This window comes from Notechis scutatus, chromosome 1 (assembly GCF_049901735.1).
Source record: "Notechis scutatus isolate UNSWTSFEM ecotype Mainland chromosome 1, rNotScu1.2, whole genome shotgun sequence".
NCBI lineage: Eukaryota > Metazoa > Chordata > Lepidosauria > Squamata > Elapidae > Notechis > Notechis scutatus.
The window spans coordinates 20,714,782-20,784,340 of record NC_142009.1 but is presented as its reverse complement, the minus strand read 5'-3'; the positions used below and the strand labels follow the sequence as shown (position 1 = coordinate 20,784,340).

Genomic DNA, 69,559 nt, shown 5'->3' with positions numbered 1-69,559 from the left:
AGGGCCAGAATAACTACAGCAATCTCACCAGATTCAGCTTTCAGTTTGCTCGCCTCTTTCCGCCCTCCATCAATCTGTTCTTGCAAAAACAGACTTCTCTGCAGTACTAACATATTTCAAACACAGACAATGAAGGATTGGTGAGAACATACATTCCTCTTTTGTACAAGGGGCAGTCATTCTCTTTTGGGTGGTGGATCACTTTGGTGTTTACAAGTGCTTTGGGTCTGCCCACAAAATGGCTGCCAGAATGATGGCTGCCAGAATGAGCATAGCCAAGCATGAAGAACCCATTTCCCAAAAGGCAAATTGGTGAGATGTCTCTTTCACTTTTTCTACTCCTGCAACTCCCTGGTCCCCAACTGCTCCCCATCATTTCCATCTTGTCTTTCTCCTTTTTTCTAATCACGAGGATCCACTCCCATTTAAAGCTCTGAATGGCATATCTACTACGTTATTCCTGAATGTGATAATTTTCTAAAGAATGCCTGTATGTGTTATATGTTGAAGCTCTTTATCTGTAGCATAGGCAGAGCCTCTCACAAGAAGATCCAACAGACTCAATCAATCAGAATGGAGCTGGAAGGGACCTTGGAGGTCTTCTAGTCAAACCCCCTGCTCAAGCAGCAGTCCCTATACAATTTCAGACAAATATCTGTCCAGTCTCTTCTTAAAAACCTCTCATGATGGAGCATCCACAACTTCTGAAGGAAAGCTATTCCACTGGTTAATTGTTTTCATTGTCAGGAAATTTCTCCTTAGTTCTAGGTTGGTTCTCTCCTTGATTAGTTTCCATCCATTGTTTCTTGCCTTGCCTTCTGGTGCTTTGGAAAATAAGTTGACCCCCTCATCTTTGTAGCAGCACCTCAAATACTGGAATACTGCTATCATGTCACTCCTAGTCCTTCTTTTCTCTAGTCTACCGTACCCTGTTCCTGCAATTGTTTTTCAAATGTTTTAATCTCCAGGCCTTTCATCACCTTAGTTGCTCTTCACTGCATTTTTTCCAAAGTCTCAACATCTTTTCTGTAATGTGGTGATCAAAACTGGATGTTGTATTCAAAGTATGGTCTTACTACGGTTTGATAAAGCAATACTAATACTTCACATGATTTTTATTCTATGCCTGTTTATATAAACAAAGACTCTGCACAGTCTATTCGGGTATTTTGGTTTTAACCACAATTTCTAGGACCTGTTGCTTTTTGACTGATCACCATTATTTTTTTAATGCCACAATTCCAGGTTGGTCATGCCAAACTACAGATATGTGGCCAAAGATAGTCTTCAAGAATTACATTTCCACAGAAGCATAGATATTCTCAACTCAATATGTTACTGTGACTAGGTCTGCTATCTGGAATTAGGCTGAAGAGCATTCACAGGACTCTCCAGAGATGCTGGGGTTTTGAATCTTTAAATGGGCTTACAGTTTAGGAAAAGGCAATTTAACATTTAGGAAAACAATATTTCTATTTTTTTCCCCCATTTCAACAACTGCCTGAAATTTAGAAACCTTCCTGTGTTGCAGCAAGTCTTCTCTGCATGGTTTTAGCAACCACAAGAAAAACCACAATCTTCAAAGTATCTATACTTTTGTTCATAAATCAAAGAGGGCAAGCAACAGGGAAAGAGAGAGAAGCCAAGCCAAGTACTTATGCTAAAGTATTCAGAACAAATGTTTTAAATTTTAAGAAGAATCTTCATTCATGAATTATAGGTTCTAACCAGATAGTCTGGCCAAAGAGCTGAAGAATCTAAGGCAGGCAAAGCAACAAGAAGGTCAAAACCCAGGTTCAGCATTGATGTCCCCCATCCCAAGATTGAGGTCCCTTAAATTGGAGCTCGATGTCTTGTTTTGAGTTCTTGTGGGTCCTGCCTACCCATCTTGACTGATTGGTCAAGAGTGTAAAGTATTGCAGGGTCCTTGGTACTCTCTCACCTTGTTTTCTTGTAGACATTTCATCACCAAACTAGGTGATATCATCAGTGCTGGTCGGGAATGGGGTTTGCTCTCATTTTATATACTAGTGGCTTGCCCTGTATTGGTGGGAATGATCTTGGTTCCTTCTTTTTGGTAATGAAGCTTCTGCAAGAAAGCAACCAAGTGTCAGAGAGCACCAAGGACACAGTTCAACCCTGAACTACAAATATTCTATCAGATTAAAGTACTGTATACTTCCACTTCTGACTGGTCAAGGCCCACAGAGTACATGATCTGTTGTCATGACTCTAGCTTGTGATTGATCATTCTTCAGTCCACTTGTAGTATCTGTTTCCATCCTGATAAAAGTTCTAGATCTTTCTACTTGGTCACAATTATTCCAATCCATCACTTCTCATTCCTCTAACAGGTTCTGATAAATTGTTATTTTTTATTTTCCTCCCACTTTTGAAGTTATTTTTCAACTTAGATTTGCATAAATGCAGATTACGCTTGCTAAGCTAAATTGAGAAAATAAACTAAGTGTGACAAAGGCCTATAGGCTTTTGTAATAGCTGAAGCCTGAACCAATGACAAGTTTCCATTTTTGTTCCTAATCCTTCACCTTACTTCCTACATATAAAGCAATGCCAAGCGATAATTAATGCGAAATAATCAACAACACAAAAGTTCAAAAACATAACTATCTTTTGCATACAGGTAGTCCTCGACTTACAACAATTGAACCAAAATTTATGTTGTTAAGTGAGACATTTGTTAAGTGAGTTTTGCCCCATTTTATGCCCTTTCTTGCCAGTTGTTAAATGAACCACTGCACTGTTAATAAATTAGTAACCTAGTTTTTAAGTGAATCTGGCTTCCTTATTCATTTCACTCGTTAAAAGGTCGCAAGATGGGATCACCTGACCTTGGGACACAGCAACGGTCATAAATACGAACCAGTTGCCAAGCATCTGAATTTCGATCACATGATCATGGGGATACTGTAAAGGTCATAACTGTGAAAAATAGTCATGCCACATTTTTCAGTGCCATTGTAACTTTGAACGGTCAACTAGCACTACCTATATTACAGGAGTATATCTGGTACCCCAAATCTGGTGCTTTGGCTTTGCAGCATAGTAGCTTTCTATCAAAATTAGAAACAGCTGGAACCTGATGAGCAACAAAGGTGACACAGAAATTACACTGTGCCTCTTTGCTGTGGCTCTAATGAAGTATAAACCTTCATTATCCCAGTTTGGTGCTCTACTTAATGTCACATTTTGGAAAAATTCATATGGAGTCAAAAGAAGATATCCTTTTTACATTCAGCAAAAACAAATACACAAATACTTATCCGATCAATCACTTTTCTCCCCACCTTTAAACTTTACCTGTAGTTCACATTTCTCGTGCTTCAGGATTTGCTGCAGGGATATCTGCAGGATGTGGTCAAAAAAGCCAAAATGGTGCTTGTACAGGTGCAGCCAGTCTGGACTTCTAACTTTTTAATTGTACCATGCAGATTCCCCTGGTTTTCTGACTTGTAACTCCCCAGTCAAACCAAAGTTGGGCGAGAATCAATGTGCCTGGGTCACAGGGGTGTTTCTTCCAACTATCCAAGAGCTCCGATGGATGCTTGCCACGAAGAAAATGCCAAACGCAGCCCTAAGAGCAACTCTATGACCTATGAAATTCAACTCCCAGAATTCCTTGGAACTGGCTCAGGAATTCTGGGAGCTGAAGTTCACAGGTCATACAAGTTGCCATAGTTGCTCAACCCTTTCTAAGACAGGCCTCCATTAAAGCAAGAGGTTTTTTTAAAAAAACAATCTAGGATCAAGTAGTAGCAGAGCTGTAACCTTGGGTCCCTTCTTCGTTTTCTTCTTAAGTTCTAAGGTCGTTTTCCTTCCTCCTCTCTTTTGCCAGCCTTTTCTCTCTCTCTCTCTCTCTCTCTTCTTCCCCTCCAGCTTCCTCTTTTGTTTTCCGCCCCCTCTTTACATGGATAGAATCTTCTTCCTCATGCTGCTCATCTTTCTTTTGATGAGTCCTCGTGTCTTCAACTCCTCCACAGCCCGTCCTTAAAAACAGGCTTAGGTTGTCCTTAGTTGTTCCGTTGGTGAATGATTTTTTCCCCCTTAAGTCAGCTGCATCATATGACAGTTCCGACATATGCCAAGGCTGACACACTTTGGAATAGAAGCACCGTTGATGGGCCCTTGGGGGAACTGACTATTCTGGGCTGGTGCTGGCTGTCTCCCAACCTCCAGCGGGTCTTCTGCTGGTGCAGAAATGATCTTCTCCTTCTCCATTAGGCACAGAATAACTTTGTCACTTTGAATGTACACTAATCGGCATACATTAAAGTGAAATTTCGTGGCACACAGCTCTCAAAGGGTCATTCTGGCCTTGGCTAGCGAGTTTCTTACACCTTACGTGGATGAATAGAATAGAATTATTGGTCAAGTGTGATTGGACACACAAGGAATTTGATGATATTGATAATTCTTCCTCCCCCCCCCCTCCCGCCTTTTTATGGCACCTTTATTACAACTGAGCATAGGATCAATGCTATAATCCTAGACATTGCATTGCAACCTTATGCCAAACCCACCACACTGCAAGCACCTCAGAAGTGTCTTTCACATTTCAGCCGCAGACGGCCCTTGGCTCATGCTCAGAGGCCCCGCTCGAGCAATGACGCAGCAGCATTGCAAATGCTCAGCAATAAAACGCAGGTTTGGCGAAACCCGCAACTTCCCCAGGCTCGGTCTCCCAGATACGAACATCCCGGTCTTTTTTTTTTTTTTTTAAATTATTATTATTATCATTATTTTTTTCCCCAGAGGTTACGAGAAGCAGAAGCCGAGCCGGGCCCGCCGGCTTTGCAAAAAAGCGCTCAAGAAACGCTTTCCTCTACCCCCTCCCCCTCCCCCACCGCCACGCGCCCAGCTGGGGGAAGATCCGCCCCCTCATTTTTGCTTTGGCCTTAGCAACAGGCCGGGGATTTGGCAGTCCGTTGCATTTTCCTCTGCCTCATTGGCTGCGAAGGATGGTCAGGGATTGGCCGAGCGTTTTGTGGGTGGGTGGGTGGCTGTGTGGGCGCGGGGGCGCGCGCACACACACCCTGGGAGTTGCATCACGTCGGGGACAGAGGGTGTGTGGGAGGGAGGGAGCGTGTTGCGGTGATGTAGTACTGGGTAGTACAACATCCTACGGAAGGAGAGCCCGCTCTTTGTCCATTATTGCACAGAGATGAATAAGCAGGATGCAGCTTGCACACACACAAAATAATACAGTAATTAAAAAAAAAAACTCCAGGAAAAATAGAATGGCCTGGTGTAAGTCCAATGGCTTGTCTACCCAACGCGTTTTAATCAGGTCAGAGCTGGCTTCAGAGATACCCCCCCCCCCCAAAAAAAAAAAGTCAGGCTAGAACGATAATGATGACGATAATAACTTTTGGTGTTTGCAAACTGATCAGGAGTGAAGACAGAGTTGGGACAATTGGGGGGGAGGAGGTAAAACCCCTCACCTGACCTAGCCATAGCACTTTTTTGGAGGGGTGGGGGAAGGTCCAATGCAAAAATACTTCTTCCCAGCTGCAACACAATTCCACTTCAGCCACTGGTTTCATGTGGGGTATCAGTTCATTCAAAAATGAACTGCATTTTTGTGAGCATCCTGAAAGTAGTTCCTAATCTGATTAATATTGAAGCAGGTTTTATAACTACTGTCAAAGATATATAGTTAAAGAGGCCTAGTGCCTAAGTAACTAAGTTCCACCTGGAGAATCCAAAGAGCATCTGCTCTACACTAACACAAGAAAGGTAGAACCTGTTTAGCAACCTGAGAACCCTTAACTCTAACTACACCCTACTGCCCCCTGGTGGTCAGTACCTCATCAGGTGCAGAAAAGTCAGAGCCATTGGATTTGCACCCTCTACTGTATCAAAGACCAGATGTGAACTCATTGTGTGGGTGTGAATAACTACTAGATATTTACCCATTGGGAGTTTGGTAGAGTCCATTTCCAATGATCCCAATTAGCAGCTCTTGACTTTTGTGATTGTGGATTATCACCTATTGCCTTTGTGTGTTAAATCACTATATCGTTTCGCAGATCTTAGTCTCCTTTTTTGCCAGGGTATGGCAAAAACAAAAAAATGGCAGATGGCACAATGCAATCAAGGCTCTGCCTGGTTGAAAAACAGATGGACTGTCAATCATACCGTATTGGCATCATGTTGATTTTTTTTTTACCATACTCTGAGGAGACTCCTGATTCGTAGAGGAATATTAACTGATGATGAGCATGAGGTTCATGGATAACTATGGGGAAGAAGGAACAAGTGACAAAATGTGGGTTGCAACATCACAATGCAAACTCCATCCCTTATGTAATTGCCATCTGTAACGCTGCAACTCAAGTACAAAAGGGCAGCACTGGAGACACTTCTGAAGAAACCTAAACTTTAGCATTTTTTTCTTAAAGAAACCAGTTATATTTCTACTGAAACTGTCACAAAACACATTCAGAGTATCTTCCTTGAAAATACTATAAGGTGGATTTCTTTAGAACGATGTTATACCTGGTAACTTTAAGATGTGCTAACTTGGGAATTGTGAGAGTTGAAGTCCTCACATCGTAGTGGAAGTTTGAAAAAAGCTGCTTCAGAAGTTGGCGCTATGACAGGGCACACAAGGTCTTGAAAGTCTCCTTTGGTTTTAGTTGGTTTCTTTCTTGAGATTCATATAGCAGCTGCATATATCATAAATCTTCAACAACTTTTAGTACGTTCTTTAGACTGCAAACCACACATCTTTCTCCTAAAGATCTCTGTGTTCCTATTAGCTCTGTCCTGCCAATCTCAAGTGGTTTTCAGTTTGCAAACTGAAAAACGTTTCTCCGTAATTCCGTTCTTGGCCCATTCTTCTGCTTCCTGTAAGCACTTTCTGACAATCTTCATGAATGTTCTATAGGTAGTCCTTGACTTGTGATTGATCATTTAGCAACCGCTCAAAGTTCCACTTACCAGGGAGTACTTATGATGCAAAGGTCCAACAGTCACCCACCCCCCACTTACATGAATGCCCTTAGGGCACTCAGCAACTGGGCCACATTTATGGCCATTGGCAATGTTCCGCAGTCATGTTACTGCACTTTACAATGATTCTGCCCAAAACTAGTATTTATTTTCATTTTTCATCAAAACCGGCACCTAGCATACCAACATAGCAATCACTTTACCATCACAGCAAAAGGATCGTAAAATTGGATCCGTTACATGACTGGCTCGATACAACCATGGGTATGATGGGCAGGCTCTATTATGGTTGTAACTCAAGGACTACCTGAAGGCTTACATTATAATTAAGATGTGCTAGAAATAATGTCAGTAATCAATGAAATCTGATATGATAATAATCAAGAACACTTGTGGTTTCAGGAATTAATATAACAGCACCTTGAAATCAATACAACACAGAATTTTCCATATTTATTTAAGTCTGTAATGGAGGCTTCATCACTCTCTTCTGTTAATGTGAAAAGAAGTGTGAACTTGTGTTCTCAGTGAGTACTGTTTGTAGAAACCAGAAGTTTCTCATTTTCATTTACAGGTTATAGTTTAATTGCAAAATGCCTTTTCTGTTAGAACAAAGGCCCTCTTGGCTATCCAAACAGTTTCTCTTATTTGTTCTAGCAAATTATCCCAAATTGGGGCAACAGAAATAGAAGGAAATCACTTCATAATTTTCACAACCACTGTATGATTATAAATTTCAGGATTGCAAATGTAATTTGGTTCCTAATCCCTATGTATGCTCTGTGAATCCATCAGTTTGTAATTCTTTCCTTTCAGTTTCTAGTAGTGAACATTCCAGCATTATTGTTATTTTTGTTAGAGAGAGGAAAAAGAAAGTTGAGCTTCTAAATATGTTGATAATTAATATATATTCAGTATTACTCCTCTGATAATTTGTTCAATGATAATATTCCTGGCTTCGCTTGCACTTCTAGTGATTTGATTTTTCAGTAAAGCTCTGGATGATTGTTGTAATCAATGTTTAACAGAGTTTTATCAGTCCTAAAAGACATACACTGCATGTGAGGCAGACTCTTTGTTGCTTCCATTCTAATATCAATTGGACACATGTCCAATTGAGCAAGAGGACAGTGACTTAATTATTGAAATACACCTGTCCTTGCCAAATGTATTTAGAAGAGATAATTTTGCTCTTATTATTTATCCTTCCTAAGAAACAAAGTACATTTATCTTTATTAACTGGACATTTAGAGAATGCCTGTACTTTTGACAAGGAGAGAAGGAGGCAAAGTGAAGAATATTGTCAAATGGTCCTAATTCCCTTTCTTTTGGTAAAGGGTTTGTTAACTGCCTGTGCCAATTATTAGCCATTCTCTAGCTTTCCAAGATGATATTTAATTTGCTTCCTGCTGCCCATTAATGTGTGACTTCATGCAGGATGTAGCCTTCATCCTGAGAAGCCTGATAATGTTTGTGAAGAGTTGAGAATAATTTTAATGCTGCAATTATTCATGATTTTCAGGCAGGATGTTTAATTAAGCTTTCAAGGATTTGGGGTGGGGGGTTTGCCTTCAACTCAGTGTTAACTCTTGATGATTACCTAGACCGACCCTGCAGTTTTCTTGGTTTTTCAGAAGTAGTTTGCCACAGCCTCCTTTCTAGGGCTGAGAGTGAGTGACTGGTCCAAGGTTACCTCACTGACTTCACGCCCAAGGAGACACTAGAACATACAGCCTCCCAAAATTAGATAAAATGATTGAGAAAGTGGTGACTTTATAATGGTAAGCAACACTAAAAGAAGCAGAGTATCATGATTCACTCTAGACTAACTTCAGAGCAAACTAGTGTAAAGATTACACCCTTTCCTGGATCAGGAGTCTCAGCACTCAACCACCCAAGTTCTTCTCATCTCACACTTGGATTGTTGCAATGCACTCTGCATGGGGCTACCTTTGAAGAACACTTGGGGGCTATAATGGTGCACAGTGTGACGGCCCAGGCAGTTCTTGGGCCCCCTAGAGTGGCACATGTTACACCACTGGTCCACAAGCTGCACTGGCTGCCGGTTTGCTTCCAGGTGCAATTGAAGGAGTTGGTCATCACCTTTAAAGCCCTCCATGGCATGGGTCCAGGCTATCTAAGGAACCATCTCAACCAAATAGGACTGGCCTGCCCCACCTGTACCAGCAGAAGGAGCATGCTGCGGGCCCTGTCAGTCAATGAATGTTGGCTGGTGGGGTCCAGATGAGCCTTTTCTGTTGTGAAGCCTGTCCTTTGGAACATCTGCTCCCAGCCTGCTGACCTTCCATAGGAGTCTGAAAGACCTGGCTCTCTGCTAATTGGCCTGGGACCCAAATGGAGATATATCACCCTGAAGGTGATTGATGGATTAAGACCCCACCTCCCCTTGTGTGCATCCTGCTCTCCTCCTCCCCATCTTTGTAATTGTAATGTATTACTCTCAATAGGAACATTTATTGTGAAAGGTTTGACTGGCTTTTCATGTTTGCAAGCCATCCAGTTACCTTGAAACAAGATGAGCATCAAACCAATTTAGTAAGTAAATAAGTAAGTAAATGATGATTTTTGGTGACCTAATGAAAGATTGTTTGCTCTTAAGCTTTTGATACAATCAAATATGGCAGTTTCTGGATTGCCAGAGAGATTTAGGAATAAATGATAATTTCTTTGCAGTGATTTTGTTTTTCAAAATCTACTTGAAACCCCTGGGAGACCATTGGGAGGTTTGGAACCAGGGGCTACCACTTTGTTGGTGACACCCAGATCTAGTTCCTCTGTGACATCTTCAAGAAATGGTGGGGCTCTCTTGAATCTCTGCCCAGTTAGTAATAGCCTGGATGAGGAATGATAAACTGAAATTGAATGCTGACAAGGCAGTGGTGCTCGTTGCGAGGGGATCTAATTCCAGACAGAGGTAGATCTACCAGTCACAATAAGATTAGAATTTTGCAGAAGAAACAGGTAAACAGTTTGGGGTTGTTTCTCTTCTATTTTCCAGATTAAGGCAATAGCCAGGAGTATATATTATCAGCTTTGGCTGAGATGCCAACCGCAAGAGTATGTCTTCAAAACTGGAGGGCATGCATTAATAACATTGTTCTAGAAATAATAATTTGTGCAGAACTCCACACTGTAGCTAAGGTCTTGTGGTAGAGTTTCAGCCTAACTGATTTTATATAGTTTTTATGACCAAATGGTATTATGCTTTCCTTCCCATTGTGGTTTGCTTCCCATAATCTGTGACTGAGGCAGCAAATACATTCATGAGAATAAAACATTACATGGTTGTCCGTTCATTTCCAAGCAAAATTCAAGGTGCTGAATGTTCTCTTTAAAGTCTTACCCAGCTTCTGTCCAGGCTTGGCTGAGAAAACATCTCTTTCCCTACTAACCTTGAAGCTTACTGTGATGCTCAGACAGGTTTCACCTACAAGTTCCCCTGACAGCCATTTGGAATCCCATTTTTCTTTTCAATGTAATTCTTCACTAGCTTTTCAAAGACCAAAGTTTTAAATTGAATGATGAATTTTAGCTGTTTTTGTTTTCTTTTGCTATTTTAACCATTTTTGAAAATCTGTATCTACGGTATTGTCTTGATTTTAAAGTGGGGGTTATGTTAAAACTCCAAGAGACTTTGGTAATTGCTGATATGCCAAGATAATTAAGCAATTGTCCCAAATGCATTCAGTTCCAAGAGATATTCAGCACATAAAACCTTTCCATTTTCATTGCTTATAGGTAGTTCTTGGTTTATGACAATTGGGATCAGAATTTCTGTTGGTAACCAAGGCGGTAGTTACATGAATTGTCACCCAATTTTATGATCTTTTGTTGCCAGAGTTAAGTGAATCACAGCAGTTGTTAAGCGGATCACACAGTCATTAAGCAAATCCCACTTCCCACATTGTCTTTGCTTATCAGAAGCCAACTGGGAAGATCAGAAATGGTGATCACCTGATGCTGCCACTGTCATAAATACATGCCAGTGATTAGGCACCCAAATTTCGATCACTAGACTATGGGGATGCTATGACAGTCATAAGTGTGACGACTAATTGTAAGTCATTTTTTTCAGCGCTGTTGTAATTTTGAACAGTCGAATGGTTGTAAGTTGAGGACCACCCATATGTTGTAATCATGTCATTAAAAATAGTCATTATATATGCTGGTTCATATATTTTTAAATTTCTGCTAAAGACCAAGAAGTGGGTTTTTCTGAGCTGCAAAAAAAGTATTCAGAATAAACTCCAAAAGTCCCCGCAAGCTCCGTATTTATTTCTAGGATTGTGGGAATTAATTGCAGTCCCTGTGCAAAGCAGGAAAGGCACAATTGCTTTGTTCTTTTAACAGCCAAGTTTTCAAAGAAGGGGGAAAGATGAGAAGAGTTCAAGGAGGGTGCTTTCTTGGACGCAATACCAGCAGCGCCCTGAAGGTGGCACCTGTGATGAGTATATGCAAAATGTGGACTGGAAACTTCATCTACCTGATCAAAGGGGAAGGTGGAGTGAGGGTAGTGAATGCCTGTAGGATTCCAGAAAGCCTTTTGGCATTGCAGCTGAGTCATTTTTTAAAATTTATTTTGCAAACCAACTTAGCCAGGTGACGGAAAGGCTTATGGTTTAGAGCTGTGATTTTCTGAATTAACACAACTGCCTGGATTCAGTCAATGTAGTCCATTGAACCTTAGCTAAGCTGGGTGTCATATATTATTCCCATCATAAAGTAACGTTCAGATATAGAATGTAATGCTGGCTGGGGAATTCTGGGAATGCATACATCTTAAAAGTTGCAAGTTTGACAAACACTGTGCTAAGATAAGGGCTGGGATCCTCACCTTAAGATAAACTTCTAGCAATTTTCAAACCCCTGAAAGCAAGCCATTTTCTTGTAGTCTGAGTGCCAGACATGGAAGAATAAATTTAAGCAATAGCAAGAGAGATTCCAGTTGAATGTTGAGGGGGAGAAATTCTCTTAACAATAAGTTCAGTTCAGCAGTGGAGCTAATTAGTCACGTTCCCTTTGTGGGTATGTTTGAGGATACTAGACAGTCATCTGTCTGGGATGCTTTAAACTGAATTCTTCCAGAGAGCAAGGAAACAGACTCTTTTCCAAGTGTAGGATATGCCTACTAGTTTAGGGCAAATTTAGAATACATGTCATTTAGAAAAGTGATAACTTGGAAGAAAACATCAGAACCAGATATTTAAAATCAAATACAATGGTACTTTGGTATTGGTACCAATGCATTTTGCCGTGAAAATTGTGTCCCAATAAATTTGATACTCAACGTACAAGCTAGAACTTGTTGATATCAGCTGCCTTGTAACTCACATTATTCCTTATGGGAACAATTTGTTGATACTCATCATTTTTGGTACTCAATGCACATCCTGGAACCAATTAACGATGAGTACCAAGGTATCACTGTCATATTTTTTTACAGATATCAGATTAATGCTGACAAAGGACAGAACATGAATATCTCATGTGAACATTCAGAGAGAGGCAGTAGAGATGGTTTCAGAATGAGACACCAAGTTCTATGAAGTGAGACAGAGAAACCTGGAAATGTTTAGCCTGAAGGCAGACACAATAGCATCCTTCGGATACATAAAAGGATGCTATGCAGGTTAAAACTTTGCTTTGTACTCCATGGCTCATGGTAGGATAAATTTTCCCTCTTTGCAACTGTTTGCAACTCTGTTGCAAACGGAGTGTCAGATTGGTTTACAGGTAGTCCCCACTTAACCACTGATCTCTTAGCAACTGTTTGAAGTTACAATTGACCCCTCCTCCCAAAAGCTACTTATGAACTGGTTGTACAGTTCCGATGGCTACACACAGACCATTTTGGACGCTTGGCAATGGGCTCATCTGTACAGTAGTTGAAATGTTGTTCAGTCACTTGACCATAATTTGCAAGATTTTTTGCCTGTTTCAGCATTTTTCACCCGTTTCTGGCAACCCTTCCATAGGAATACATTGCTGTGGACCGGGGTTTTTGCTAGAAATCAGGAGTAAACAGCCGTATTTGTGAGCTAGTTGGCAAGCACCCAAAATGTGATTACATGACAGTAAGGACAATCCCAGAACTTCAAAACTAGGTCATAAGCCCCTTTTGGGAAGTTTGTTGTAATTTCAAACAGTTACTAAGCAATCAGTCGTAAGTCAAGGACTAACTGCACAGCACAGAACTTCAAATAAATGCCAGATTGAGATTGCCTACATAGATTTTATTCATTCATTTATTAATCAAACTTACACAGCTGCCCATCTCTCCCCAAAGGGGACTCTATAGTTCTCACTTTTGGATTATATTCCTAAAAATATGGAGAGCAAGCCTTCCAAATCACATGATGGCAAGCACATAACTTCATAACTCTTCTAGCCTTTGACCTCTTTATTGTACTTACAGCAAGGTTGATGTCATGAGCAACCAGATCTCATTTGCAGAGTCCAGTCTACTGGGAGTGGCATCAAACATTTTGGCTCACTTCTCATTCAGAAAGTTGAGAGTTCAATCCTAGGTAGGAGCAGATATTTCACTCCTAGAGTGCAAAGAAAAAAAAAATCTGCTGCAAACTCCACGTGGCATCAGAAAGGGCATCCGGCCAGTAAATATTCACTTCTATCCAGTTGCCCCGGGGACTCTACCCCGAATTAAGGGTTTAGAGCAGAAGTCCCTAACCATTGCGGCTTGATGGCCCGGGGGATGGAGGGGGGAATTGGGCCGCGTGGGCCAGCACATGTGCATACACAGTCCTTGCATGTGTGAATCAGCGTACACTTGCGCAGCTCAACTTGCATAAGTGGCAGGCCGGAGCTCAACTGCCCACCAGCCCGCTGCTGATGCAAGTTGAGTTGCAAGCACACATGCTTCAGCCAGCCACTCATCTATCCCAATTCCAAATAGGTCACAGCCCCATAGCGGGCCACAGCCCAGGGGTTGGAAATCTCTGGTTTACAGGGTCGTAAAAAGGGCATTTTATTTTGTTCTTGGCTCTGTGGGATTTTAACATAGGCATTTTAAGTTTTTCAGATGGTTCCAACACTCATCACATGCTTAAAGCCTCCCTCCAAAAGCAAAAAATACAGAAATATTGTGAAGTACCTTCACAAATTCTGATGAGCTGCCATGCCCCAGTCACACAATTCTCTTCCCAAAAGCAGGGCACAAAAAATGGGTTGCCTTGATTGAAAGAATATTTTTAAAAGGCACCTTCTCTGCATTAGGAAAGAGGAACAGTTAATAAAGTCACTTTACACTAGAAATACATTCATCTAGATTTGAGGTTTCATGCCCATCCATGCCCAGATCAGTCTGATTTTAATTCTTGACTTTTTAATCTACAATAGTTGGATACATGCCTAGTTTTGACTTTAGCAAAAATTTCTACTCCTAAAAAACAAAATCCAACCTTTGCTTGCTGGCTGCTTCTTCCTAACAAATGCTTTGTACAATTTAATACAGCTCTGCATCTGATAGGTACCAATTTACACATTTAGGAACTACTTAGCATTATTTAAAGTTGTAACCTACTTTCACTCTTCCCTTCCCAATTTTTTCAAGAATTTTAATCATCCGGATGTTATGCTCCTATAAACTTGAAAACTCGTACATTATTCTGAAATCTTTAGGTTACTCCCAGAATTCCACTTCTGTATGATCCATGTTTTAGAAGAGTCACTACACAATTATAACCTTGGAAAGAAACTCCCCAGTTTCGGGGTAGCAGAGGTTAGTGTGTGTAATATAGAAAAATGTTTTTTTTTATTCTATGAGCTTGATACAGAGCAAGCAATAATGGCCAAAGAAACAAAGTGCAAGTGTGACAGCATGAATAAGACTGGATATTTAGATAACCTGACACTTTAGTGGATGATGCCTCATTAGCATTTGGAAGAGAGAGCTTTTGTGTGTAACAGCTTTGTACCAATCTTGACAGATAGAAGGCATACTAAAAGTAGTCTGCTTCCCTTAGGAACCATCCAGCACAAACTGATCATTGGTTGAAGGAAGTTCCTTGGCTTGACTCCTGCTGACTACCTCGGTGTCTCTATTGATTGCTTGGTAACAAGTGGTTTTTCATGATCTTTTATAGTTTGTTTACTTACGAGTTTATCCTGTGCCTTTAAGGCAGTCTTAGATCCCGGTGACTACATGAGAAAATCCTCCATTTCCTTGCAATGTGGTTTGCCCTTGCTTTCTTTCTAGGACTGAGACAGACTTGCCCAAAGTGATCCAGCTGGCTCCTCCACCATGGCAGAATTAGTACTATATCCTAGATTCTAGTCCTATGCCTTTAAGCACTATAAACTGCTAATTTAATTTAAAATCTGAGAATTTCCTTGTGGTCTCTCACCCAAGTACCAACCACAACTCACCCTTAAGATGACCTAGATGCTACCATCTTCCATGACTCCATGGGTTTTGCCAACACATCAGAACAATGGATGGAGACCATGAAATTATGCAGAATTTTGGCTGTGCTTATCAGATACTTTGGTCTGCTATCCATTTCTTCTCAGATGGAGCTCTATATTGATTATATAAGAAACTACTAATTTCTTTTTATATATAAAATCCTAAGCCAACATCAGAGAACACAGTACAAGAAAAAAGCATTTTTGTTCTTCACCCCAAACTAAGCCCCAAAATCTGTAAGCTAAAGTCAGTGGGAAAATTTAAAATAGTTACAAGGAAAACAGTTTGAAGAGATACTACTCCCTACAATTCAACTCAAAAAATACTTCAGAAAAGCACGGAATTCAGTAAACATCTAAAAATAATGTTAACCTCTTACAACTTTACATCAAACAGGTCTAAGCTCTCAACAAGTTTATGCATAATAGACAGGCCATGATGGTAGAGTCTGGAAGGCATGGGGGTTTGCTGACCACTGGATTCAGGCAGGACTCAAAAATATAAAATCCTCAGCCCCAGTTAAAAAGTTGAGTTTTCTATGAACTGGGCTAGTCTCCTGGAGATCACCAGAGAAAACAATGCAAGATTCAAAACGTGACAAAAATAACCATACCAGCTTCTTCAAACTGATGTTTTCAAGATGTTAGACTACAATTCCCAGTCACCACTTTGTGTGTTGAGAATTCTCAGTTAGAGACCGATACATCTAAGTAACACGAGATTAGAGTCATCTGTTTCTAGGGTCTCTTTGTCTTATAAATTTAGATGGCAGTTAACCGTGAATCAAAATGAGACTCCTATTTGCTAAACTGCATTTTTTTATTTAGCTTTCTAGCAAGAGCTGAAATTTCACAAGGCTTCAGAAAAGAGGCATCTGATGATAAAGTATAGCATGTTTACATATAGCAAGTGTGCATCATGTGACATTTTCAACTCTTCCCTGGCTGAACAAACTACCTGCCTTTCAACACAGACATATGTGAGACTCTGGAAGTGAACATACTGTTTATGATCTCTGATGTCTCTTTCCAGAATCCTCAGATGATCAATATAAATCTCTTAAATCTACCCAAAGTCTCTACAAGATTAATAACTGAAGTTTTTTAAGAATCGCTGATTGAAATGTTTTTAAATATTACTAAAACTTTTTTTTTGTTTTAAGTTTCCCCTCCAAAGTTTTCCTTGAGAGAATGTCAGTGGAAAAAGGCTATACAACCCTTTGTCAGAAAACAGACTTGGGTACAAATTATCCCTAAAATAGGGTCCAATAACTAATCCCCTCCCAAACCCTTGGAGAATGGCATTAACTAAAGAATCGTTAGTCATCATCTTCATATAACACTCCCTCTCTCCTTTCCTGAAGTACTTCAGCCAGAACTCCAGGACTGCTGGCATTAGCAAAGATTGCACCAGAGGACACAATGGCAGCCAGGCACATTCCCCGACCCCCTGCTCATAGCTATCAAAAATAAAGCAGAGTCCAACACAAGACCATAGTGGAGTAGCATGGACATCAGATCTGTAAGTTTATTTGATCAATGTACGACGGCTACATAATGACTCACATTCATGATATTCCATCACTGAGGAAAACTGCTAAGAATGGTCCGTGTGTGAAATAATTCCTTACAGAAACACGGAGTTGGAAAAATAATCACTGATTAGACCTTAAAAAGAGTTCACTGCATAACATGACAGAAAAGCACAAACAAAGGCTCATTCAAAGAACATAGTCATTTTTCTCCTACACTGTAATAGTTATAATTTCACCATGACGAACACCAGACATTAAGATTAAGCTAACACTGGTGTTTTCTTTGCTTTCCTTTTTTTTAAAAAAAATCATATATAATTGCATGTCACTATAGCAACATCCATAACAGATCAGTTTTGTTACGATCACTATTTGGTAGAGCAAACTTTACCCCCGAAAAAGGAAAAATAAAATAAATTAAAAAAAATTAAAAAATTGTTGAAGACTATTGTCATAGGAATACATAACATCTACAGTATAAGTTAATAAATTTCAAGCTACTTTATAGAAATACAACACCAGCATGCACAATATTGTATCAATAGAATAATGGAGCAGTTATTCATTTCACTGAAGAAACAGTTATCATAGGCAAGTGCATTTCTTTAACAAAAAATTGAAAGAAACCATTCAAGCTGCTCGCATCCCCCAACCCCCTGCCCCCCCACTCCATATTTAGCCCTCTTGTGCGATCTTTTTCCCCTGCATAAAGTTTTTCTAAAGCAGCCAGAGCTAGAAGCTGGAAAAAAATCAAGAAAGGTTTTGTAATTCCAGTAAATCACTTCCAAATCAAAGCCAGAGATACGCACTGCTCACACATGACTGCAAATTAAAGAGAAGCCTTAAAATGTTCTTCCAGTCCACAATATTTCTTAGAGGTTTCACTTAGTCACTCAAGTTGCGAGCCACTCCTCCTTAGTAGAGCCAACGGGATGCACAAAACAGGCTACTGGCGTGGCATTTTACTGAAGTGGCCCTGAAGGGAAAGTCACTGAATGTATATTACCACATTGCAACAAAGTGCAATTTATGTTTGGTTTTTTAAGAAATGTATCTGAACTAGATGCATTGAAGCTGATTTGCCAGCTTTTTGCAATATCCACCCATCTTAAACTTTTACTTTCTTTGGAATTGCAGACTGTCAATAAGACTTGCCCTACTATCCAGGTGCATTGTAGCAAATTAAACAGAAAAAAGTCTAGACCACCATGAGAAACAAGATATTCCTTTTCCACAGAGGAAAATAAATTATTTGTACAATGGGAGTCATTAGAGCCCTGTTTCCTTCTAAGGTGCTTTTGACTAACAAAAGCTATATTTAAAATAAAAACCCTGTAATTTATGAAGGAAAAAAGCAATGAATTTCCAACTGCTATGATTTCCAAAAATGGATGACAAAAAATTCCTGATCAACTGTAATTTCCCCCCATTCCCAGCATATGAAGTATCACAAATAAACAGAATTTTCTGTACATGTTTGAAATAGGCTAAGATTTGTTAAATCTTGTTTGTTAAATAGGACACTGGCATCAGATACTTTTCTTTATGGATCTTTCTATCCCGATAAATTCACTTATAATCACAGGCTTGCAATACAGAAAGGCCCTGCCTTCAATATGGGCAACAAAGGAAAGGTCTGAAGCATGGGAAAAAGAGGCAGAGGAGATCTGCTGAGAATCTTTTAATTATACTAGGAGAAACATAAGATTATGAGCAAACTGGCAGCAGGATCCCTGAGGATGGACTATAACACCTTTCCTCTTCCTTTGAAAAAGAAGATATGGCCTTGGAAAAGTCCAGACACTGAATGAGAAAAATACAGGTCTGAATTAACAATAATCATTGTTAATCATGCCATAATCAAATAGCATTATGTTTTAAGAACTTCTCTTGTCCAATTTAAATTCTGAATTCTTTGCTAGGAATTTCTGTACTTCATATAGCTGTTTGCTAAGCATCTATTAAAATATGGCAAAGGAATCAGAACAAGATGGATTGTTTTCAATGTAGTATTCAGACATCTGGAAAACTGCTTCCCAGATGCAAACTACAGAACATTAAGCCAGAAAGAAAAAGTCAGTTTAAACTCAAAAAGTTTGGTGTAAAATATGGCTGTTGTGTAGAAATACTGTAAACTGTAATGTAACGTTAATACTGCAGGCTACCTTCAGCATCTAAACTCCAATGCTTATGATTTTAGAATCTTGGGATCTTTTTAAAATTATGCCACAATAAATGGGAACTCAAATCTTTCAAAATTGGAGGTGGACAGTAGAGACAAAAGACAAAAACTTTATCTTAACATAGTGTGACATTTCACTGAGAAGAGAATGACTGGGAAACCTTACTGGAACCACAGAACAGCTTCTCAAACAAACAAACAAAACAAAACAAAAGAAATCAAACCAAGAGAAAAAAAGAGAGAGGGCCATTCCATTCAAGTTAGTCATCATTAACTTCATGTATGCCTAGCAATTAAGATAACTTAAAGACAGCTCCCCTTGAATTAATAATCAACTGAACAGTCCATATGCCATTGTGAGGCTGCTATTCTACTTCATACCACCACAGCCAGCCTGATTTTCCACTAGTGGTGTTTTGGCAAAAGTGTCACAGAGGCAATCAAAGACAGGTTGCGGGGAGCCTCCCTGGAAGATCACACCTCCTTTTCCCCTACCCCACCCCTGACCCCCTCCCCCCCACTTTTCACTTGTGGGAAAAAAAATAAAGACTGCAGTAGTAGCATCGGCGTGCGGCTGCCAGTCCATCCGAAGGTTCTAGTTGTTGCCTTCACCACCGTCATCATCTTGCTGGTCGCTTGTCCAGAGCGTTAGGTTATCACGGAGCAGCTGCATGATGAGTGTTGAGTCCTTGTAGGAATCCTCATTGAGGGTGTCCAGCTCAGCAATGGCATCATCAAAAGCCGTCTTGGCCAGGTGGCATGCCTGTTCAGGGGCATTCTGGATCTCATAGTAGAAAACAGAGTAGTTAAGGGCCAGGCCAAGTCGGATGGGATGAGTTGGCTGCATGTGTTCCTTGCTAATTTCATGAGCTTCATTATATGCCTTCTCAGAAGATTCCACCACAGTTGCTCTCTTCTCCCCTGTGGCCACTTCAGCAAGATAGCGATAATAGTCCCCTTTCATCTTCAAGTAGAAGACTTTGCTCTCATATTGGGTCTCACTGCAGTTCTTGATCAGGTAGTTGTCTAGGAGACTGAGTACATCCTGGCACACAGCTTCCAATTCCTTCTCAATCTTCTCACGATAAGCCCGCACCATCTCTATTTTCTTCTCATTGCCATCAGCAGAGGTCTTCTGCTCAATGCTACTAATTACTCGCCAAGAGGAGCGTCGGGCCCCAACTACATTCTTGTAAGCTACAGACAAGAGATTTCTTTCTTCATTAGAGAGTGGCTCATTCAGCTCTGTTACCTGTATGAGACAAAGGATGACAAAATATATTTAATTAATAGTTTTGCTTTTTCACTCGAAACCATGCCACTTTTAAATTTAATTCAGTGTAATGTTTCTCACCAACCCACTGCAGTAGAAGTCAGAAGGCTCTTTTCTTAAATACATCATCATAACTTTTTTACACCATTCCTGACTTAAAATAATATGTCATGCAAAAATTGGGCAGTTTGAGTTATGAAGGTTAAAAAGTATGGTCCAGACCAAAGAAAGTTACTGCCATAATTAAAATTAATACAGCTGGTCCCAGACTTACAACCAGTCCATTCAAGTTCTACCTTGGAGGGAGGGTATTTATGTCCCAAATTCAAAGTTACAAAGCCCTCCCCCATCATTTGCATCATCTCATTGTTACCTGTGTTCCATTTTTCAGTAAAACCCTATCATAGCAAATGGTGCCATGGTGGTGCAGTGGTTAGAATGTAGTATTGCAGGCTAACTCTGCCCACTGCCAGGAGTTCGATCCTGACTGGCTCAAGGTTGACTCAACCTTCCATCCTTCCAAGGTGGGAAAATGAGGACCCAGATTTTTGGGGAGCAATATGCTGACATTGTAAAACGCTTACGGCTGTAAATATAGGCAGTATATAAGTCTAAGTACTATTGCCATAGCAAACCATTGGTTTGCTTAATGAGTATAGCAGTTAACAACAATAGATTTAACGACAGCCACAAAAAAGATCATGAAATTGAGTCAGTCATGTGACTGATTTTATTATCATTATGAGTTACAACTGTGATAGGCAGCCTCCATTACAGTGGTATTCGAGGACTACTTCTACTAGAAACATCACCACTAGAAGTAAATTTTGTTTTAAAAATTTTTGGCTAGCGATACAGAGACAGAGAGGTAATTCCAAAACTATATTAGGTTTTAAAGATTTATTGGGATATAAAAAAACAAAATATGTTTTGCTTCTCAAAATTTGATGAACACTATTTTAAAAGGGGGTTCTTTAGAAGCTAAAATCACAGAACTATAGGAGAAGTCAAGCCTGAAAGGCAGTAGTTTGAAATGAAAGTCAGTGTGATCATGAAAAAAATATATAGGAAGCAAGCCAGGCAGCAAGGTTGAAAATAAGATGTTAATGAGAGACACAAATTACTATACAGATAAATTGAGAAATTTGAAACTCAGAATACTATTGAGATTTTAGGCCCCTGATTTTCATGTTACTTTTCATGGTCTACAAGACTTGGAAAGTATTCCTAAAAAAAGAATCTGATCCTAGAAGTCAAAATCTTCTTGTATGCTCTAATGACATTTTTATGCTAAATTTAGCATGACCACTATGCTTAATTTTGGCAAGGAAGTACCCAAAGTTAGTAGTTTACAGTCCTAAGTAATGGTGTCACAATTACCACAAAAATGACTGTATCTTGCCAACTCAGGAACTCAGCATCTATCAAAGCCAACCAAGTGGGAATATCTGTATTTGGCACACTGGCAATAATAAATAAATAAGCCTTGGTTATACTTCTTACAGAAATACACCAAACTAAGAGAACAAACTATCTGCACAAATAGAGCTTTTATTTTCTAATACATTAATTTCAGAAGCATTTAATCACCAACATCAATTAACTTGGCACCAGAATGTCAAAGTTGTATTTACTTTTTCTAATGAAGGACAGACTCAGCAAAAGCAGGCATGTAGCGGCCCCCAGCAAGAGCATCAAGATGGGATCTTAGTGACAGCAAGGCAAATGGGTATCATATTTAAGAATGCCATTCTGCCACCTACACAGCATTTTTCTATTTTAGGCCACAGAATATTTTTTTAAATTTTGTTTTATAAAATGCTAGAAAGCTATTTAAAGCTTGACAGGCTTATTTTCTTAATCATGTCTAACAATTTTCCTGAAATTTGGGATCTGCTGAGAAGTAAATCTGGCATCTAAGAAGTTTACAAACCTGGGAAGGGGTTTACACTTTAGATGGACAGCATTGTAGAGCAGGGGTGGGATTCAAATTTCTTCACAACCAGTTATGTGGGTGTGGCCTAATTTGTGGGTGTGGCTTGGTGGACATGTGACTGGGTGGGCATGGCTTGCTGACTGGGCATCGCTTGGTGGTCATGTGACTGGGTGGGCATGGCTTGTATGTAAATATTATAAATATTTATGTAAACATTGATTTTTTTTATTTAAAAAAGAGCAACTTTTACCCAAAAGCAGGCAAAGCAGGCAGGCAGATTGAGTTGCTCACAGAATCAGATTCCCATAGAGATCTATCTATCTGCAATTGGCTACCTGAGTGTGCACTGCATAGCTTCAGTCCTAAGGGAGATTCGGCTCTGCTTTTAGATTAGCTAGAAAGCAAGAAATCCAAGGATTTCCTGCTTTCTAGCTAATCTAAATCTCCTGGCAGAGGCATTAGAACAGCTAATGGTCGGGGGGGGGGGGAATAGCAACTTACCAAACCAGGCAAGTTGGATGGCTCACATGCCAGGTTAAGGAGTGAGTGGGTGGGGCGAGGCCAGCCAGTGGAGCGATTTGCCGGTTCTCCGAATTGTGGACAATTGTGTGTGCAGCGTTTGCAAGAAATCATTAGCTGTGCTGCCTGGACAGCTGACAAGCACTGTGCTCCGGTGCGCAGCATTTGAAAATCCTCGTTTCCTGCTTTTTCAACCTCAACTGTGCCGTGCAAAGCAGCTGAGGAGGGAAAAGCAGGGAATAAAGGACAGCTTAGAGCCCGGGCAGGCGGGTGGGCCAAACACTGAACCAGTTCGGTGTCAGCTGCTCTTTGCAGCTACAGGTTCTATAGAACCAGGCCGAACCAGTAGCATCCCACCCTTGTTGTAAAGTATATCAAGTAATCCTTTTAATTTATGACAGATCCACAGATTCTTGATATTCTGGAACATTATGAAAGACCAAAGCAGATCTGAAACATCTCCTAGCAGAGAAGCACTCCTGAGGTAGCTGCCACAGTTATACACCTATAATATTGTATATATTACAAGCTTACACACGGACGTGATTTGTTCCTTTGTTTAAAAAAGAAACAACCAGTATCCCCAACTAGTGTTACTTATCTGCAGCATGTTAGAAATTTAGGTAAAACAGGAATTAAACACTATTGGTAAGTTTGTGCAAAGTTCTGTGATGAAAAATGTATGACTTTTATAAACTCTATAATCTTATAAATCTATACAACCTTAACTTTATTCTAGACCAGCCTTTTCCCAGAACTCTCCAAATGTTTTGAACTGTATCAGCCTTGACCAGTATGATCAATAGGTACACAAATATCATTTATTTAAGGTTGTAAATCAATTATTATAGATACTAGTTTTTACTATTTGTAAAAACAAACCTTCAAGCAGCGCCACATTACATTTATCTTAACTACTAAGTGCTAGAAATTACTAAACCAACATACAACCTAACATACAACTTGCACATTTATTGGCAGCAAAGTTGAATTCCAGTATATTTGCTGCTTTTTAACATTTTAATGATATAACCGAAGGTATTTGGGGGGGAAAGGGTTTGCCACCAAAGTATACAGTTTTTATGATATACAGTTTTTATGATAAAACAGCCCAGCTTTCAAGAAGCATTAATTTTCTCAGTGTAGCCAAATGTTACAGATCAGTTTCACAAGCTGAAGTCAAAGAGTAAAATGGACTGTACAATTCTGTATTTTTCTTTTGAAAATTGTACAAGTCTAACACAAGTTAAACTTCACCATTGTAAACAGGTTAGAACATAGCTTCATTTATGTAGATATGTATGTCAATGAAACTAATTTGACATAAATATAGCTTAATACAAAAAGACAAGAATCTCTTTTTAGATATGCATTGTTTTCTGCTTTTTGTATGCTTTTACATCACCAATATTGTATTTATAATTCATTTCATATTATATACTCAGAAAGGCTGGTACTTAAAGAATGGGATATACATGTTTAACTGAAGGTAAATATTTGTAGATGGGAAGACATTCAGTACAGTATTCTGTATGTTACTGCTCTCTGCAGTCACCGGTTTTCCTCAAAATTTATTTCCTCACAATTTAGATATATTGCTGTTACTAGGGAATAAAATCCTCATCATAAGGCAAAGGCTTCTCTGGGCCTACTATTCTGATTACAGTCTTGCATAGTAACAGAGGACCAAGGATACTCATGACATTTTGTTTTAAATAGCAACAAACTTTAATTCATCAGTTACTTCAGAAAGTGCTTTTCAGAACAACCATCAAAGACCACTTGATTTCAAAGCATTATCTTCAGCAAATAGATAATTTTGATTACAGATAGTATTAAACTCTAATTTGGAAAGTCTCATTTATCAAGATTCTCTTTGAGCAGAATGAACAGGCTTGTATGCACATGTAACTACATATACAACTTTAACTGTACAGTAGTAAGAGGAACAGTTGACTTGTATTTACCAATGAAATTTACAGTAATTAAGAATTAATATTTCCTTACATTCTAAAGCAGAACTGTGCTTTGTTTTCAATTGTGAGTCTTTTCCATTGGGCTCCAAAAGCTTAATTTGGAGGGGGGTGGGGTTTCAAGGAAAAAAAGCCAAGCCTTAAAGTCCCATCCCTAAGCTACTGTTAATAATATCACGTTTATCAGCTACTAGGTAAAATGCAGAAATTGTTTATATTATTGCTATCCTGCAATTCCATAAATTATTAGAAGACAATCCAAACATGTCTTGTATTTTGTTTGTGCCAGGAGAGTGGAAAATTAATCCAAAGTGAATGCAGATTTATATTAAAATTATTATAAAGTCAATGTATAGCTGCTGTGTAACCTATGAACTATAGCTAATACAAGAATGTGTATTTGAGACCTTTCAGGTAGGAAACTTTATAGAGGCTGACTTTCTTCTTAATACAAGTTTTCAATCTGCAGAATTGCTGTTGCAATTAGCATGACTGGGGCAAAGAAATGGTTCAAAAATAGGAAATTATTTCATTCCAAAATACAACTCATATAATAAATCTTTTGATTTTTTTTTTTAAGCTTGGCTCCAGGCTCATGATTTAATTAGGGCAATTGCCTGAACCCTGACATCATTGATATACAGATATACAAATCAGTTATAAAAATTATTTGAATTCCATTCCCTGCCCTATTTTCTCTCCCTCCCTCCCTCTCTATTTCATCAAGTTTTGACCATAATTGAGCCCTGCAAATAAGGTCCAAGTAATGATGGTTGCAATGCGGGTCATATGACCTGACCCAATTTTATGACCTTTGTGGAAGTTGTAACCCAAATATCACAGCCATGAGGCAAACTCATTGTTTGCTATGGAGCACTTTTTGCCACAAACAGGATGTAAATGCCATTTTCTGCCAAAAATGCCTTAAATCATGATCATGTGTCTACATTTGCACTGCAAATGGCCCCATATGTAGGCCAGATACCAAGCATGCAGAGTGTATTCATGTTTGGGAATGTTGTAACTTTAAAAATGGGATCTGCCATAACTTCAACCAGTTGCTAAGTGACCAATTGTTAAGTCAAGGACTACTTATAGTTCTGTAACATTCACATTGAACACAAATCAATATTGTGCAATAAAGTAATCCTGGAATTTTGGAAGCATTTCCAGATCAAGTACAGGAACCATAAAGTATATTAATTACCTACATTCCATTTATATTTATTTATATCAAAATGTAACAATAAAACTTCTAGACTTCTTCCCAAATTTTCAGTACCATATAATGTCTTCATAAAGATAGCTGCAGCCTCCGTTTTATTAATGAATAACATCATCTAAATTTCAAAACTGGAGACAACTGTGCACCATCCTAGCGTGCTAAGCTGCAACAGAATCAAAGGGAAACATTTCCACACCTAGTTAGCTATCATGAAGCAGGCAAGCATTAAAAAATCCTTGGCAACGCAATGATACACTTGCACATATCAGAGGGGAAGAGCGGAGAGGCAGAACTTAAAATTCCTCTCCCTGATCAGAACATATCTTATTTTTGCCCAAAGCACACCTTTAAAGATCAGTCATCACTTTTAAAGGAACTTTTTAAGGTTCAGTAAATGATGTTGCTAAGCTTTCTTCCTAGAATGGCAATAGTCAGATAAATGTGACCTTATCAACCAACAATCCCCAAATAAATTATTTTCATACTATCCTATCAGCAAAACTAGCCTTCCCAAGCCTGTTGACCCCTGAATGCGTTGGATCAATTACCACAATTCTGGCTCACAGGAACATGTACTTTGTCCCCTCTTTTAATGGGCATCTTTATACAATATAAATACTTCTAAACAAACTACTTTGAACAAATTCTGTAACAATTGGACTGAAGATATGATTGTATGATTTGAGATACTTCAGTGGCCCAGCAGCTTCCTCTCAATAATTGTCATCTTACAACAGACCACCACCCTTCTAACCTTGTAGTATCTACTCTGACAACAGGAGACCCAGATTGAAATCTCTCTTCCCTCTTTCAGGTTTTAGTGAAAAAAAATGCTGACCTGAAACTTCCTTCCTACAGGAAAATATCTCCCCTGAATTGTGATTTCTACCTTAGTCACTACCACCAAATTCAGATGATTCTATTTCCCACAGAATACAGCCAATTAATTGTTCTATCTGGGTTACTGGCCTTTGAGAGAAAATGATTCGATTTCAAATGTTAAAATATACACGTAGTCCTCTACTTATGACCACAACTGAGCCCAAAATTTCTGTTGTTAAGTGAGACATTTGTTAAGTGAACTTTGCCCCATTTTATAACTTTTCTTGACACCAGTTGTTAAGTGAATCACTGCAGTTAATAAGTTAGTAACCCGGTTGTTAAGGTTACAAAAGGGGATCACATGACCTTGGGAAACAGCAATAGTCATAAGAATGAACCAATTGCCAAGCATCTGAATTTTGATCATACAGGTGAAATTTGAAAAATTAGAATATCATACAAAAGTTCATTTATTTCAGTAATGCAACTTAAAAGGTGAAACTAATATATGAGATAGACTCATTACATGCAAAGCAAGATAGTTCAAGCCGTGATGTGTCATAATTGTGATGATTATGGCTGACCGCTCATGAAAACCACAAATCCACAATCTCAGAAAATTAGAATATTACATGCAATCAATAAAAAAGGATTGTACATAGAACAATATCGGACCTCTGAAAAGTATAAGCATGCTTATGTACTCAGTACTTGGTTTGGGCCCCTTTTGCAGCAATTACTGCCTCAGTGCGTCGTGGCATGGAAGCTATCAGCCTGTGGCACTGCTGGGGTGTTATGGAAGACCAGGATGCTTCAATAGTGGCCTTCAGCTCTTCTGCATTGTTCGGTCTCATGTCTCTTATCTTTCTCTTGGCAATGCCCCATAGATTCTCTATGGGGTTCAGGTAAGGCGAGTTTGCTGGCCAATCAAGCACAGTAATCCCATGGTCATTGAACCAGGTTTTGGTGCTTTTGGCAGTGTGGTTTTGGTGCTTTGGGCAGCCAAGTCCTGCTGGAAAATGAAGTCAGCATCCCCATAAAGCTCGTCTGCGGAAGGAAGCATGAAGTGCTCCAAAATCTCCTGATAGATGGCTGCGTTGACCCTGGACTTAATGGAAGCACAGTGGACCAACACCAGCAGATGACATGGCTCCCCAAATCAACACAGACCGTGGAAACTTCACACTGGACTTCAAGGATCTTGCAGTGTGTGCCTTTCCATTCTTCCTCCAGACTCTGGGTCCTTGGTTTCCAAATGAGATGCAAAAGTTGCTCTCATCAGAAAAGAGAACTATGGACCACTGAGCAACAGACCAGTTCTGTTTTTCTTTAGCCCACGTAAGACGCTTCTGACGTTGTTTATTGTTCAGGAGGCTTGACAATAGGAATACGACATTTGAAGCCCATGTCCAGGATCCATCTGTGTGTGGTGGCTCTTGATGCACTGACTCCAGCCTCAGTCCACTCCTTGTGAAAGTCCCCAACACTTTTGAATGGCCTTTTCCTGACAATCCTCTCCAGGCTGTGGTCATCCCTGCTCCTTGTGCACCTTCTTCTTCCACACTTTTCTCTTGCACATAACTTTCTATTAATGTGCTTTGATACAGCACTTTGGGAACATCCAACTTCTTTTGCAATTACCTTTTGAGGCTTTCCCTCCTTATGGAAGGTGTCAATGATGGTTTTCTGCACAACTCTCAGGTCAGCACTCTTTCCCATGATTGTGATTCCTACTGAACCAGACAGAGACTATTTAAAGGCTCAGGAACCCTTTGCAGGTTTATGGCTTAATTAGCTGATTAGAGTGAGACACTTTGAGCCTAGAATATTGGACCTTTTCACAATATCCTAATTTTCTGAGATTGTGGATTTGGGGTTTTCATGAGCTGTAAGCCATAATTATCTCAATTATGACACATCACGGCTTGAACTATCTTGCTTTGCATGAAATGAGTCTATCTCATATATTAGGTTCACCTTTTAAGTTGCATTACTGAAATAAATGAACTTTTGCACGATATTCTAATTTTTCGAGCTTCACCTGTACGATCATGGGGATGCTGCAATGGTTGTAACTAAAAAATAGTCATAAGTCTCTTTTTTAGTGCCCTTGTAACTTTGAATGGTCACTAAATGAACTGTGGTAAGTCAAAGATTATTTGTATCACACAAAATACTGAAAGCCAGCAAAAGTAATGTAACAAAATAGTTAAACAATACATTACTGAGAATAGCAACATTTTAAAAATCTACATCATTTACAAAGGACAGTTTCTGACCAACCCACTAAATCTCACACGAGGGTAGGCTCTAGATCCTTTCTATGAAACAGAGTCATCTTGCAGGAGCCAGATGATGATATTTATTAAAGGCCACAGAGTGGTTTATGAGAAGTTTTCTATCTCTACACCTGCCATATGAAACAGCCTTCTCCCTGAGATTTAGATGGCATCAATCATGTGAGTCTTCTGGAAGGCCATGAAAACCTGGCTTTTCCCTCAGGCATTAGATGAGGCTATTAGTGGAGCCTGATATACGTATTTTGGAAGCTGAGTAATTTTGTGAGATACCTTAGCTCTTATATTGTATTATGACAGTACATACCAATTCTACAGTGTTTATCAAGTCCCCATCTAGCAAGACTTCATTATGAAGTCAGTTAATTATCTAAACTTACTGCCTTACAAAACAATACTTGGCATTTGATAGTATCTCACTACCAATCTTTTCAGATTATTACATGACTTCGTGGAAAGCTTTGAGTGTTCGTTTATGGTGAATTACTACTTTCCAGAAAAATGATAGCAAGAATATTTATCAGATTTATGAAAGGTTGAGTAATGTGAAAGACAAAATATTTAAACATAAAGTAAATTATAATAGCTTGGCAAGCAATTTGCTATTAGCTGAAAAATTCATTGGGCTTACAAAACTACTCCAGCTTTTACTCAATCATTAAAGAAACAGGTATCCAGTCTACCAGTTTCACAATATGCTGTTCCCCCTCCTCCCTCATTTCCAGTCATGATGGTAATAATGTACATGAAATTCACATGTCTAAAGCTTGTGTAAGGTACAGAAGCTCAGTGCCCTGATAACTCTTTTCTCCATTTTTCACCAGTTTCACAACTGTTCCTCTATAATTTCTTTTAATCATTTGCTATTATGCAGATCAATTTAATCAAGTAGGATATAATGATGTACATTTATGTACACTAAAGAACTATAGTCAAATATGTAGCCAATTGTCATGCAATATTCTGGCTTCTAGTATTTTAAACTATGTAAGTTACCCTTTTCTGAATGTTATTTCCATACATCCAACTTTCTCCAATTCGCTCTAATCTATTCCATCACTACTGTTCCTTTTTAATATCTTGACCTGCTTTTATAGCCAATTGTCTATTCAATATTCTGCATATTTATTCATTCATTCATTTTCAATAGCTGCCCATCTTACTCATAACTCTGGGTGGCTTAAAATATATACATGGGAGTGAGATACTTGACCAGTTAGCTATATTTCTCCCCTAGACTTAATGTGCTGATAAAATTCAATTTTCCCACAAATAGTAATAGTAATTTCCCCTAAAGGTAGAGAATTTAGAAATTTTACTTATGGTTTACTCAACAACATGTGTTCTATCTTAAAAAATATACTCTGAACATAGTAAGTCAGAATAAACCATTCCACAAGCAGGCAATTATCTAATTTATGAAAAAACATTGCTTAATTTTTTTACAAATAACCTTTATTGTGCCTTTGTGGTTGTTCCCATCTATTATAGGGCTGGAGTCTGGCATTTCTGCTTGCCTAATCCTTTCATGTTATAGGAAATTCAACAACCATTTCTAGGTGTTGCATCATTACAGCATAACATCATTGGGCTTTATAATTAACCTTAAGATCCCAAGTTTTAACTAAAAGATGGATATAATTATTTCAAATATTTGAATTCAGTGTAACTTTAATACAATTGGAAAATTTCCCAAACTTTCATTTGAAGTTATTTTAAGACATCCAATATGTAATGTCCATCCAATGCAATTAATTAATATTAATTAATTAATTAATTAATATGATCATATTAAGAGCAACTGCGTTCTCTTTGCTGATCAGGCATGATATTCCCCTCTGAAAAAAAATCGGGCCGGCCAAAGAGACCCCCCACCGCGCGCCAAGAAATCGCTGCCCAGTTCCCTTTTCCTGCCGCTCAGCGGCCTCCGCTCGCACCACCCGCCCGCCCAGGCTCCGCTCGCACCACCCGCCCTCCGCTCGCACCGCCCGCCCGGCCTCCGCTCGCACCGCCCCTCGTCGCCCGCCCGCCGGCTCCGCTCAGGTATCCGGCTGGGGCTGTCAGGAGTTGTTACCGCCGGCGCGCTCATGCAGCTCCAGTCCCGCGTTGCCTCGGGAAGGAAAGGCAAAACTAGGAGCCGCTGCTGCCGTTGCAAAGCGCCGCCGCGCTCTTCCTTTTGCCTTTCCTTCCTGAGGCAACGCGGACTGGAGCCACGCAGAGCCGCGCCAGCGGTAGCAACTCCTGACTCGGGCCTCCGAGGGAGGGGAAGGAGGAGAAGAAGGGGGGAAAGGGGGGGCGATTCCCAAAAAAATCGGAATTCCGATTTTAATCGGAAGAATATCATGTCTGCTGATGATGTAATGCTATTCAACACCACAGACAATACTACTACCCTTCAAAAAGACCTCGACTATGTATCAGAATGGTCAAACAAATGGCAACTTCAAATCTCAACAAATAAATGTTCTGTCTTACATATTGGCAAAAAAATCAGAAAATAAAATACAAGCTGAATAGTCAAGACCTTGTTGATGAGTCAAACTCTGTCAAGGACCTTGGAATACTCATCTCTAATGACCTAAGTGCTAGAGCCCACTGTAACTACATAGCCAAAAAGGTATTAAGAGTTGTTAACCTAATCCTATGTAGCTTTTTCTCTGGTAATATCACACTACTAACTAGGGGATACAAAACATTTGCCAGACCAATACTCGAATACAGCTCATCAGTCTGGAACCCGCATTACGTATCTGATATTAACACAGTTGAGAAAGTCCAGAAATATTTCACAAGAAGAGTTCTCCACTCCTCTACTCGTTGCAGAATACCTTATGCCACCAGACTCGAAATTCTAGACCTAGAAAACTTAGAACTATGCCGCCTTCGGTCCGATCTAAGTATAGTATATAAAATCATACACTGTAATGTGCTACCTGTCAATGAATACTTCAGCTTCAACCATAACAACACAAGAGCAAACAATAGATACAAACTCAAGGTTAACCGCACCAAACTTGACTGTAGGAAATACGACTTCAGCAACAGAGTGGTCAATGTCTGGAATACTCTACCTGACTCTGTGGTTTCTTCCCCAAACCCCAAAAACTTTAACCTTAGTCTGTCTACTATTGACCTCACCCCTTTCCTAAGAGGTCTGTAGGGGGCGTGCATAAACGCACCAAAGTGCCTACCGTCCCTGTCCTATTGTTTCTTTTATTTTTCTTATATGTACTCATTTCTTGTATTCATAACTATGTTTATCCTTATACCTATTATCTTGTAAGCAATTGACAAATCAAATCAAATAAATATATAAATAAACAAACAATGGAAGCAAACTGCAATATTCCTATCATTCAAGCACTACCAGCTAAATGCAACTTATTTTTACAAAATCTCTACTCCACTAATACGTAAGTTGGCTTATCTTTCCTTCACCAGAAATATATAGTGTACATTATTCCTCTAAGTAATGGAGGAGATGCCTCTTATTCCTCACAAGAGTGGATGGTGGATGCAAGAAGTATACAGTAATAATAATGCACAATCCATACAAAGTTCTACATGGTTTCTCTATGGCAATAGATATAATCATCTTTGCAATGCCATGGGACCAAAGCAGATGCATTTTAGACCCTGCTGAAATAGCTCTGCTTCTTGTAACCTATTTTAGCTATACTGAAATCACAGGAAGTAGAAAACTAATTCTCCAGGAGAAAAGGACTTTGCAAAAGCTCCAAGGAATTAATTATTATTAAAGTGGAACAGTTATTAGCAAAGAATCTGAACACCATGTTGCAAAAACATTTATCCATATATTCTATGTATAAATTCTTACTAGCTTTAGTAAAAATATACACAAATAACTATGGGTCAAAAACCCATCACTTTTCTCTCTTAATCTACCCAATAGACAATGTTTCTGGAGAAAAAAAAATCAAAACACATGAACACCCAGAAAAGTGGACCAGAAATTTCTATAAGGTCAAAAAATTATATGGATTTTTTTTCACCTCTAAGCAAGGTTGCTCAGTTTAGAATTGTATTAACATTTGCTTTTCAGACTGTGTAAACAAAATATACATTAAAAAAGTATACCACAGCTGAATATTGTATTTCTAAATAGAAAACACCATTTCCAATATTCCATAAAATATACATTTCCCCATATCAAAAATGTTTAGTTTCTTAAAAAGCAAAACTCTAAAATAGATCAATTTAATTTTTTATACCTTGTAATGCAGCCCAAATACTAGCATAGACAATGAATACTGAGATGAACATTCTAATCTGAATTATTTGCTTAGGAACATTTGCTGGAAAACACATCTTTAGCAAGCACTGAAGAAAAAGATGTGCTGTGATGGAAAAGAGGTAAAGATGAAATGCAGCAACATATTTGGTTCAAGCTGTAACCTACGCAGTACTGTTGCTATGGAGACGAAAGAGGAATATTCCCCACCAAAGTTCTCACATTTAGTGACCTAAAATATCTGCAACTGATGAATATTTGCCTAGTAATTGACTAGCTGTGAGCAAATCTGAGCCTTAATTGAAAACTAATCTGTATCTCCATAACTAGGCAAATTTCAGATATCTGCACCTAATTCAATATTACTGCAGCTGCCTCAGTCAGCTGTTCGAAAAGATTGTCATTGCCTAAATTGACATGGCCAAATTTGAAGAAATATCACTCCCAGAATACAAGCCAATTCAGGAAGCCATTTGTTTTGATAGCAGCTTCTATCAATTATTTATATGACTGTATCAGTAAACAATGAATCTACAATCTAAGTTCTTATTAATTTAAAAAAATTAAACATATGAAACCATGTTATATAAATATCCCATTACCATGTGAGTATATTTTAGTGACCTAAAATATCTGCAACTGATGAATATTTGCCTAGTAATTGACTAGCTGTGAGCAAACCTGAGCCTTAATTGAAAACTAATCTGTATCTCCATAACTAGGCAAATTTCAGATATCTGCACCTAATTCAATATTACTGCAGCTGCCTCAGTCAGCTGTTCGAAAAGATTGTCATTACCTAAATTGACATGGCCAAATTTGAAGAAATATCACTCCCAGAATACAAGCCAATTCCGAAAGCCATTTGTTTTGATAGCAGCTTCTATCAATTATTTATGTGACTGTATCAGTAAACAATGAATCTACAATCTAAGTTCTTATTAATTTAAAAAAATAAAACATATGAAACCATGTTATATAAATATCCCATTACCATGTGAGTCTAACTTCTGTGGGATAAAAATTTGACAAATCATAGTCTCACCAATTCTCATATGGGAACTGAGGAGTTTGCCTTACATAAGGAAAGTGCAAAATGTCCATTGCATGTAACAGTGGGATTTGGTGACATATGCTTAAACTGAAACAGGTATGTTTTTGTTCACATATGGAATGAAACAGAACATTTTATTCCATATACTGTACAAAATTCAATTTTACAAGTATAAGTGGAAGTCAAAATGGAAAAGATAGTGTGTGCAACAACAGCAACAGTCAGGGTGGGAAGGCCAGATAAACAGGGATTTGGTGGCAACTAATGGGCAGGGAAAGGAGAAGAGATGAGGCAACTCACATTAGCCTTGCCTGCTTACTCCATAATCCAGGGATATTATTTTAGTTGAAGCCCAAAACAAGAAAACTGTTGTTTTTCTAGTTTATTTCTGCTGATCCAAAATGGTTGGGCACAACTTTTAGACAGCAATAATTTGTTCAGGTTTTGTAACAAGCTATGTTTCCATTTTGTTCACATCCTTATAGCACATTATCATCAGCTAAAAATGTACGCTTACATTGCTGCAGTGTCATCAGGAAAAAAGGAAAACATGTAAATTGAAGAAGGTCCCAGAAGTAAATATTTTCTTCCATTAAAAAAATTCCTAAAGCATACAAGTTCTGGGGAGCATGTAAAGCTTCTACACTGACATCTCTCACTTTCTGGCAGGCATATAGTAATTATCTACAAGCCAACTCATTCACCTTGGAAATCCCGAGTTAACATACTAACATTTCTTCTTCCTCTTTTTGGAGGATGACAAAATAGAAAATTAAATATCACAAGATATAAACGTAAGGAAAAGCTGAGTTTCCTTAACTTCACATGTTGTCAGAAATGTGGATGACCTATTATCTTAAAAACTGAAATACCACAATCTACACATCTACAACACAGGTCTAGATACCAGAGAGGTACAATTATGAAAAAATCTGATCTTATTTACCACTGACAACCATAAACAGGATTCTCTATGCCAAGTGCCAGCAATAAATTAGATACAATTATATAGCCACAGCATCATATTGGCTGAAAATGCCAATTTCAATTGATCTTGTACAGTGTAATTTAAAGCTATTTCTCCCACCAAATGGAACACCTGTCCCTATTATAAGAAAAAAACAGTGTGTTATTAATCTTTACAAACAAGGAAGCTATTAGAAAATTAAGAATTTAATCCTATATACTTACCAGAAATTGGAAGTAAAGATCATAGCTCAATAAAGGTTAGTTCTGAGAAAAATACATAGGACTGTATTATACCTTGATTAAGAACTGCTTAAGGCAACCAACACTAATTAATGGTTTAATGGCATACAGCACACAATATCATTATTCTAACATACCAATGTGCAAAGTATCATTCAACACTAAAAAGCAAAATAACCCACATTGTGTTTAATTCCTTAGATCAAAACCCTCTCAGCGATGTGCCCTTGCTTAGCTTCTAAAAAAGGAGCTCAATATTAATCTAAGGTCTTTTTAAAAGCCATATAAAAGTCCATTTGATTTTGCAATGTGCATTTTCATCAGAGTTCACATCTATCTTCTAACATTGTCTATTGTGTATTAACTCAGAGATAGACAATCTGGGAAGTAAATCTCAAAGTCCATCACTATTTGTTTTTTTTCATATGGAGACATTATCTGGCCAAGTAACAGTCAGTGAGCCATCTACATACTATCTGATGGATTTGGGGCAGGTAAAAATGATGGAAGAACATTATCTCTTGCTCCTGCTATCTTTAAGTTCTATAACAGCTGACTACCTTCATGTCCTTTAATTAAATTTAACAGTTTTCAAGTCAGAAACTATCTCACCACAATAATTATGACAATATCTAAATACTAATCAAACAGAGCTTACCATTTACCATGTACTGGTTCCTGAGCTAACAGAAACACTGTAGTGGCAAAGGGCAGATTTCTAATCTATCTTTGTACAGTGATAGCCTTTTCAGTAAATAGTACATTAAAGGTCACCTGTAACATCACACTGTGCCCTAATGCTATTATTAAGTTTTGGACCCTTAGATACAGAAAAACATTCAAAAAAGTTTAGAAGATATTTCCCATTTTAAAGAAGAGAAATAAAAAATTATTTGTTAACAACTTTTCCATTAATGTTCAAGATAATTATGTAATGTCTTGTTAAACACATATTGGGTGATTTAAGTTAACTAAGAACATTCAATGCTGATTTAAGATACACGTTTTCAAGTTCCAGAAAGCCCAATAAATTACAGATAGATGCTAAAAATAAAATCATACTATTTAACTTACCATGTTCTTCTATATGAAATCTAAATTCCAAAAGTGTTGCACAAAAAAATCCAGTCATTATACAGTTCCTATGAACTGAGAATTGGCAAGCACTTTTATCTTCAAACAGATGGAGGGCTCCATCTTTGTTATAGATAATGGTTACTGATCTAGACATCCTACCATAAGTTGTTGGATGACAGCTATGAAGTTGATCAACAAGTTCCAGTTGAAGCATCCATTTCAGAGATGCTCTCAGCACATCCTGTTGGACTTTACCTGCATGGAGTCTCCTAATTTCAGCAAGTTATTTTAATACATCGCTTTCAAGTTCACCCAAGTGAAGATACAGCAAGGCTCTGTAGGACAATGCGCTCTTATGTGCATGCTACATATAGAACAATCAGAAAAGGAATATTGATACACAACATGTAAGAATTTTAAGGTTTCACACCACAGCAGTTACATTTAACCTCAGTATACCTCTGAATGCCACATGCTTTGGAAGAGGAAGAATACATTACTGTCTTCATATCTTGCTTAGTCCAACTATTCTTCAGAACTGAAAAGCTAGCCATTGATCAGATGCAGACCTCTTTTTACACTTAATAGTTTAATGATGTTGGTATGTCTCCATTGTGAAGTTTCTCTTTTGTCAGTCTTCAATATACTTTACTACAGGTATCTAAGTTCATTAGGTTAAGAGATAAACCACAAACATTTAGGATGCAGTCTAGAACATTGTATTTGGTTGTAGATATCAGTTTAATTGTAATTCTTATTTCTGCATTGAGACAAAATGCTATATATGCAGTCAGTCACCAACTGGGTGCACTGCAACCTCTATTGTTATGTGACATCATTGCCTTACAATGGGAAATCAGTGAGAGGTCATAAGTCTTGCACACACCTGGAATGGGAAAGGATGATGTAAGATATGGCTATTAGGTCTGTAATGTCATTTCTAAGTGTAATAGCTCATTTTTTATATTAGCCTTAATAGAGGTCAACAAGCAGGCACTTTCAAAGATTTAGATGCTAACTGTTGAAGAAATTCTGTAACAGTGAGATGCTGTAAGATATTATATTTCCATTATTTTACACAAAGTATACTTCACACAAAATTGCTGGTACTTAAGGAAATCACAGGAAACACACAAACAATTTGGAAAGCTATTGGAGAAATCAGACATCAAGTCAGAAAATATAATGCATATGTTGCAAAACCTAGGACTGAAGACTCACATTCAGCTGCTCTAAGTGAGATTCCTCTGTATGCACTGATTGGCATCAAGCCACATTGCAGAAATGGTCTGCCCAAAATTAACAGAGAACCGCTATGCCACATATGGATCTCCATCTCATTTGAATCTTCCTCTTCTCAAAAAAGCTCTGGCAATTCTATTTCCTTGACAAACACAAGGTTAGGACAAAATGGTGCAATAATATAAAGAACAGACTGCGACAATTCTAGTCTAGATCAGTATTGCTATTCATCAGTGAGAGGCCATGCTGGCTTCTCTTAAAGGCTCAGACCTGACTAACAAGGCAAATATAAAGAACTGTTCTCCCCTTTAAAGCAACCCCTCCCTCCCTCTCTCCACCCAGTCTAGCCTCTCTGCAATATGACAAATGCAGAATCTTCTGGAATGACTTGATACTGCCTCCCACGATTGCTTTGTTTGCAAGATCAGATCAAACATTTCTTTTTTATTTATTGGATTGTAAAAAATGAAATAAATTCCTCCAGTTTATAGTATTTAAGAGCTCTGTTCTACAATGACCTATTAACTGTACTAAAATTAATCTATCTTAGCTTAATTCTGAACAAATCTTCAAATAAACACTTCTGAAGACACCCTATATAAATATGAAGGTTATTCCACAAAAGAAAAGAACACTATCATCCGAATCTTAAGAAAAGGATGCACTATAATGAATAAAAAATACCCCAAGAAAGAAATTAAGTACTAATTAGTATACAAAAATCATTTTCAATTGGCAATTCTCCCTATGTTATCCAAATCTCCCCCCAAAGAGTGCTAGGTAGAAAAATGAAATATTTGAAGATTTGCAGTTCAAAAGAAGAATACGCTTTTATTGATCAAAATCATAATCTTAGCTCACTATCATGAAGCAGATTAAGGGATGAGTTGGTTGCCAATTGTGGGTGGGGCTGCTTGTGGGAGTTAGGGGGTGGGTATACTAGCTGAATTACTGGGAAAGACTAGGGAGTGGCACCGCCCAAGCACTAGAGAGGGGGAGCAAAAGGGGAAAAAAGACAGAACATCCATGCCACTAGGTATGCCCTCTCAACAGAACGTAGGATTACTCATATTTCTGCAATATGGTGATAAAAGGGAGGGGCAAGGTATAGCTTATCCTCAAGGTATTTAAACATAAGTAGCATCAAATCCCCCCTTCTCTCCCCACCCAAATGCAGAAAAGAGACTACTTTAACTAGGCCTAATGATGTGGCAGAACAGAACAGCTTCATCAGTCCACCAAGGAACAATAAAAAATTGTAGAGGAAGGTGATTACAACTAGTATCATAATGTAACTCCATTAAACATAAAGGATCACTGCAAATGCTGCCTGTGCCACACCAACAACTTTATGAAACAAGGGGGGGGGGGGGAATTAACTTCTGTTCAGAACAGCATTTGAAAATGCCTGTTAGGAACCAAATACTATTTATTTCAAAGATGGTCACATTTCTCTAAAATGGAATAATTAGCCTTTGAACTTCCAAAGATTGCACTGCATAATATGACAGTAAAGGCAGAGTACTCATTTTTTTTCTTAAAGGAAAGAGATATTTCTTCAGCATGGAAGAGACAATACTTGGGAGGTATTCCCTCTAGAAAAAAAAAAACCTCTTCTTTGTATAAGGAACAGAAATAGTGGGAAATTTCAGTCCAAGAGACAGCAAGAGTATGCTCCCTTTCCAGCACAGAAAGGAACATGGTTCTCTCCTTCCCACTCTTAAGCAGGGTGGGGCATTTGCTCTGGAAGTTTGTAAGAAATAAGATTCTCGTCCTCACTTAACCAGTATTAGTAATGCGCTATTTCAAGTACTTTCTAAAGACACACAAAACACAGATACAGGAGAAAGTAAGGTTGCATGCCAGAAGACATTTAGATACAATGGGGATGCTAATAATGAGATCTAACCCAAGGTGGAATAATCTCCTTTAGACACGTGCAGGAAGAAAGGAGCTCTTTTTCTCTAGGCGTGGCAGAGTCAGAAAGAAAAGAAAGCACTCTTTGCTCCTTGAAGCCATTTCTACTATTTAAAAGTGAGATAAGAAATTACAGTACCTCAGCCCCAAAGTATTTTCTATATGGGACAAGAATGTGTTTGTATTTCAATACACACAGAGACCGCATAGAAAGTTGAGTGTAGAAAACCTTAAAAATTGTATCCCTATCATACATTTCTTCCAAATAACTGCCAATACCCCCCTCCACCCCAAAAAACGATGATTCATCATGAGGGACATTTTCTACACCCACTATAGCTAGTGGGCTTTAAAGTGAAACACATTCAAAAATTAAAGTGAAGAAAGTATTGTATTAACACCATTTTGAAGAACCGTTTTTTCCTATTCCTTTTGGGGAGAAGACAGGTGATAAAATACAAGGCTTTTCTCGTCAATCCCTCCCTTTCCTTTCCTTTGAATACAGCGTATTTTCCCCATCCGCATTAGAAAAAGTGTTTCCCGCAAAAAAACAAACAAAAAAAAACTACCCAATGGGACCAAGGAAGAGCAAAATAACGGTCTGTCACCTTATTTCTGCATATTGTAATTATTTCCCCTTCTTTAACGTTTATTTCATCAGAACGTCAGCCAAATTTCCTCACACAAATGAGAGAGGGAGACGGAAAACCTACTGCCACTTTTTAAAATTATTTCTCCTCGTGTATGTTGGGAAAGAAAAGTGGAAAATATTTTCCTTCCTACTTCAAAAAAGAATCTCCAGACAAAAGCCCCCAAAAGAAAATTTTCTTTCAGAAATAGGCGGCGGGAGGGCCCTTTTATTGCCGCTACGGCGGGAAACGGAGGGCAGAAAAGGGCGACTTACGTTCTTCATGGCAGCCGCCATGTCGTCGTATCTCTCGGCTTGCTCTGCCAGCCGGGCTTTCTGCACCAGCTGCTCGCGGTCGACCATCTTTACAGAGTTTTTCGGAGGCTGGGAGGTTTTGCTTCTTTAAATATTTTTGTTCTGCTCCCGACCGAGGCTAGAGAGAGAGAGAAAGAGAGAGAGAGAGAGAGAAACACAGAAACAAACAAAAAAAAAGCCAGAGAGCAGGCTATTGGTTGGTCGGCCGGCAGGCCGAAGCGGGGTCGCGTGCGAGGCAGGCGATTCAACGGTTTTGCTTCCCTGAGCGCGAGACAACTCGCCTCTTTCACGCTCGCGCCGCTACTGCTCTTACGGCAGCGGCGACGGAGAAGGCGGCAGCTGTAGTACCAGTGGCGGCTGCACCCAAGAAATATACGCATGCGCCTCTTTACCTCGCGGGGATCCTCTTGCCCCGCCAAGGCCCTCCTCTTTCCCCCCTGCCCCCGCCCCTTTTAAAGCCACGCCTCCTTAGCTAAGGTAAAAAAGAGAATTGCGTACGGGCGGCAAAACTGCACACAAGGGTCGGGGTTACTCCAAGATGACGCAACCATGAAAAGCACCATGGGAGCTGTAGTTTGAGGGAGGATGTGATCAGAGAGAAAGTTGCCTCAGATGAGAAACACCCGTTTTCCAAAGAATAAAATTCGTGCCTCGTATTTTGCAGTCTCTTAGATGAAGGAAAAAATTAATCCTTGTAATGCAGCACATTAAAATTCTAACAATTAATTTGCTTCCAGAAGTTGTGGGTGCTCCATCACTGGAGATTTTCAAGAAGAGATTGGACAGCCTTTGTTTGGAAGGGGAGAGGGTCTCCTGCGTGAGCAGGTGGTTGGACTAGAACAGGGGTCTCCGACTTTGGCAACTTTAAGCCTGGCGGATTTCAACTCTCAAAATTCTGGGAGTTGAACTCCTCCAGGTGTAAAGTTGCCAAGGTTGGAGACCTCTGGACTAGAAGACCTTCAAAGTCCCTTCCAACTCAGTTAATTGATACTGAAGATATGATACTGAAGTGATAAATAGCAACTGCCTTTTCACTGAAGGACTAGGTCTATTTGTATCTTAACATATCTTTCTTCTCTTATTTTCCCCACAACAACCCTTTGAGGTGAGTTGGCCTAAATCACCCAGCTGGCTTTCATGGCTAAGGTGGGACTAGAACTCGCAATCGCTTTCTTTCTAGCTTGGTACCTTAACCATTTGACCAAACTGGTAGTGGCTAGTACTGTATTGTAAAGTAGTACCTCTATTAAGTAGACCAGACCAACTTCACAGGAGGGCTAAAACTACTTTTGCTGAGATTGGCTATATTTCAAATCTCAATATCTTGCAAATTTAATTATTCTATACATACTCACCCATCTTATACACCAGTACACTAGGGAGATGTCTGCCTAAGCCACTTCTGAATATTACCTTGTTTCTTGGGGCTTAAAAAGTATTTCAGCACTTTTGTAGAGATTCTCAGTCATCTCAGTCATTTCAGGTCATGGTTGTCCTAAAGATGCTTTTTCACCTTATGATTCTCAATTCTTGACGAATGCATCTTTTCTTTTATGTATACTGAGAGTATTTGCACCAAGACAAATTCCTTGTGTGTCCAATCACACTTGGCCAATAAAGAATTCTATTCTATTCTTTTAAAAAAAGATGCTTTTTCAGGAGGCAACTGGACTTTCTTGTTTTTTCTTTTGAATACATTTTGCTTCTCATCCATGAAACGTCTTCAAAAGAAAAAACAAGAAAGTTCAATTGCCTCCTGAAAAAGCACCTTTGGAATTGTACAAAGTTAACACCCATCCCTCTCCTAGAAGAATGAAATATTTTGGGAAATATTAAAAAAGGCAGAATATTATATTTCCCTAAATAAGAATAGAATATAATTCTTTATTGGCCAAGTGTGATTGGACACACAAGGAATTTGTCTTGGTGCAAATGGTCTCGGTGTACATAAAATAAAAGATACTATTCATCAAGAATCATAAAGTACAACACTTAATAATAGTAATAGGGTACAATAAGCAATCAAGGAGAAACATGCTCTTTGAAAGCAGACTCAGCAGGACTGGGCCAGCCTATCTACAAGACAAAAGACCTTCAGCCCGAGGGTGATGGGATTAAGACATGGCCCTTCAGGACATAATAGAACCATTTAGCAGAAGACACAGAGCTCACTGCATTGCAATCTCCTAAGGACATTGCATCACTCAGCAAACTTCAACCAAACTTAGCTCAGACAAACTCCTAGGATTTGTACATGGCCCCATAGGAGTCTGACAACAGCCAATAGAATACATGTTCTTGCACAGGAACAGGAAGCTCAAGTTCAAAGCCCAAGAGAAGGTATAAAAGCCACCCACAATCAACTCCATGTGGTCAGCTGCCCAGAACCACCCATGTGTTTCTGCTTCACCATTAAACCATCTTTCCAAACAGCCTCCATATTTCCAGTGTCTTTTTCCCAGCTTGGAACTGAACTAGATGGATATTTCTTCCAACAGGATATTTCAGCACCTGTTTCTAGATAATAGTTCTTCTTTTCATCAAGGTCACCTGCCTCGCTTTCTATAGTTGAGGGCACACTAATTCCTGGTTTCCAGGACCATCCTGCTTTGCCCAGTAGGAGACTTCGCTTCTTTTAATCTGAGCTATCCTTGTATAACCACTAGTTCTCTAAATGGCCCCTGGCTCACAGACCGGGATCAGTTTTGAATAGCAGCTAACAAGCAGTGGCAGCAGAATGGAAGCTTCACAGGGAAGCAAATGGGAGAGAGCCATCATTGCAACTTTTCCTGCATCTATCATTTGTTTTGCTTTTGAACACAGGTTCAGTGCTCTTCTGAAATAGCACTAAAACTCTATCCAAGAAGAGTTCACATTTTGAATGTGAGCAAATAAAATACTCAAGAAAGCCAGAGTCAATTTTAACAGACCAAGCTTGCTGGTTTAGCCACCAGCCAATACCCCTCATCCCCAACTTGAGCCCTGGCCCCAGTCCTAGCTTGGGCTTAAGGAAAATGATTGGTGGATATTGGCAATTGATTATTTTTTTGCTTGCACCCTACACTCAGTCAATAAGAACAAGAATCCTTTAGCATGTCAGTATATAAGAAATTATAGCTGGGATAGCCATAACAACAAGTCAGCCAATGGGAACTGTTAGTGACTAAGAAGTGGCACCTGTTGTGAACCATGCCAGGCAGCTCAGAGCCTGGACATGGCTTAGCTCTATATATGAGAGTTAGTTTGCTTTTGTGAATGTAGCTTCTGTGATTATGACTTCTGGATTCTGAGTTCTGGTTCTGACTTCTGCTGCATGGGTATTGTATACATGCATCATACTGTATATTATTATATATAAAGAAGTTTATTCTATAACTGAATCATGCTGAATTATTTACTTGTGTGCTGGTTGGATTGCTGCAAACTCTGACATACCACCATTGTGCCTGTGGTACGATAAGGCTTGGCAGGTCACGTAGTCCATTTTATTCCATTATATTTTTCTGCCAGCAACTGGTGGGTAGCATTTTAACTTGGCTGTGAGGAAGAGCCATTAAAAAAGCACTTTCATCCCTATTCTGCTTCCATTCTAAGGCAGTCCCATGGTGTATAAAAGCTGCTAAAATTTGACATCCATTACATTGGAAGGAACTCAGGTAACTGTCAGTTTCTGGAAACAGTGGCAAAAGAGATTGAATGGGAATCAGCAATGAGAGTAGCAAAATGTCAAGTGAAATAGGTAGCTTTTTTTTTGCCGGTTGAAGGATGGATGGAAAACATTTCAATTCAGTAGAGGGGAAAGGCCTCCTGTCCAAAACTAGCTGCTTTAGCACTTGACGGAGCAACTAAAAATAGATTTTTTTAAAAGTACCAAAATGACAAACCAAACAAAGAAAGAGAACTTAATTGGAACTTCCGGTTTGAGCTTCTTCAGCGACAGACCGAAGCCTCATCTCTGCGAGGCTTCGATCCGTGCTCGCTGCTGGAGCACCCTGAGCTGGCTGGTTTCGGGGCTAAGCCACCCCGTAGAAATGGTGAAGAGGGGGGAGACTGCCAGCAGGGTTGAGGAGAGCCACATCTCTCCTCCCCAGCTAGCCATTACTCCCTTTCCCAAAGGCGGTTGCAGCAGTGGTCAGAAATGGCCACCACAAAGAAGAATTCGACCAGAAAAGAATGTGCAGGAGGCAGATAAGAAGAGAAAGTTTTGGTTGACTGGGTCAAACAGCAAAAGCAACAAATAAGGTACCCTGAAATTGAAACTGTTAAAAAAACAATAACATTGTTCCCTAAGAAGATTTTTAAGCTGCGAAGGAGAGAGAAAAGGGAAAAGATTTGGTTTTCTCCTTTTCCTATACTTAAGCAAGAAATTGGAAAAAAATCCACTTTGACATCATCAATAGGCATTTAATGCTGAAAATAAAAAGTCAAAGGGATAATAAAGATTTCTGGATAATTAAAAGCTTTTGAAAACAGGAAAGGAGAGAAAAAGAATAAAAGGGTAGGATCTGGAAGGGAGGAGACTGCCTGGAATTAAAAAAGAATTTACAGCAAAATCTCAACAAGACTTCCAAAAGATACATTCTAACTGAAATATCGCAACAAAAACCCCAGGAAGAGAAAGTCAAAAAAGAAATAAGAAGATATAACTCGGGACTATCTGGATTATTTGATGATTTCTGGATTCTTGGTTATTGTTTTGAATGACTAAAATCAATTGGGTAGTTGTTTAAAACTGTTTAAAATGGCTCCACTTTTAGAAGAACTGAAAATGGAACTTAAAAAGTACAAAGAAGATGCACAAGAAGGGAGAGGTTCTTTTGGCTTCATATTTCAGTTTTTAGAAATGGAGATTTGGAATTATGAGAAACAACAAGAAATGCCTACAGAACAAGAAGATTGCGACAAAGAAGAAGCCATCTTTAATGAACAAGTAATCTTAGGTGGGGGGGAAAAGGAAAGGGGGGAAAGAGAATGGAAAGTTTAAGATTGGGAAAAACAACTCCAAAAAAAAAAATAGAGTGAAAAATAAGTATAAAATCAGAAAGCAACAGAAGAGGGAAATGCAGAAGAGAGAATTAGAACTAGAGAGACAAGGGGATAAAAGGAGGAGGGAGAAGATGAGAGGGAAGAAAGAAAGGAAAAGAAGTTATAAAGGACAGAAGCAAAATATAGAGAAACAGGGCCTATTTAGAGATAATGGGCGAAAACTTAATGGAAAAAGGGATTCTGCAAAGGTACATAAGATAGTATGGTTATATTAGAAGTAGAAATAATTTTAGAAAATATGAAACAATGTATGATTAAAATGTCTGATAAAATAGCTATCGTAATTCAGTGGAATGCTTGTCAATAAATAAATGTAACAAAAGGTATATTTAATGATTTATAAAACATATGTGAAGAGAAATAAGGAAAAAATTAATTATGGAGATTATATGTGTTTTTAAGGAAGTATATTTAATTGAACAGAAGTGTTAAAGATGTTAAGATTTTAATGATTATTAATGATAGAACTGAACTGGAATGGAATGGAATGAGGGTTTATACATATATTTACAATCTTTCTTTTTTTTTTTTTTTTAAAGAATATAGTGTGTATTATAAGAATGTACCAAGCAGAATTCGATTGGAAGTTATGTATTATGTATTATATTGAAGGTCATAAACTTAAGGTATATATTGAAGTTTAAATAAGAGTTGAATGGATGTAATTAAAAGATATAAAGGTATCATACTCCAATTAGTAACTACAGGAGAAAATTTGTTTAATGAGAAAAGATAATATGAAATTGAAACAGAACAGACAAAAGTATAAATATAATGATTTGAATTGAGATGAGATAATCAAAATAAAATTGAGAAAATTAAAAGAGGGGGAAAAACTATATAGAAAATGTAAAATAGTATAAGATATGGAATAGAATACAAAAAGGAGCATGAAATTGAGTTTTGTGTCTGTATAAAGAAGTTCAACCCGGGACCATGCTATTTTCAAAAAAGATGTTTTACTTGTATTTTGTATGTGTGAAAACCTAAATAAAACTTTATTAAATTTAAAAAAAAAGAAAGAGAACTAAATTGAAACTATATTGCTGAAAAAGAGTTTATAAGTCTGCTAGTATAATGAATTTCGATATTTAATTCAGATCTCATTTGAACTGTATTAGTCCGTGTAATAGAGGAATAATAATGCTATGAGAGAAGAGTGGCAATTAATTCTGCTTTACTTCATATGTGAGTTTGTCACCACTATTTAATTCTGGTGAACTAGAATAAAATAAAGCTATAAGGATCTGAAACCACTGGATTTTGTCTCAATATCAGATTTCAGCATTTAACAGTAAAGATATCTGAATGTAGGGGGTAACAAATATATGCTGCAAAAATCTAGATGCTCACTACATGGCAGCATAGATTATTCTTTGTCTCCTTTCTGCCATCTAGTGGGCATCAGGATTTGTGCAGTCCAAAATATGGTATGCCTACTGAATAGGAGCCCATATAAAACATGGAGGAGGAAGGAAGGAAGGAAGGAAGGAAGGAAGGAAGGAAGGAAGGAAGGAAGGAAGGAAAGATTTTTTTTAAGAAAATGTGATAACAGTAGAAAATATGTTCTTCCTCTGAGATCTACATACTGTAGCTACTTATTGTGATTGCAAGTCTCCAAACAGTTTTACCCATATAAGGCATCTCACCCACAAAAATCAATGCAATCCACAGTTCAGTTAAACCAATCAGCAAATAGGGAAAACAGCATTATAACCCAGACAACAGAGCAAAGTATTAATCTGCAGTCAGAAAAAATGCATATATTAGTTAAATATGACCACTACTGTTGTTTTGCAATAGGAAGATGTTTCTTAAAACATATCTATGATATTTAATACTTAGAGTACAAACACTAAATACAGATCTATCAGAGTTGTCATTAGTGGGCACTTCAGCACTTACTTTCATGTTTACTGGCCAGGAAACTTAATCCACTTCCATGTTCATTAAAATAGTTGGCCATAATGACAGGGGATGAATAACCCATGAACTTTTTCATCCTAGCTATTTTTTTCATGTGTTCAAAGCAAAAAGGTTTCAAGAAGTGAAAGTCATAATTTACCATATTAAAAGGATAAAGTTACTTGAAGAAGAGTGTCTGAAGATGATCTTGAAGGGAATAAATTTATACACAGAAGCCATATAGAAGTCTGAAAACCTTGCTAGTCCTAAACTCTAAGATTAATTAATACCCATGGATATAATAAAGCTAGAAACATGGCAAGAAATTCTGAGATGCCATTGTGCCAAATAGTAGGAGCTATAATATACTGAGGTCTGGATGGAAAATACTACCATCAGCTTACTGTAAGCACAACAAAGCAAACATCTGAAATAAAGCAATTAAGACTTCTTATGACATTCATGAGAGGTGAGCACTATAGGAGACATGAGTTGTGTGAGTCAGCTCTGTCCCTTGAGGTAAAATACATAGTGCCAATCTGACTTAAGATCTGGAATTAGAAGCCTATCTGTATGAAAGAGAACTTTTTCATCCCACCCTCACCCCCACCCCCAATGAAGATGCAAAATTTAGATTTCACTCCTAAGAAGAGAAGTCCCTTTATTCAAGGAGGATACATGATAGCAATCTCTTTGACAGGTTAGTGGTGGGTTATGTGTTTTTTCATGTATTCAAGGAGAGAAGCAACTTTGAACTAAAGTGAAATTTCCTGACAGAACAATTAATCAGTGGAACACGTTGCCTCCAGGAATTATGGGTCCTCCAACACTGGAGGCTTTTAAGAAGAGATTGGACAACCACTTGACTGAAATGGTATAAATTTCCCACCTGAGCAGGGGGGTTGGATTAAAAGACCTCCAAGGTCCCTTCCAACTTTGTTATTCCTAGGGCCCAATGTTGTGTCTTGTAGCAATGCTTGCTGTGTTAATACTGTTTTTGTTGATTGTTATTCTTGTATTGATATATTTCTAGATGCTTCTCATTGCTAGTTATCTTTCAAATATTTCTGTAGAAGGCAATATATAAGTAGGAAAATAAAATACCTGTATTCAATCAGAATCCCTTAACAGGGATGCAAATCTGTCTGCCCCACTAATCTGGATGGACCAGATTAGAAAATCAACTCCACAAGAAAGCTAAAACTACTTTTATTGAGATTGGATATTGGAGTTTTGCAAGCCTGTATGTTGTTGTATTTCCTCCACCTTTTTATAGTTCAGTGAAGTAGGAAGTTCTGAGCTGCTTCTGAATGTTATCTGGGTGTTCTGGGGAAAAAAATGCTTCAGATCTTTTTATCTAGGCAACAATCCCTGCATATCTCTATCAGGGCCATTTTTCCTCACTCTTTACAAAATCCTACAGAAATCTTACCTATATCAGCTATGGATGGTGTGCACAATGTCATTTGGAAATATACTGTAGAAAAATCTCTTGATGCTTTTAGTATTCACAAATAACTGAATAACAAACAACTTATTTGAACTGTTCAAATAACACGAAGAAGGCTGTCTCTACAGAATGGTCTATATTTTTAATCACTGCTCCCAATTTATCTCAGAGCTGCCACTCATCTGTATATAGAAATACCTGTTAAGCCATTTAATTGCCCATTTTTGTCCCATTTTCTGATTTTTTTATTCTATGTTACCCTGTTATTATGGAAGCACGTTTCTAAGAACGTTAGAACAATATTCAAAGACTATAGATAAAATGTGCCAATGAAAAGCAGGAAGGTCAAGATTAATCCCAAGGAAACATCAGGTAATTCTTCTCCTCTGAACATACCGACTGCCCTTAGAGATGTGAAACAAGTCATAAAAAGCAAATATACAATAAACACACTTGATACCAGGAGTAGCTTCAACTCTGAAGGCTTACTTACAAGCCTGTTCATAGGAAAAGAATCAAGGAATTAGCCTACTTGTTAACCTGGGTTGCCTGGCAATGGCTCATTTGGTTTGAGTCAGAAGCTCCACCTCTTCCTGCCTCTATTTATTTATTTTATTTATTTATTTTACTTGTTAATCACTTACAGGATAATAGGTATAAGTATAAACATGAGTAAGAATACAGCAAATAGGTACGAATAAATGGGGACAATAGGACAGGGAAGGGAGGCATGATGATGCACTTATGCACGCCCCTTACAGACCTCTTAGGAATGGAGTGAGGTCAATAGTAGATAGTTTGAGGTTAAAGGAGTGGGGGTTAGAGGATGTAACAACAGAGTCAGGTAGTGCATTCCAGGCATTGACCACTCTGTTGCTGAAGTTGTACTTTCTGCTGTCTTCTTGGTCTAGATAGAATCTCTAGATTAAGAATTGATGTTTCTCCTGTTCATTGGTACTCTAATGACACTAGTAGCTTCGTCTAGACAACTGTACTTGCTAATGGCTTTCAGTAAGGAAACTGAGACCTGGATTTCATTAAAATTCCATGTTAGAATGTGGTGTTCTCCAGTATTGCAGCTAAAAGTGATGAAGGATTTACAACAGTGCTTTACTTTTCAGAGTTTTGGAGCATGTCTAGAATTTGACAGGCCTGACAACTCTTGGTAACAGTGAACAGATGTAATCTCATAAACTCCCTGGTGGTTTGGAGCTACCATTTAAATTTTCCATAGTACCTGCAAAGTAGGGGTGGGCACCTGCTACTCCAGACTTAGCAAATTTACTTCTTATCCCACTTCCTCCTGACTGTAACAAATATGCATTAAAACAGTCAACCATCTTGGAACTCAAATGCTGGCAAAGATACATTAAAACATACAAGTTCTATGAAACGTCAAACTAGATCTCTTTTTTAATTCTTTTATACAGGGGCTTTGAAGAACGCCTGCCTTGTCTGCAAGTCACTGGTTCAATCTCCGGCATCTTCAGCTAAAAGCTTCTCAGTGAAAAGGGCCAAGAAAGCATTCTTCTTAAAAGCCGCTGCCTCTTAAAGGAGCACAATTAGAGAGAAAGATGATTCAGAGCCTCATTTCCTAGGTCTCCAGCAATCGGTGATGTCTCCCTTAAACCACATTGATGCCAAAATGGTAACAAGCATTCATTGATGGGATTGCACTGCATCATTGACCACCTTTTCTCCCAGGGGAAGACAACCCTAGACTTTTATCATCCGTTTTGCACTTCCCAGATCTTCCCTGAAGTAGATGAGGCTCATATTTTGGGGGGTCCGTTTTGTGTGTGTTTTTTTTAAAAAATGTTTCAAAGGGTACAAACTGGCTTTAAATTACCCAGACTTAATGTCAGGATTATCTGCAAGGGGAGGTCAGAATGATCAAGAGGGGACTTTGATCACACAGTCATGGCTACAATCTTGATTTTTTTAAAATTCACGGGTGCCCTTGTTTAAGGCTCCCATTGCTCTCCCTAAAATCCCCCCCACCAATAAACCAAAATAGGATATGTTTTTTCCTCATTTGCAGACCTAAAACAAAAACCAAGCCTAAAATTTTGGTCCTGCCAATTCCAATGACATTGTGCTATTATTGATTACACCCCCTGCAATTCATGAGATCACATTAAAATATTCCAAGAAAATGACCTACCTGTACTCTAAACCAGGGGTCTCCAACCTTGGCAAATATAAGACTTGTGGACTTCAACTCCCAGAGTTTCTCAGCTTCGCTGGCTGAGGAACTCTGGAAGTTGAAGTCCACAAGTCTAAAAATTGCCAAGGTTGGAGACCCCTGCTCTAAACCAGGGTTCGCTTAATTATGGTTTCTAAAATAGGCACAATTGGCTAGGGGCACTCATTGCTGTGACCGTTTATGGTTTGCAAGCCACAGTATCTGGTTTCACACGAGAAGCTAAGTCAAAATAAATAAGCCCCAGCATAAGAAAATGTAAAATGTGAATCTAGACTTAGACAATCTATTAGACCACAAACTTAATTTTGCGGGTAAGGTCTGTTTGAATACAGACATTCCTTAGGAAGAAAAAGAGCTCTAACTGCAGCATAGTCCCAGTAATCATTTTTATATCATATATCTTCCTGGGGTTGCTCTTGTTATCCTCAGCCCAAAGCCAAAGGAGCATAAAGTCCAAGTAGTACTGTAATTTAGCAGTGTTTTCCCTCTTCTTCTGACACAATTTCTACTGCAGATGCAATCCCAGATGCTTCATTGATAATGTGGCTGATGACAGTCAAGGTTGGGTTCTACCTAGCTCCACCCAGTTATTTTAGACTACAGTTGGCATATAGCCATTTTGATTAGGGCTGCAAACGCATCTGGACATCTGCAGTGAAGTGCCCATAATGTCAGACTGGCACCTTCTGAAGCACTTATATGGGTTTAACAATCTTGAGAGAGTGCTAGTCCTATGCTACACAGATGGTGAATTTAAAGTGGGAAAGAGAGATACTGTGCGTTTTGCCAACTGTGGATTATGATTCTGTCATCATTGGATGCATTACATTTTCTGCTACATACAAGGTGCTTTATGTGGCTGTACTTTTTGCTGTTTTTATTCTTGGGCGGGGGGGAGGTTCGCATTTTGTCTGCTTCATTATGTTACCATAGCTATCAACAGGCTACTTCTGGTTGCTGCCAACTACAAGGACAGAACTAGACTAGACAGCAGCATTGCAATTCCCTAGATCTAGGATGGAGCCCATATGTTATTGTCATTCGTCCTGCTTCACTCCACCTCCTCTGCACTTGCAACCTTTCAGACAGACAGACAGACAGACAGACAGACAGGACTCTTCTGAAGTGTGCTAAACCCATGTTCAGAAATAATCCAAATGACAAATTACAGACCCGTCTCCATATCTATAACCTATTAGGCAATTTGACAGGTGCTGAAACATGCTGCCCAAGCAGGCAATTGCTTGACTGCAGTCCACCCCGCATTAAGTCATGTGTTGTTCTCCCACTGTAAAATTAATGATGGGAGGGAAAACAAAACTGGGGAAATCCATCAATCTCTTGTTCCACTTTAAAACAGGGAAAAAACTTGTCGACCTGTTCTCTTTTAAAACAATAATGTCAGGAAAGGTTTCTGGTTTAATACATTGGCAGAATAATGCTTGGTAATCAGGGCAGTAAATGTTTTGCTGGCATACTTTTCTGTATCTCAAAGCATGGAGGATAGCACTTTTAACATCATTGTCTGGCTCTGTCTGAGAAAGAACAACAATTTTGATCTTGCCCATCAGTGGTTACCAATTATTCAGCAAACCAAGCAATGATATAAGTCACCTGGACATAAAGTACCCTTTTAAAATATGTTTAGTTTATGTGTATTTCAACTGTAACCATTATTGCTAAAGGGAGATTCTTGCATATCAGTGAACAACTGCATATCTGATTACCATTTTGCCGCTTTTTAAAGATTTTAAGTCTACACTTAACATTCCAGCCTTTTGGATATATTTTTTTCTGATTCTATATATTCATGGCTTGTTTTTGTTGTTGTTTGCAATATTCAGTTCCTGAAGCTATGGGAACCCAATAGTCTAGTAGCCAATATAATTACACACAGGGCATAACCCTTGCATTGTTTTATGATTCTTTAATAGATGGTTTTATTGCAGAGATAGATTTCCACAACTGCCTATAGTACTGTAGTATTTAAAATAGGAAGGGGATACATTTTTTGAAGGGTTACCAAAAATAGTAGCATCTAGTCAACCTTGGCTGATTTTGAAAAAGTGAAGGAGGATTAGATCCGCTGTTGGAAGAAATATCCAAGCTGAGAGAAATGTTGAAAGGTGTCAAAATGCCTTTCTTTCGAGGATTCAATTTTCCCGCTGGGAGAGCTCCGGTGCAAGGATACGGATAACTGCTTGAAAGCTGGATCTTTTTATTTTTCAGGAAGGCGGAGAACAGTGAGAAGTCTGCGTTCCTGGGCTAGCTAGCTTCTTATGGTAAGTCCCTGGTTTTTTATACCCTTTTCTCCCTTTGTAAGTTGGTTTTGTGTGAATGTTTGTATTTGTGCTTAATGTTTCAAATTCTGTTTGAGTTTGTCTTTATTCCCACCGGAGGGCAAACTCCACGGGGTGCGGAAGGCAAACTCCGCGGGGTGGCTAGATTGTATTATTGGTTTTCTCTAATCTCTTTTAGCTTTAAGATAGTTTTTCATATTTGTTCTGTGGCAATCTCCTGTTTGTCCCTTTTGTAATTTATATTTTGTGTCTTTTGTCTGTTTGTTTTGCTTATTTGGTATGTCCTGTGTTTGTAAGGGTTTTCTAAATTATCTTTTTGTTTCCTTTTCTTATTTGTCTAGTTTTCTTAATTACTTAGGCTTTTGTCTATAGGGATTCTTTAATACCTTTTTTATTTGATTCCTTTTCCTATGTAAGTTTGTTTTATGGCTGACCTGATGTTCCCCTTGGGCTTTTCCTGTTTTTGTGACACTACTGTCTTCGTGAAGTTCCTTTTCCACAGAAAGACACTGGAAAGTTTGGCTGTGGAAAAATGGTGAGGCAGAACCACCAAGCACATGATTCTGGGCAGCTGAACCCATGGAGCTGAGAGAGGGGGGGTATTTATACCCTCTCTTGGGCTTTCAACTTGAACTTCCTGTTTCTGTGTAAGAACAGGTATTCTCTTGGCTGTTGTAGGGGTCATAGCTAACTCTGTAGGTTCCCTGAGTTAAGTTTGGTTGAAACCTGGATTACTGATGCAATGAAGGGGTTTGTTGGGCAATTCCTATTGTGTCTGAAATGGCTTTGCCCTGAAGGATAAACCATCATCTTGGAGCTGAAGGTCTTTTGTTTTGTAGATAGGCTGGCCCAGTCTTTCCTAATGGGCACAAAATATTTGCTGAGGGCTATTCAGGGGTGGGATTCAAAAATCCCAGCAACCGTTTGCTGCCCAGTTGCTGGGTGGGCGTGGCCATGGTGGGAGGGCAAAAATAGCCTCCCTCGGACTCTGGAGGCCCACCGGAAGCCAGAAACTGGCCCGTTTTGTGACTTCCGGTACTTCTGGGAGGGCTGTTTTTTGCCCTCTCAAGGGTTCAGAGGCCTTCCCCGGGCCTCTGGGAGGGCAAAAGCGGCCTTCCCCAGACTCTGGAGGCCCAGTGCAGAGGGCCTGTTTCACGACTTCTAGAAGGCCCATTTTTCCCCCTCCCAGAGCCTTCATGCGGACCCTGCACTTAACCTGCATCACGTGGAAACTCCTGGGAGAGGCAGGGGGGGGTGGGGCAGCCGGTCAGTTGAAATACCGGTTTGGCGAACCAGATGTAACTTTAACATCCAGTTCAACCAAACTGGTGCAAACTGGTAGAATCCCACCTTTATTTTAAAAGTGGGGGTTACTTTCCGTCTCCAAGAGCATGTTTCTCAATTTCTCATCCAGGGAAATATAATATTCTGCCTTTTTAATATTTCCTAAAATATTTCATTCTTCGGAGGGGGGCGGGAATAACTTCCCATATCACCTAATTATCAGGAAATCTCAGCACTGAAGGGAAGTTGAAACAAGATCCGTGAAGACGGCCTGGGCAACCCCCTTCTGTCCTGCTGCCAGAAGAACTACATGGATGAATCCACAAAGCTCACTAGCAGTTGAACTTGATTCATGAGAGGCTTTATTTTTAACCTACCGAGGCTCAAAGAGAGGGGCGATCCAGAAGACTGTAGGCATCTCCCCTTTCTCTCTTCCCCGCCCATCCCTTCTTACTGCCCAACATAGTCCCGAGAGGAACACTTTGTTCCTAGAAGTCTCAACAGCTGCTTTGCCAACGGCTTTTAAAATTAAGGAAGAATCACAAGAAATTAGATTGCTGGCTCAAATCTCCCCCTCCCCCAAAGCCATCCTTACAAACAATTGCTTATGTCCCTTCCTTTGATATCAAACCCCCCCCCTTCCCTTTGCAACATCTGCAGCCCTAAAATCGGTTAGGGGAATAAGTTGCAGGCTCCAATTCTGAGAAAGTTTAAAGGTCCCCCGCTCTCCCTTTTAATTATATCCAGGCTGTTAATAACATCAGATTCGTTTGTTTAAAATTTGGGTAGCTTCTTGTGATCATAGCACCATTATTTGTGCCACATTTTATAAAGTCAGAGTGGACAATTTTGATCTTATGATTGGAATATATAAACATTATTAAGGGTAGAATGTAGTTTACACTCTTTGTCCCAGATGTATTGGCACTCTTGTTTCTTTATAATTAAGTCCAAAAGTCCTCAAGTTTAAAGGCCAAAGAAAGCCAGAGCAAAGGATCCAATGATTTGTGGAAAAGGTGAACAGAAAAAGCAGCAGCTTTAGCCACTTGTGCTGCATTGGCAATCTATAGAAGCCAAAGCAAAATAATGCACCACACAAATCACACAGTTCATGTCGTTTGTGGAGTGATGTGAGGATGACCATGATAGTATTTATTTAGTATTCCTTCTTTCACATGTCACATCAATGGGCAATCAACTATTTCTTTACCGTTAACTTTATTCCTGTTTACAAAAAAATCCACTCTTATTTGGAAAAAACTAAATAAAATATACGTATACATCAAATTAGTGTTGACTCCTGGCAACTCCATGGACAAGTTCCTGCAGTTTTCTTGGTAACGTTTTTCAGAAGTGGCTTGCCAGTGCCTGGCCTGCTTCCTGGGACTGAGAGCGAGTGACTCGCCCAAAGCTATCCAAAAATTGCAAACTGATTGTACCCTATGACTATCATTAACTATTGTACATTATGATCCTTGATTCTTAACGAATGTATCTTTTCTTTTATGTATACTGAGAGTATTTACACCAAGATAAATTCCTTGTGTGTCCAATCACACTTGGCCAATAAAGTATTCTATTCTATTTCTAAATTCACATTAAAAAATATACTTTGACTTCTCCCTGGTTTTGAAATGTTTGAAAAACAACAGAGATTAAACCTGACAAATACATTTGGGAGAAAATTACACAATTTAATTTCTGTCCCAGAGAGAATCAAGGACATTCATTTTTCCTCATGGTCTCCAGCAGTATCTATGAAAACGCTACATTGGTCTAACATAGGAGTGTCAAACTCAAGGCCCGGGGGCCCGATCTGGCCCAGGGAGTGCTTAGATCTGGCCCGTGAGACCAGCCTATAAACAGCAGGACCGGCACACGGTGCCTCTGCCAGCAAAAATGGAGCCCCCAACACAAGTGACGTCAAGCTGGCCATGCCCACCCTGCCCCTGATGCGGCCCTCAATGAAATTGGAGTTTGACACACCTGGTCTAACGGAATGGTGGAATTGGAAGGAATCTTAGAGATCAGCTAGTCCAACTCCCTGCTGAGTGTAGGATCCACTGGAAGCAGCGGTCCCTAATCTTTCTGGCTCAGTGGACTAGCAACGACAGTTGAGGGGGAGGGGATGGTTTCACACACATAACTTAAATCCCACACATGAGCAAATGAAGCTTCATGCACTCACCCACTGCTTCTGCAGCCCAGTTCTTAACAAGCTGCAGACTGGGACCAGTCTGCGGCCCAAGAGCACTAGATACTCTAGTGCAGGGATACTGTACACTAGAGTATCTTTTACAGATGATCATCTAAGTATATGGCAGCCTGTTCCATTTGATAGAGTCAAAATAATGAAACCTGTATCATGGAAATTACAGTATATAATTATGTAAGGACTTCCCATTTACATGCACGCATTGTGATATTTGCATTGTGACATCATGACACACCTCTCATTTGCCCCTTTGGATGCCCATGATGGTCTCTGTTGACAATTGGACCAGGACTATCGCATCTGCATTAATGGATTGAGCTGGCAACGAATGATTGAGAGATCTTGAGTAATAATGAAAATATCAATGAAAACATCAACCCAATAATTCTGTCCAGACAACATGCTTAGTCTCATTAGTTAGAAAAACACACCAAATGGCTATTTTTGCATAATGGTCAAAGTTTAATGGTCATAAAGGAGTTGTGCTAATGTGCTGGGTAAACTAGGTTTGGTTAGTTTATGGATCAATGTATTGCATAAACCTAGGAAACGGTTTTATGCAAAAATTAGGTTAAGTTTGTTGTGCGAATACAGATAATAGGAATGCTATAAAAAACAAAGTAAATTTTATTATTGTAACCATTAGAGAAGAAGCTAAAAATAAAACTGCCTATATATATATATATATATATATATATATATATATATATATATATATATATATATATATATATATATGTATATATGTATATATGTATATATGTATATATATATATATATATATATATATATATATATATATATATATATATATATATATATATATATATATATACATTATACATACAGTTTTATTTTGCATAGCCACATTAGAAATGTAATTCTATCATTGTACCTCATAAACATAGAGCTAGGAAATCTGGAAAACAGGGTAAATAAAATTAGACAACTTACAGCAACTCTGTACAGGGAAAAGAATATATCATCTAGAGTTGCTTGGCTTGAAAGACAGGTAAGTGAAAACATGAGACCGGTGAAAATGTGATAAAACCAAGCATGGTATGGAAAGTTGGGATAATTTTCCCCTTTTTCATATTGTTTTATTGATGCTGTATGTATTATTATAAGCATAAACTGCCTAAAGTCCATCTGGATTGAAGTGGAGGATAAATGGCATAAATAAATAATGTTGGGATTTGGCTCATCCCATTAAAGTGAATGACTGGAAACTCAAACCTAATAAAAGCAAGCATTTTGTTATCCAGTACATAGCTCAGCCACATAGCTCAGCAAAGAAATTCATGGATAATTCTACCTGGTGATTCTGGGCTACCTCCTGAATCACAAGTAATACAACGTAAGCTGAGAAGACACCATCTTCCTATTGCCCGGATTTATGAGTTTATGGAACCCCAATCCAGCCTTAAGAGTCTCCTTATCTTTTAATGTTAGCATCAAAGTCACCTGCCAGGTCCAAATTGGTTTAAACCTGTCAAAGCTCTTTGTTGTCCATGACTATTAACTTGCCTCCTCCGAGGAAATAAGGGGAAGTACTTTCTTGTCTTGGCTGGGATAGAGACAAAGAAAGAGGCAACTGAAGACTTAAGAACAGTAATAGAAGAGTAAGGAGTTTGATCCAACAGCATGGGGGAAAAATCAGGAATCTGGTGGCATGGTTTCCAACCAATACATTTTATTAAAAGCCAAAAGCTTTCCATGAACTGCAGCTCACGTCATCATATACATCCTGATTTTTTTGCCACTGTAGACTAACCTCTTCACCTGCTATAATGTCCCCAACAGTGAGTTTCTTACATACCTTCTCCCAAATTAGCAACTGGTGTGGATTTTGCCACCCTTGGGAGTTTAAATGCTTCACCATGTTATCCTGTCCTAGAAAAGGAAGCTTCAGGTGACATTTCTATCAAGCAGTGCAGGTATTGAAAAGTTTATTTGCTTCAAATGAAATCATGCAATTTTCATTTCCCTGACCTGTACGTGAAACAGAACAGACTGAGGAACCCAGGAAAAGGAAAAAAAAGTACACTTTAAAATATGCATGTACAGTGGAATTGCTTGCTTACTAGAGAAAAATAAATTAATAATAATTTTGCTGGACAATGATCAATGCTGATGGGAATGTTTACCAAACAAAAACAAAAGAGCAAACAAGGGGTGTTAAAAATATCTTCCTTAGATCATGGCCCCTTCCAATGGGTCTTGTGAATGATCTCATCACATCCACAGATGCTTAGTTACAGGTTTAAATGCACATGCACATCCCAGGTTAAACTCTGCAAGTGACTGAGCACTGATAAAGCAGGCCCCAAGTGGGGAGTCGAAAATAAGGATAATTGGACTATCTGGCAGCTGCTTGAGTGGTAAAATTGCAGGTGGGGAACCATATTGAGAAAGCAACAGCCACCTGCCCTCAGGACACTAACTCCAAGTCACTCATCATCCTCAATAGGCTTTAAAAATACATGGCACCAGTCTCCAAGGGAAAAAAGCAGATGCCCAATGAGCCATGCCAGAAACAAAGGTAAAATAAAAAGATGGAGGGCATTTGCAGAGAAGGGAGAAGACTGGACATGCACAAGACAAGATTTCTGATTCATCGGCTAAAGCAGGGGTCTCTGAACTTGATTTGAGGACTTCAACTCCCAGAATTCATCAGCTAGTCATTCTGGCTGGGGAATTCTGGGAGTTGCCAAGTTTGGAGACCCCTGGACTGTATAGGTCAAGTTAAGCTATTTTCTAAAGCGCCTGTAGGCCAGACAAGGAACAATGGATGGAAACTGAACAAGGAGAGATTTAACCTGGAAATAAGGAGAAACTTTCTGACAGTGAGAACAATCAACCAATGGAGCAGCTTGCCCTCAGAAGTTGTGGGAGCATCTTCACTTGAGACTTTCAAGAAGAAATTGAACTGTCAGTTGTCAGAAATGGTGTAGCGTCTCCCACTTGGGCAGGGGGTTGGACTAGATGACCTACAAGGTCCCTTCCAACTCTGATTATCTGTTATCTGGGCTAAAGATTCTTCCTACCACCACTGCTTTATGGCTCAAATCTTGATGACAGGTAATTCCAGGAAGTCATACATTGGGTCATAAAGGTACAAACCGTCCAGCAGAGGTATAAGGTCCAAAGCATGATATAAGGTTGTTCCAGAGCCTCCAGATACCAAGACACAACCTGAATAGCATTGTTTGGCTGATCCAGGGCAGAGCTACAAAGCTGAATGTGATCAGCAAATTGATAATATCTCACCCTGTTCTGTTGGCTTCATATAGATGTTAAAAAGGAGTGGAAAAGGCCATGGGAAAGACCTCGCCTAACTGTCCCCAGAGGAAGGAAAAGATCCAGCACAACACAGTGCCACCCACTATCAAACTTGAAACAAGTCCAGAAGGACATCATGAGTGATAATATCAAAAATTATTGAGATCAAAGAAAGCAGGAATGGGTGCATCACTTCAATTCTGTTTCTACCAGAGATAATCTACTAATGCAATCAAAGTTGTTTCAATCTCATGGCCAAGTCTAAAAACGAACTTGAAGAGGTCTACATAATTCACTCTGAGATTTCTTTGGAATTGCTTTATAACCATCTCAACTTCCTTCCCTAAAAAGGGAAAATTAGATTCTGGACAAAAATTAGATACTGTCCAGCATGGTTGGGTCCAGAAAAGTCTTCCTGAAGAGGGGCTACCCTTTCCCTCAAGAAACAATTGACCACTGCCAGAACTCAAACACATGTCACTTCCAGTGTACTGTAGTCAGCCAGGAGGGACATGAGTCCAATAAGCAAGCAGCCAAGTTAGCAGTTTCTAGAACTATCTACTTCATCAGGAACAGCTGGATCAAATGCTTCTCAGATAATTAAGCTAGACTGAACTGTCCCCTGCAGGAAACCTGTTTCAAGTCTACAATCCAACCTGAACTGAATCCACTATATCCAACAGATGCCAAGCATATTCCTCATGACAGTCCCACAAGTAAACCTACGAATCAGTCCTCCCTAGGTGGGCCCAGATTACTTTAAATAGGGCAGCTAGGTGCCTATTTGCAGAGGCAATAAAAGCAAAGAATTAATGGCCTTTCACCATTCTTACCATGGTAACTTAATCCTTAATGGCAGCTATAGCTTCTACTCAGTCAGGTTCATTCCTCATTGTCCTACAGTGGAATTCCAGGTATCTCTCCAATCATTTTGTTTCCCTCAACTCCTTGGTAATTCAAGGGGACTTTCAGGTTCTTAAAGCAAAGAGAGGCCTTAGGGACACAATCAGAGGTAGTATTCAGCAGATTCTAACCAGTTCTGGAGAATCCATTGTGGAAGTTTTGAGTAGTTCAGAGAACTGGCAAATACCACATCTGACTGGCCCTGCCTCCATCTATTATCTGGCTCCCATTGAGTCCCAGCTAATCATCTGGGTCTTCTTTTGTTGCCCTGCACAGGAGAAGGAGCTGGAAAGCAGGTTAGTGGAGTGGGGAGGTAATGGGGATTTTACAGTATCCTTCCCCTGCCATGCCAGAGGTGGTATTCAGCAGGTTCTGACCAGTTCTGGAGAACCAGTAGCGGAAATTTTGAGTAGTTTGGAGAACCGGCAAATGCCACTTCCGACTGGAGGTTTTACAGTATCTTTCCCCTGCCATGCCCACCAAGCCACGGCCACAGAACCGGTAGTAAAAAAAAATTGAATCCCACCATTGGAAACAATCCAAATAGCTCCCACTGCTCTCTTGTTTTATACAGTGACCAAGTCCTTAGTCAGACCGTAACACCAGACCTCCAGGGTCAATCCTGAGCTCTCTAGATCCTACTGGGGGCCACCCAACTGAATAAGTCCAGCCTGCCTAGAGCAGGGGGAGCACCAGAGAAATCCAGGGACAACAGAGAGTGATCAAATTACGACAGAGGAGCATTAGCAGCCTCTCTCACCTTCTGATCCACCGGCAGCTGCAATTGAACAGGATTTAGAAAACCACAATCTCATCCCTCCTTCCTGGATGGGCTAAGGATGATGCCAGATGCCTTTCTATCAAGGTCTGCTCCTGAGAGGAGCTGATGAGTCATGTCATCAAGTAAATTGGCATCTTGATTGACCTGTTTGATACCACGTTTCCTCCTGACATAATATGTCCTTTGCAGCGGTGGTATTCAATTTTTTTTAACTTCTGGTTCTGTGGGCATGGCTTGGTAGGCATGGTGTGGCTTGGTGGGCATGGCAGGGGAAAGATACTGTAAAATCCCCATTTCCACCCCACTTAAGGGGAAGGATATACTGCAAAATTTCCATTTCCACCCCATTCCACTAACCTGCTTTCCAGCTCTGTTCTCCTGTGCAGGGCAACAAAAGAAGACCCAGCCGATCAGCTGGGACTTGGAAGGCAGAGAATACATGGGGACAAGGCCAGTCAGAGGTGGCATTTTCTGGTTCTCTGAACTACTCAAAATTTCTGCTACCCGTTCTCCAGAACTGGTCAGAACCTGCTGAATACCACCTCTGGTCCTTTGACACCACAATGAAAGAGCATGTTCATAACTTAGTGCACCATTTTATCCTCCAAGTTCAAATGCCTCCCATCAACAGTCACTGGTGGAGGAGGAGGAGAAGGAAGCTTAGAAATGAAGAAAGTAGACTTGAATAAGAGCAATAGCAGTGATGCTAATGATGGGCAAATCATTTGCTTGACATTGCAAAATCAGATGAACCCCTACAGACACTTTCAAGAGGAATAAGAAAAGCAAGTAAGTACCATGGAAAAAAGGGTTCTTCTTAAAGATGCCCCAATCTGGCCATATCCAATGGTTCATGAAAGAGCAATTGGAAAAAGAAATCAGAACATATCCAAAAACCAGAACTTGAGCTCATTATTTCTCCTCTTTCATTCCAATGACTGTTTCTTTAATGTTGTGGTGCCTGCTTGACTTTAAGACTGAGGGCATAAGATAGGAAATGTTTTTATTATTCATTCTGCAAGCTATTCATGGAGCCATTTTCCATTAGAGGGCTAGATAAAATGCTGAGTGTATAGCTACTGCATTAGCAGCTAGCAATCAAATCTGATGCAACTAAATTTAAGTCCTATGCATTGAATGGTTCTGACTTTTCAGTAAGCATTTATACCATCACATTGTAAGAGACTGACCTACAAATCAGAAAAGTATCTTTGGAATATTAAAGAAGAAATATATTTTCCAGATTCAGTATCTCCTATCTGTAACTTGAGGAATGTATGTATGTATGTACGTACGTACGTTCTAACTTTCAAGATTAAATAAATTAAAAGATTTGTGCAGGATAGCAATAGCAATAGCACTTAGACTTATATACTCCTTTATAGTGCTTTCCAGCTCTGTCTAAGCAATTTTACAGAGTCAGCCTATTGCCCCCAACAATCTGGGTCCTCATTTTACCCACCTCAGAAGGATGGAAGGCTGAGTCAACCTTGAGCCTGGTGAGATTCAATCTGCCAAATTGCAGGCAGCTGGCTGCAGCAGAAGTAGCTTGCAGTACAGCACTATAACCATTGCGCCACCGATTCTCTCACTGAGGATCAAAGAAATACTTTACCACAAAAATATTTCTCTTTTCTCTGTAGAATCTACACCAATTCTTTAAGCTTTGAGTTCCTGGTCTCTACATCTTTTCCATATCTGTGAATATATTATACATGGAGTAATTATAATATTTCTGTAAGCCACCTTGAGTCATCATGGGTGAATAGGCGGCAATATAGTGTGATGACTCAGGTCGTGCCACAAAGGCAACACAGTCAGATAATCAGTGGGAGACCCTTTATTAGCTCCAACTTTGCCCCCAATGTCCTGGTTACCTTCTGGCTGGAGAAAAACTCTCCTAGGAACAGCCTTTGGCTGCAGAGAATCAAGTCCAAAACGTGGTCAACAAAAATTGTAACTATAAGTCCAGTCTAGGCAAGATGAGGTAATTGGTCTGACAGGGCAGGAGCAAGAATTCCAGACATGATGGCACAGCAATAACTCAACACAGTTAGGAAGATGCCAGGAACACAGATAAGCAAAGTCAACACAAGATAAGCTCATGTTTGCTTCCAGCAGCTGCCACTCTCAGCATGCATTTCTTTTAAACTCTCATTCCCAGGTGTGGCTATTGAAGGGAACCAGGGCCCTTTCCTCCCTGTAAGCCACGCAGCCCATGTTGCTCTCTTCTCCATTCCTCCCTGCGTGCCCTAGGATGAAGAGGGGGTGGCCCTGGGTCTTCCTCTGAACTCCCTCTCCCTTGTTCTATCTCTTCCCTGCTCTGCCCAGCCGGATTTTGCCCTTCCCCAGTTTCCTCCACAGCCAACAGAGCCACATTCCCATTCCATGTCAGCTGTTTGTCTTCCTCCTCGGATTCAGACTCCGACAGGGGCATGACATATAAATTCAATAAACAAACAAACAAACAAACTAGAGGATGGGTTCACACAAATCCCTCCAGGCTAAAGTACAAGTGGGTTGCTAGTTAATAGTATGGTGTATTGTTATAACTCAGCTAATAACATGTAATGTGCCATCATGTTACATCATTCAACAGGTTTATCAATGAAGCAGAACCACCAAGCACGTGGTTCTCGGTAGCTGAACCCATGGAGTTGAGAGAGAGAGGGGTATTTATACCTTCTCTTGGGCTTTGCATTTGAACTTCCTGTTCCTGTGCAAGAACATGTATTCTATTGGCTGTTGTAGGGTTCATAGCTTACTTTGTAGGTTGTCTGAGCTCTCAGGCTTGGTTGAAGCTTGCTGGGTGATGCAATGTCCCCAGGTGATTGTGCCATGTGGTGAGCTCTGCTGCTAGATGGGTTAATCCTATTATTGATGGGCTCTGGGTTTTTGGGTTTTTAAAAACATTACATCTAGTGAAACATCAATTTTGGTGGCCCTCTATGAGGACAGATATAGAGGACTATATTAAAGGATGTCATGTTTGTGCAACAACAAAAACAAGGCCAGGAAAACCGTTAGGATTATGACAACCAGTATCTGATCCTCATCGTCCATGGCAGGATATCGGTATGGATTTTATTGTGGACTTACCTAATAGCTGGGGTTATACTGTTATTTGGACCATAATAGACCTTTTCTCCAAGCAGGCACATTTTATACCCTGTACTGGTCTTCCGTCAGCACATAAATTAGCCGGTCTATTGATTAAACATGTTTATCAGTTACATGGAGTGCCACGACGGATTATATCTGATAGGGGGATACAGTTCACTGCCCAATTTTGGAGAGAATTCTTACAGATTATAGGGTCATCACAAGGACTGAGTATAGCATACCATCCCAATACTAATGGGGCTTCAGAAAGCGCCAATGCGGCGAATAGAATGCTACTTATGTTGTTATGTGTTGTATCAGCAGACAGACTGGGCTACCTTAATACCTTTTGCTGAAGTAGCATATAATAACTCAGTACATAGCAGCACAGGACACACCCCTTGTAAGGTTGTATATGGAATGGATTTCGTAGCTGTACCTGAATTACTTGAGACGATGGATAACCCTACCACTGCTACCACCTGGTCTACGAAGATCACAGAAACTTGGAGAAGTGTACATGAAGCTATACATAAGGCATTTAAAGTTTATAAGACACATGCCAATAAGAAACGGAGTGATCACCCACCATTTCAATGGGAGATTTAGTATATTTGTCCATCAAATATCTGAAGTTGGGTGTCCCATGTAAAAAGTTGGGCCCCAAATATATAGGACCTTTTACCATAAGTCGGGTGATTAATCCTGTTATGGTACAATTGAACTTACTGCCATGGTTCAAAAAGGTCCACCCAGTATTCCATATTAGCCTCATTAAACCCAGAAGACGTAATCCCAATGATCCTGGTCCAGTAAAGGCAGATCATTATGAGATAGAGTCTATTCTTGATTCACGGATATATAGAGGAGGTCTACAATATTTAGTAAAATGGAAGGATATCCTTTAGGTGAGGCATCATGGGTTGGCCACATCGATGTTAATGTACCACGTCTTCAATGGAGGTTCCATAAACAGTACCCAGGGAAACTCAAGGGGGGGGGATGTGAACCACTATGGTGATAATTATTCCCTTTTTATTGCTTTAAAGGCGGATCTCTGGTAGAGGGGACCGCCTGTCGGGCTCTGAGTTCACCCAGAGCCCATCAGCTCCAAATATGCCTCGCAGCAAGTCAGCTGGCCATGTCACCTTATCTCTGCTGCTACCGGATCTGTATTTCTGCTTGTGTGCTGGCCGATGGCTTTGGAATGACTCAGCAGAGCTGAGAATGGATTCTGCAATAACTGCGGGGCCGCTGGAAGTGGCTCTTTTCATGTATTGATGTGGTGCATATTGTTAAAGCGGATTGGGGCACATATAGGTGGTAATTAGGACTTAGGTTAAAACATGGTGAAGGTGGCACCAGGTGGGGATCAGTTAGTGAGGGTCGGAATAGGGTAGGGATGTAGACATGTTATAGGGTTAATAGCATTTAGGGATAATGGGTTAGGCGTGGCCCAAATTAGAACTGCCTATAGGCCTGGGTGTGGTGGGGTGTGTCTCATGATAATGGTGATAAAAGGAAAGGCAGCAAACTCAAACCCAACTCCAACCTTGCCTGGCTTTTAGCCATTCTTGCCTGATTGGAGTATTTGTTGATGCTATATTGAATAAACCATCATTGTCCTAAAGAGGAGCTGGAGTTTGGATTCATTTAAAGACAAATCTTCAATACTCAAGGACTGGCTGAGAATTATGACCTGCAGGGTCATGCCTTAATCCCATCACCCTGGAGCTAAAGGTCTTTTGTCTTCTAGATATGCTGGCTCAGTCTTTCTAAATGGCACTAAATATCTGCTGGGGGCAGGGAGCTGCTTTCTGTCTTTAAAACATATTTCTTCTTTTATCGTCCAGGAAAATATAATATTCTGTCTTTTTAATATTTCTCAAACTATTTCATTCTTCTAGGAGAGGGGTGGTTGCTAGCTTTCTATAGACATCATGGGTTATGTGAACACAGGAATTGGGAAATTGTTATTGTAGTTATTAAAGTTTAATGTTTTATGTGAATCCAGGTCATATGTGCAGTGTTCTAAATCAGGGGTCTTTAACTCCCGGTCTGTGTGGATCGGCAACAGGCCGCAGCATGCCAGCAACTGGGCTGCAGAAACAAGCAAAACCGCATCCACAGGCAATATGCAAAACCAGCCCCACTCCAGTCCACGTAAAAACCTTTCTTCATAGAACTGGTCCCTGGTGCTTAAAAGATCGAGGGACACTGTTCTAAATAAGGTGGCACCAGCAGTTTTATAAGGGAACTCTTTATTCAAAGCCATACTTTCAATGCTATCATTTTGTTTTGGATTTTTGCATTTGTGTGAAGCAGAAGGCACTTCCAAGATGTTCGACAGCATGAGTTTCAAACTCATGGTGTCACGTTGCCATCATGTGATGTTTCACAATGTTTTTTCCCTTCACAGAGCTGGGGTGGCCTGCGCGTGAAGCATCCAGCCCACAGGCCGCCATTTTGACATCCTTGTTCTACAGTTATTCATCAACTTACAACTAGTCATTCAACAACTGTCTGGAATTAGATGGCCTCAGAAAGGGTACTTTATGTAACAGGCACATATTATCACATGTGGTGGGCATGCAAACGGGCAAGGAAATTTTGGTGACAGATCCAACAGTGGCTAGAACAAATGGTGGGACAACAACATGTAGAATTCAAGCCAGAATTATTTTTACTAGGAATTACAACAGAGGGCTACAATAAAGGGTCAATGTATTTAATACTGCACATTTTGACAGTAGCGAGAATGGTATACACCCAGCAATGGAAGAATGAAAATACACCTTCAGAAAGAGAGATAATAAAAAAATATTTTATGAAGACTGGAATATATATATTCCAGTCTTCATAAAATGTCAGGCTCCTCCCTCTCCCCTTATGGTCACATGACACATTTTGAGGGCTTGGAAATCACTCACATTTGCAACCAGTTGCAGTGTCCCACAGTCACATAATCACAATTTGCAATGGGGTTTTACAAGTAACTGCTGCTTTTTTGCTGGTTTCAGATATTGGGAGAATTGGGAGGATTGGGGTTTATAACTGCAGGATTTACTTAACAACCATGTGATTTGCTTAATTATGTCATAAAAACAGTCATAAAATCTGGTCCAGCCACATGAGCAGCTCAACTTATGACCACCACAAATTATACTTGAAATCCTTGTCCCAATTGCAGTCAACAGACTACCATTGAGTCCAAAATGTCTATTAATAAGTGAGAGACTTAAGTGAATTTTGCCCCATTTACGACCCTTTATGCCACAGTTGTTAAGTGAATCACTGCAGCTGTTAAGTTAGTAACACAGTGGTTAAATGAATCTGGAGTCCCCATTGACTTTGTCAGAAATTTGCAAAAGGGGAATCACATGACCCCGGGATATTGCAACCGTCATAAATACCAGCCAGTTGCCAAGCATCTGAATTTTTTTTTCTAAAAATTTTCTTTATTAAACAAGTAAACAAACACAAAGACACACAATTTCTTGCAATAAAAATGTTGAACGTGGTACAGTTTCCCTAACATCGATCATTGTCATTACATCGCTAAATCCAATAGTAATATTACATAATTTTCATCTGTACACTTTGAATACACATATAATCATTCCTTATTCTCCTTGACCTTCCTCATCTCTAGCCAAACATAAAATTTCTGCCATGTTTTATAATAATCCGAACCTTCCTTATTTTTTAGTTCTTTTGTTAATTTATCCATTTCTGCGCACATTATAATTTTCTTCAATATTTCCAATTCATTTGGGATATCTGAATTTTTGATTACATGACCATGGGGATGCTGCAATGGTCATAAGTGTGAAAAACGATCATAAGTCACTTTTTTCAATGCTGTTGTAACTTTGAACGGTCACTAAATGAACTGTTTCAAGTTGAGGACTTCCTACACTTGCAATCGCTGTGTCCTGTGCTCAATTTGCAAACATCCAGACGACCATTAGTTGGAGACAAAGCTATTCTTAAATGCTTGTTTTTTCAAGTGTGATTGCAAGGGCAGAGAGTGCAAAAAAAAAGAAAAGTTGTAATATAATCTCACCAGGCTCAAGGTTGGCTCAGCCTTCCATCCTTCCGAGGTGGGTAAAATGAGAAGCCAGATTGTTGGGGGCAAGAGGCTGATGTAATCAGCTCAGAGAGGGCTACAAAGCACTGTGAAGCGGTATATAAGTCTAAATGCTATT

The 69,559-nt window shown here is 39.3% G+C and overlaps 1 protein-coding gene across 1 annotated transcript; it reads right to left on the bottom strand.

Moving 5' to 3' along the window:
* Nucleotides 1–16,919: 16,919 nt before the first annotated feature.
* YWHAG (tyrosine 3-monooxygenase/tryptophan 5-monooxygenase activation protein gamma) lies at nt 16,920–41,270 on the bottom strand. The gene is made up of 2 exons (XM_026672436.2): nt 40,839–41,270; nt 16,920–20,390 (listed from the first exon to the last, which is right to left on the bottom strand). Exons 1-2 carry the CDS (start codon nt 40,923–40,925, stop codon nt 19,734–19,736), a joined length of 744 nt encoding a protein of 247 aa, XP_026528221.1. The 5' UTR covers nt 40,926–41,270; the 3' UTR covers nt 16,920–19,733.
* Nucleotides 41,271–69,559: the final 28,289 nt, after the last annotated feature.

Bases quoted from the DNA above. Each gene is read 5' to 3' on its own strand.
- YWHAG (XM_026672436.2), bottom strand. From the start codon at position 40,925: ATGGTCGACCGCGAGCAGCTGGTGCAGAAAGCCCGGCTGGCAGAGCAA. The intron at 20,391-40,838 runs GTAAGTCGCCCT...TGTCTCATACAG, and splicing joins TGGCGGCTGCCATGAAGAAC to GTAACAGAGCTGAATGAGCC.